Here is a 72,089-nt window from a genome sequence, read left to right as displayed (position 1 = left end):
ATCCGCCTAAATCTATGCCATACTATACATGTCACATAATGCGGAATGACGGCGGTTTGCTATGGAATGACAGCTGTTTTATCCACCGCCCCTAAGCAAGATTAGCATGAAAGCAGTGCATAGTTCCCATATAAAACCCCATAAAAACTGCTTCGCTACTGTACATGAAGTTTATCAGATGTGGTGCTACAAATGTTACACTGTACTTCATTATTTTCACTGACCATACCACAAGCTATTGATAAAGCTGATTATCTTTACAGAAATGAAAGCTATACCTTAAGCACACCTTAAACCTTTAGCCGCTGTGGCCGCTATACTTAATTAACACTACGCACCTTTTACGCTATTAGCGTAAAAGGGTTCCGTAGTGTACGGACTTTGCATACACACGCCGCGCTGACGGTACAAAGTACTCGCACCGCATACACACCCAGAGATACACTTAAAACCTTCTACAGCAATGCAATGCAATAATAATAATAATAATAATACACTTTAAACCTTAGCAGGGCAATGAGCACACAACACCAATTGTGATTAACCGCTGGGTTCCGACACCACAGTGGATTATTTCTGAAAGGGGGTTTACAATACAAATTATACACTACAATACAAGACAATATATATAACAGAATAATGGCTACAGTCAATGTACATACGTGAGAATATTCGCGTGCGCTTCCTGGTCCAGTCCTCCGTAATCTGTCAAAGTCAGAAAAATATCACGCTGCACATTGCCATATATGCACCTCATGCGTGTGCCCGCTGCACGTGCACAGGCCCTCCCGTGTGTGCGCATATGCGCAGTCGCGTGCACGCTCAGGCGCACGGTATGTGCATTTACGGTAGAGTTTGTGCGCGTCTAGCTTGCGACTCGATCGCTACATATTTAATCAAAATAATGTATTTTATAAGTTAATATTCCCCTGAGTTCAACAGGTATCAATGGGTCTAATATGGCTCTTAGACCTTAGAGATTCCCCTTTGCATGTTGGGAGGGCTTCACATGTTCTTATGCATAGTTAAGCACAGAAATAGTAATTGAAGATTAATTGTATTCCGAATAAATTACACCTAAGACCAGTCAGTTTCTTTCCCGCAGACGGAGTACAATAGCCTTTAATTACTCTACGCTTTGAGATTCAATGAAGAGGACTGGCACCTTTGTTTACGAATGGGTTTAGGGTTGTCTCCAGAAGAATGATTGCTGAGATGTCATTGTCTCAACTGAAAGTGGACAGTGAGAAGACAAAACAAAACCCAGAGACAGGGGTTGTTTTGTATTCGCCAAACAATAGCTTCCCACAAGACAGGAATTTGAAATAATAACAAGTGTTAGTCATCACCCAACGTTTTGCATAACCAAGATCACATGGCCAGCTCAGCTCACTGATACAGCTAGCCCACATGCTGTGAAAGACACACACTTCCTGTGGATCACACACCCCCACAGCTGGAACGCAGGTATGATATATCCACTGGAAATCACAGGGCTCACTCACTCAGAACCAACCTAGCATCCAGAAGCATGGCTTGCTCATCACCAGGACTGATCTCCTTACTAAGGCTAAGTATTGTATACACATGGCTTAATGGCATAGAATAGTTAAATATGTGTTTGTGGTAAAGTAGTTGTGAAATGATTGGCATAGAATAGTTAGTTTGGAGATACAAATGGCTTAAGGTTAATGGTGCTTGTGCAGTTATGTGATTGTTGTATGTTTGTGATGATACTCTATGAAATCTGTAATGAATTGGAACAGTAGACAATCTGTAGCATAGCATCTCTGGTATACATTTATGGATGGTGATTTATAACAGATTATAGTAGTTTTACATGATGCATCTTGCTGAAGGTTAGAAGTCAAAACATATTTCCTTTTGTTACTGTAGTCATGTGCTTGTAGCAATAGCAGGCTGATACTTGTGGGTACCTGGTGATCTGGTCTTGTGATGGCTCATATGGACAGCATGAGATATGTGGTGCTGATTCTGGAAAGATAGCATAGTCAGCATACCATATGCTCTGGTTATTGAGATACTGTGTTGGCTTGAAATTGTGAAAGGTGATTAGATGGTTTGGAATTGTAAAATCAGCACATATGCATTATATTGAAGCTTAGACATTTTGGAAGATAGTGGAGTCTTATGTCTTCTGCTATGTGATTATGGTGTAGCAAAGAATGCCATGTGTTTGGACTTGCAAATCTAAAATGGCTGCTGGCATTCCCTTTTGAACCATATGTTACAGACTTTGGAATCATGGGAGTTTTTCCCAAAATGGAGTCTAGCTTCTGTCCCATGCGGTATTGTAGGGACCATTGTGTTGTTGCTGTGTGTTGTGTATATAGGGACAGCCAGCCTAGGTGAGCTCACTTTTCTCTCCACAAAGGTTCTCAGCATTGACTAACTGCGCAGCGATCATTCCCACATGTGTAAGTTCTCTGCAGACATTTTACCTCCTAATTTGTTGTAAGCCACTCTCTCTCTCCTTCCCCTTAAATGTAATTGTGCCACTATTGTATATTAACGTATAGTAATTCTGTTAGGTATTTATGTTAGCATGGTAGTGTATAAACTGTACTGTATATTCTTTTGCAATTGAACGTTCATTCTCTCCCTTAAAAGGTGTTAGAACCTTAAACCGGTATTTGAGTGTTTATTATATTGCTAAGTGTTCTCAGAGCGTCACAGACGCTCATACAGCTTTTAAACTAACAAGGTTACACTGCATTGCATCTACACATTATCACTGCACAAAGGTTTACAGTATAAGTACATTCCTTAAGGTATAGTTATTAAAGTTTAATTCTGTAAGTGTCTGCGACGCCTGTGTTCATACCCTGTGCACAGCGTCTGCTACGCTAAGGGCGTACCCTTGCGGTACTTTGTGCGCCAATTGCGTACTGTGTCTCTTAACCTTTTAGAGTGTTTAATATAGGATATATATTAGGCTTTGTCAATTGGGGGCTCCTCCGCTCTTCACATATCTGCACTAGGTAACTTTAGCAGACATTATCGGTCAGCAAAGGGCGGGAAGGTGGTATCCCTCGCAGTGCTGACCAGATAAGCGTCTGCTTCGCTTAGTAAGGAGTGCTGAGGGAATCCGGAACCGGAAGGTAAGAACAGTACGTTATTGTCTTTTAAAACTGTTTAGTTTCTGTTTTGCGTACGTACGCATAAGCACACACACCTGTATTTCTTGTTTAGTAGTATTTGTCCGTATATCATTCTCCTGATTGCCACATACCAGTGATAACGTGCTGAGAGATTTGTTGTTATTAATAGTTAAAAGATAAAAAGTAATATTTAAGGGAATAATTGTAAAAGGCACGCACACAGTCTCGCCTAGAAATACAAGGGAGATTTGGGTGGTGTCCAGTAAATGATTACACTTAAAGATCATTTACATTGATAAACGTGTAGTTGTGTTACTGTGGACGTACTTGGTCTGTGTACACGTGTCCTTACAAGGGCGGGGCGTACACGACGCAAGGGTTGATGCACAGAGCGTATATTACGCAACGGAGCGTACGGATACGCCCACATAATACAAACCGCACGATAGTATTGTTTTAGTAGGCGATAAGGAAGTAACGCGATAATAACGCAAATCTATCTCAAATCCAAAAGTTTAAAGTTAAAAGAAAAAAACTCTGTTGCAATTCTTCTGGGTTAGGCTAATACCGAATGAAAGGAATTCTGTACAGAAATAAGAGTGTTCGAATGTAAGAGTGTGTATATGTAAGATTTCTCTTTTTTTACGAACATGGGAACCATAGGCTAGTAGAAAGAGGTACACCAGCGAGAGTGATAGCGCGGGGTGGCTTGGGAGGCGTCCTTTGTTAGTCTCGACATATTAATGAGCAGTAGAGTCTGCTGTACATAACAGACCAGGAGGTCAAGGACCAGGAGGTTCAGGTACAGCAGACTAGAAGTAGAGAGCACAACCGAAGAGGGTTGGTGCGAGACCCATATAGGCCAATAAAGCTCATTGCTGAAGGAATTCGCAGCCGAAATTTTCGATTCCACTGATCGTTCCGCACATAAGATTAGTTGCTTGTGTGCAGATACGATTGTACCGCATGTGATTGTGTGCATTAGCGTGTCTTGAATATTCATAAGAACGCTACTTGCACATTGTTAACGTGATTTGTGTAATTTTTTTTATTTTAAGGGAAGTAGCCTGATCACTCAGGGACATTCCAACGACTGATACTTGCTGGGGAGGATAGCATACTTCCACACGCCCGAGCAAGTATACGTTCATAGGTGCCCTAGGTTGGGTACGGAACCTCTGGGAACTTTGGTCGCCGTATTGGCCAGCGTGGGCGGGAGTTAAGTGGGCGGACCTCGAGGCAAAACCCCCAGCGCAGCCTTACCCCGGACATCTTGGTTTTTGTAAGGGTTGCCGAAGACCCTGATTTGAAGTCAGAGGTAGTGAAAGCAGCACCTGCAAAGATGGGGGCCAGTTGTTCAGGTAAGGGACGATCAACCGAGGTTCAGGTTGATTTGGTAAACCGACCAATCGGGTCGGCAAGGTATATCATGTGTGAGAAATATGGTCATCACACAGAAATGTTGTGCAATGAATGGGAAAGGATGACTGTGCATGACGGGGAGAAGTTTCCCCGGGTAGGTAGTTTTAACCCAGAAGTATTACAGAATTTAAGGAGAAGAGTTTGCCTGATTAAATCTTCAAAAAGGCGTATTAGACATTATGACTATTTACAATTGTGGCAACAGGAAAGTGAAATGCAAAGAAATTTAACTTACATATCTGACTCTCATCTTGGGAAGAGAGACATGGCAATGGAGAGGATTATGGCTGCAGAGAATGGCGCGATGGTGTACGATAAAAATGCACTTAGTAACTGTATTAAGAATGAAAGTAACAAATGTAATAATGTTTATAAAAATGAAAGTGTCAAAATTACAAATGTTAACCTGTGCAAGTCGCACCCCATGTTAAGCTCCCCTCAGGATTACCAGCGAGAAGGTGAAACCAACACGATGTCAACACTCTACCCAGCAGTCATCATACGAGACACCCAGAGGGACACGGCCAAGTTGGTAAAGGCAATAGCAGAACCCCCTAACGGAGGGTCAGGTGAGGTCGTGTCAACAGGTAAGTACGGTATTGTATGTTACTCACAGACAAATGCATCTTACACCGAAGAGTTAACACAAAATAGCATAATGGAACAAAATCCTGTCAGGGTGAACACAATATATTAAAACAAATGTACACTACAGGAAAGTAGCAGTTTATGTGTTAATAAATGGTTTAAAGGAAGTATTAAGAACGAGTATACAAGCCTCTCTACCTAACTGGAGAGATATCTCAGTGGCCGATTTGAAAGAGTCCGCTATTAATCATGACCGGAACATCAAAAGCAAGCCACAAACCCCTGTGAATAGGTCAAAAGTAAGAAGGTGTTACAACTGCTTAAGGGAAGGTCATGTTGCACGAGATTGTAGGTCTAAAAACACACACAAGGTATATAAACCCCCTAGACAAAGATATGAGCAAAGTTATGACACACCAAATTGTAATCAGAGATCACATAGGAAGGAGTTTGGGCCGCACCTGTAACATGCAATCAGGAAAGGTGATCATTTGGACTGATAGTAAGCCTGAGGTTACAGTTAATGAAATGGGAGGTCAGTTCCTTGCAGGCACAAGGACAGCCGGGTAGACGTTGAAATTTATCTGTAAATGTTCTTTTCCCCATCTCTGACGTTCATCGGCAGGACCCAAATATCACATAGCTATTTGGTCCTTGCAGAAGTCTACCTAACCCCAGTATGACCTACCAGCATCGATGTATCCTGGCCAGATACAAAGGGTGGAGTATGGAAATACTGGTGGGAGAGACTATGCAAGGATACCATTGGACATGTAGATGTGACAGCCTGATGGTGAACGGAAGATCTGACAATGTTTTTTTTCTCTCCTGAAAAAAATGTTTGAAAAATGTTTTTTCTTTCTTTTTTTTTCTGTTGTTGTTTATTGTTGATTTATGTGATGCATATATATATGCATCTTGTTGTTTTTTTCTCTCTCTCTCTTCTTTCTCATGTTCTCATAACGTTACAGATGGTATGTCACACATTAGTTGGACAAATGGTAATGCAAGATTTATTCTCCTTACAGAAAGAGCGCTGAGCTAGAAGAAATATTGTATCACCAGAATGTTTAGAAGACTGAGAGACAGCACCTTTGAGATGACAGCAGAACAAGAAGAACAACAAGACTAGAGGACTAATTATCGTAACAAGTTTCTCTCCCCCTCAAACTGTTTTTCTGTACCCCCATTACAAATTTCTCCTTTCTCCTCCTGTAAGATGGACTCACCTCAAGAGACTGTGATCCGTGTTTTCATGTTGACCCTGATGTTGACCAGAGCAGTCTGTTTCGGTGAGAGTACCAGTGAGGTCGAGAAAGGATCCAGAATGGGTTTCTGATGACTGAGACGGAGGTGTAAATTTCCAAGAACAACATAATCACCAAGCAAAGGCGAGTATCAGAAAACGATCTGGTAGCATTGACCATAGAAGGAATTGTGAAGGATTGTTAGCTGAAGAAAATTGCATCTGTAGGCATTGTGATAACTTAGTTGAGGATGGGTGCATCAAGAAATGTCAGTCCAGTTTTAACATTAACATGGACCGGCATCCATTGGGTGACTATCACTCATTAGTGGGTAAGGTGTTAAACCAAACAGACTGTTGGGTATGCTCTCAAGTACCTCAAGGTCACAGCAAGTCAGGACTAGTACCATTTCCTTTAACGATAGGGGAGGTACTTGAGTTAAGTGGTGGGAGACCGGTGGACAAGAGGTTTAATATCTCTAGTCCTCCTAGTTTGAAGCTCCACCAATATCATGTGGATAGGTCCTTAGTGTGTTTTAACATTTCCAATCCCCGAAAGCCGGGAAATTGGGAAGTGTCATGGAATAACAAAACCATGACCTTTTCATATAGAGCCGATAGAATGCCTACAGATACAGAGCTCATACGCCACATAGCAGATAGTGGAAAATATTTCCGATATAGGTATACCCTAGGAAGTAGGACCATGAGAGTTGGAGAAGTATCACCAGGATACTGTACACATATCATACAACCGGATACGTGTACTAGACAGATGGGAGAATTAGGGTTAGGAGAGTCCACATGGAAAATGTGTAACATGGTAATGACATATTCAGTCCCATATGTTCTCCCCGATGATGCATATTTCATATGCGGGAGAAAGGCGTATGAGCGGCTTGCCCCAAACTCAGAGGGATTATGTTATATTGGAAAAGTACCGCCTGAAGTAATGACTGTATCGCATAACAACGACTGATTTGATTTACGACCCAACCATTGAGACAATGTTGTGATGAAAATGTGATTCCACGGTCCGTTTCTTTCACCTGTTTCTCCTTTGTTTTCCTCCAAGGTACAAAGACATCCGCTTGGAAGAAGAATTTGACAACCTTTTACACAGACCATTGATGGACAATGCCATAGACCCCCAATATCCCTAGCGATTTTAAAATTTTACGATAGCCCAACACTTTTGTAAGTCTATGGACATTGAGAAAGCTTTTTGCTCGCATTTTGGCAAAAGCCCAAAGAGACTACAGTCAACATGTACATCAAGACAAGACACCAGACAAGACTTCAATCAACAAATGTATATTAAACTCACATAGTTTATGACTGCATTTACCATAATTGCTTCTTATCTTCATCTCTACAACCTTCAGGTAATGACACACATAGTCGATAGGGAATACAGGCACAGATATCAGCACTCACATATCCCCCCATTCATGTATCATCAACTAAAATGTGCTCCCCCATTTTGTTGCAACCAAAAGCCGAAAAGAGCTCGGTAAAGTTTGACAGCCCATCCACAGGCCTGTAATACGGGATAAGAAGGAATTCAAATGTATACTTCGCAATACCTCGAAGCTTGATTTAAAACACGTACGGCACGATGATACATGACCCCCCAAACATGGATTCATACACGCATGCTTCTGCTATCTCACCAGGTCATACCCTTTTCCTACCTTCTTCTCTCCTCCCTTACCCAATCATAGAAATGTATTTACATATGACATATATTTTTCTCTTTTTGAACTGTTTTAGAAAGTGGCAGTTATTGGTGACTGCCAAAGGCTGGACTGTCAAAGTCAGAAAAATATCACGCTGCACATTGCCATATATGCACCTCATGCATGTGCCCGCTGCACGTGCACAGGCCCTCCCGTGTGTGCGCATATGCGCAGTCGCGTGCACGCTCAGGCGCACGGTATGTGCATTTACGGTAGAGTTTGTGCGCGTCTAGCTTGCGACTCGATCGCTACATATTTAATCAAAATAATGTATTTTATTAGTTAATATTCCCCTGAGTTCAGCAGGTATCAATGGGTCTAATATGGCTCTTAGACCTTAGAGATTCCCCTTTGCATGTTGGGAGGGCTTCACATGTTCTTATGCATAGTTAAGCACAGAAATAGTAATTGAAGATTAATTGTATTCCGAATAAATTACACCTAAGACCAGTCAGTTTCTTTCCCGCAGACGGAGTACAATAGCCTTTAATTACTCTACGCTTTGAGATTCAATGAAGAGGACTGGCACCTTTGTTTACGAATGGGTTTAGGGTTGTCTCCAGAAGAATGATTGCTGAGATGTCATTGTCTCAACTGAAAGTGGACAGTGAGAAGACAAAACAAAACCCAGAGACAGGGGTTGTTTTGTATTCGCCAAACAATAGCTTCCCACAAGACAGGAATTTGAAATAATAACAAGTGTTAGTCATCACCCAACATTTTGCATAACCAAGATCACATGGCCAGCTCAGCTCACTGATACAGCTAGCCCACATGCTGTGAAAGACACACACTTCCTGTGAATCACACACCCCCACAGCTGGAACGCAGGTATGATATATCCACTGGAAATCACAGGGCTCACTCACTCAGAACCAACCTAGCATCCAGAAGCATGGCTTGCTCATCACCAGGACTGATCTCCTTACTAAGGCTAAGTATTGTATACACATGGCTTAATGGCATAGAATAGTTAAATATGTGTTTGTGGTAAAGTAGTTGTGAAATGATTGGCATAGAATAGTTAGTTTGGAGATACAAATGGCTTAAGGTTAATGGTGCTTGTGCAGTTATGTGATTGTTGTATGTTTGTGATGATACTCTATGAAATCTGTAATGAATTGGAACAGTAGACAATCTGTAGCATAGCATCTCTGGTATACATTTATGGATGGTGATTTATAACAGATTATAGTAGTTTTACATGATGCATCTTGCTGAAGGTTAGAAGTCAAAACATACTTCCTTTTGTTACTGTAGTCATGTGCTTGTAGCAATAGCAGGCTGATACTTGTGGGTACCTGGTGATCTGGTCTTGTGATGGCTCATATGGACAGCATGAGATATGTGGTGCTGATTCTGGAAAGATAGCATAGTCAGCATACCATATGCTCTGGTTATTGAGATACTGTGTTGGCTTGAAATTGTGAAAGGTGATTAGATGGTTTGGAATTGTAAAATCAGCACATATGCATTATATTGAAGCTTAGACATTTTGGAAGATAGTGGAGTCTTATGTCTTCTGCTATGTGATTATGGTGTAGCAAAGAATGCCATGTGTTTGGACTTGCAAATCTAAAATGGCTGCTGGCATTCCCTTTTGAACCATATGTTACAGACTTTGGAATCATGGGAGTTTTTCCCAAAATGGAGTCTAGCTTCTGTCCCATGCGGTATTGTAGGGACCATTGTGTTGTTGCTGTGTGTTGTGTATATAGGGCCAGCCAGCCTAGGTGAGCTCACTTTTCTCTCCACAAAGGTTCTCAGCATTGACTAACTGCGCAGCGATCATTCCCACATGTGTAAGTTCTCTGCAGACATTTTACCTCCTAATTTGTTGTAAGCCACTCTCTCTCTCCTTCCCATTAAATGTAATTGTGCCACTATTGTATATTATCGTGTAGTAATTCTGTTAGGTATTTATGTTAGCATGGTAGTGTATAAACTGTACTGTATATTCTTTTGCAATTGAACGTTCATTCTCTCCCTTAAAAGGTGTTAGAACCTTAAACCGGTATTTGAGTGTTTATTATATTGCTAAGTGTTCTCAGAGCGTCACAGACGCTCATACAGCTTTTAAACTAACAAGGTTACACTGCATTGCATCTACACATTATCACTGCACAAAGGTTTACAGTATAAGTACATTCCTTAAGGTATAGTTATTAAAGTTTAATTCTGTAAGTGTCTGCAACGCCTGTGTTCATACCCTGTGCACAGCGTCTGCTACGCTAAGGGCGTACCCTTGCGGTACTTTGTGCGCCAATTGCGTACTGTGTCTCTTAGCCTTTTAGAGTGTTTAATATAGGATATATATTAGGCTTTGTCAAATCAAATAGATAACGTTGTGAGTCTTGTGTCTGGCCGGCCTGCAGCAGGCTTTATTTATACAAGTCTTCCAAAAGCAATACAATGGATACTGTTCCCTTTGTCCATTGGACACAGGGATGCACTTTTACAGTACAGGAAAGGTCATAGGTTGATTTGAATAGGTAGGCGATGTCTTTCTCAACTGCTCTTGTGGGTGGTCTCCTCTGGATTCCCGCCGCATACATAATATACAGTAAATACAGTTTATATCTATATTCTGCTTCTGCACATAACTATCCGCAGGAACATGCGATCTTCCGCAGACCAACACCGGAATGGTTTCCTTAAAATACCCTACAGCTGGATACCAAATACCACCTTATAACCTTAGTCTGTCCCCTCTTATCCTGTAAAGGTGAATCCCTTTGTTCTGCAACCATTTAAACAGCTATAACTTTCTGATGTGGTGCAAGGAGACTATGTGTACATTGTGCACTATTTGGATTAAATATGTAATGTGTTTTGATGGCTCTCCATGCGTACACAGGCCCGGCGAAAGGGGGGGTCAAAGGGGACAGCCGTCCCAGGCCCCGACGTTGTGAGGGGTCCCAAGGTCCAGCGGCGGCAGCATGTAACAGATCTAAATAATTATATATATTGCGGCATCGAGCCAGCTGCGGGCCGCCCGCTGTGCAGTTAAAAGTAATCAATAACTGACCTTTTTTTTCAGCTCCCCCACCCCCATGATCTGTGGTCACCACTTAGCATCCCCAAGCCCAGCCCCAGGTCAGCTGTCACACAACGCTACCTCCGGACCTCCCCTCCTCTCCCAGTCATCCCCGCCCGCCCTGTCTCTGCTGTGAGGAGCGTGAGCAGGCAGGAGCAGGATTGCGGGACTGCTGGCAGCTTGTTGCGGCGGGGTGCATCAAGCTGGTCACTCGGAGGCTGAGCCTCGTTGATTCACGGCGCCGGCGGCTGTGTCTGGTAAGTCAAGTGTCTGCACTGCAGGTGCACTCGGCTCTCCAGCAGGAGTTTGGGGCTTTGGATTTGGGATGGGCTGCGTGCAGGCACATATCATGGATGCATGTGCATGCATTACATCTGCCCTGTAAACCTGGTATTACTGTAGGTAAGAGCGAAGATTGCAGGGTGAGAAAAGGTAGGGATGGCCATTATGGTGGGGCATGCTGGATCGTTACAGGTGAGTATAACTCTCTCTCCCCCTCCCATAATGCATACCTCCCAACTGTCCCGCTTTCAGCGGGACAGTCCCGCTATTCGGACCCTGTCCCACCCGCGGGCAGCAGTGTCCCGCGGGTGGGGGGGCAGTTAGGGGAGGCTTTGATCACCCGCTGCTCTGCTCTGCAAAGCAGCCTGTGATCACTGAATACATGCTGTGCGCACGCGCACGGCATGTATTCAGAGCTAGGAGGGGAGCGGGGGTTGCCCAGCTGCTGGGAGAGCGCTAGGCACGCCTCCAAAAGGGAAAAACGGGCCGTTTGGATCAGCGCGGCGCAAGAGTCCCGCTATCGACAAGCCAAAAGTTGGGAGATATGCATAATGTGTAAAAATAGGGACTGCCAGCCATAATGTGTCAAAATGGGGGACTCTGCCTGCCTAATGTGTAAAAAAGGGGACTCTGCTGCCATAATGTGTAAAAAATGGGACTTTGCTGCTGTAATGTGTAAAAAGGGAGACTCTGCCTGACGTAATGTGTAAAAGGAGCTCTGTGGTCACGCCCCTATATTTGTATATCGGGGGGGGGGCCCACAGGGATATCAGTGTACCGGGCCTCAAGATTTCTGTTGCCGGCCCTGTGCGTACACAAACTCTGCCGTAAATACCCATACCACGCACCGATGCGCAGGTCCGCGGGAGCGACCATACGCAAATTGCGGATATGTGCACGCACGTCAGAACAAGTGCACGCGCAGTGGGCATGTGTGTACAGTTTATACGTGCTGTGTGTTCTTCAATATTTTTCGACTTTGACAGTCCACCCTTTGGCAGTCACCAATAACTGCCACTATCTAATCACTAAACAGAAAAATATCAATACAATATCTACAGACGATTGGATGGTCGGAGGAGACTTGTAGGTGGGAAATGTATGACCTAGTGGGATAGTAAAAAGCATGTATGTATGAATCCATGTCTGAGGGGCATGTATCATCGTGCCGTATATGTTTTAGATAAGCTTCGAGGTATTGCGAAGTATACATTAAATCCTTCTTATCCTGTATTAAGGGCCTGTAAGTGGGCTGACAAACACTACCAAGCTCTTTTCGGCTTCTTGTTCCAACAAATGGGGTGCACATTTAGTTGATGATACATGGAGGGGGAACATATGTGAGTGCTAGTATATGTGGATATCACCTGTCGACTATGTGTGTCATTAACTGAAGGTTGTAGAGATGAAGATAAGACACATATCTAAAATACATTCACATAACATTTTCATAAACATTTTGGGTAGGGCTGATGTCTTTTCCGGATGGGTGTATCTGGGCAGAGGGGGAGACAAAAGAAAAATGGGTGAAAGAAACAGGCCATGGAATTCATTTGCAATCCTTATCATAACACTGTCTCTATGGATGGGTCGTAAATTAAATCTGCTGCTATAACAATGCCCTCGCTCCTTAGACTCATCGAATTTGTGCCGTGCTTGCGCCGCGTCAGAATTCGAACACACCTAAATATCAAGCCAATAATTATGACGACTCCCAGGATACAAAGGAGAAACTTTCCTACACTCATAATAACATTTTGAGCCCACTCTCCTAACCCTGAGAACCAATTTCGTGGGTTCAACCATGAGACCCAGCCGGTCAGCTCATTACCCACAGCGGTTAGGGTAAGGTTGTGTCTCCTCCGGAACTCCCACTTCAACTGCAAGATATGTCCATCTTTTGATTGATGATCTCCGTGGGGTCGTCAGTGCTGTTTGTAATATATACGTACAGCACTTCACACCATACTGAGTTGCCAAAGTGACACAGTACCCACCTGTCACGGCTGTGATATAATTAAGGACCATCCTGTGCTGGATCAATTCCGTCTTGTAAGCTTGTAACTCCCTTCCCGTATACCTGAAGGTGTCGTCATACATCTCAGTGATATTATCTATCAAGTTCGCTAGTGCATGGATATACCTATAATTTATAATTCCTCTGGCAGTACGGGTGATGTCTAATGCGAGAAGGAATTGAATCCCGGTGGATTCGTGGATCAAATCAGAGGCTACGTGCTCTGTCCTATCTATGAGGTGTCTCTTGACGATGTGTTCATAGTGAGTATGAGTATAAGGAGCCTGAGCACTGCGGTGAACATCTTTCATCTTATCATGGGTTATGGTCATGACCTCTGGCAACACTCTTCCAACAAAACACAATCCCTCTGAGTTCGGGGCAAGCCACTTATACGCCTTCCTCCCGCATATGAAATAGGCATCATCGGGGAGAACATAGGGGACAGAATATGACATTACCATATTACAAACTTTCCAAGTGAAAAACCCAATCCCTAGTTCTCCCATCTGCTCAGTACAGGTATCAGGCTGGATGATATGAGCACAGTACCCTGGTGATACTTCTCCAACCCACATGGTCTTGCTTCCTCGAGTATACCTATACCGAAAATACCTTCCACTGTTGGCTATTTGGCGTACAAGTTCAGAGTCTATGGGTATCCTATCAGCTCTATGCGAAAAGGCCATTGTCTGGTTATTCCACGTCACTTCCCAATTTCCCGGTTTTCGGTAATTGGAAATGTTGAAACATAATAAGGATCTATCTACATGATACTGGTGGAGCTTCAAACTAGGGGGCCTAGAAATATTGAATTTCTTGTCCACCGGTCTCCTACCCCATAATTCGAGTACCTCATCTATTGCTAAAGGGTACGGTACTAATCCTGACTTGCTCTGACCTTGAGGTACTTGTGAGCACACCCAGCATTCTGTCTGGTTTAAGACCTTACCCACTAGTGAGTGGTAATCACTCAATGGATGACGGTCCATGTTGATATTAAGGCTGGACTGACATCTCTGGATGCACCCATCCTCGACTATGTTCTCACAATTCCTACAAATGCAATTTTCCTCAGCCAATAACCCTTCACAGTGCCTCCGAGCTCCCTGACTACCAGATCGCTTTCTGATACTCGCCTTTGCTCGAGTGATGTGTTGCTCTTGAGATTCTACAAATCCATCCTCGCCATCAGAACCCATTCCAGATCCTTTCTCGACCTCTCTGGGACCCTCACCGAAACAGACTGTCCTGGTCAACAACAGGATTAACAGGAAAACCCGGAACGCAGTCTCTTGGGGTAAGTCCATCTTGTTAAGGGAAGAGAAGGGAAACAAGAAGGGGGGAGAAAGAGAGGAAGAGAATTTCCCTGCATGGTAAACCCACAAGTAGCGAGCTAACCCATAGATTCCGCATTTAGGACCTAATTCAGTAAGGATTGCAAATTCTGCTAATTAGCCCTGCCCATCGCAGGGCAAGACCGCCCAGCACGCTGACCACTGCCTTCCCCCCCTTCAACAAGCAGAAATTGAGGATGCCTCCTGCCAGTGCAGTTTAGCTGTGCCTGCTGGAGGCCCGCCGCCATGTTTTCGATCGCGGCGGCTGCGTGTGACGTCACAATCAACCTCAATTAGCCCCTTAGTGCTGGAATTCCTCGTTTCCCACGTGTTAAATGCTAGGACAGTGTTTCCCAGACTCGAACATCAAGACATCCGAACAGTCCAGGTTTTACAGATAGCCATACTCAAGCACAGGTGGATTAATTAGTACCTCAGTCATTTATTCAGCCATCTGTGCTCAAGCATGGATAGCCTTAAAACCTGGACTGTTAGGGTGCCGTGAGGACCGCGTATGGGAAAACCCTGTCCTAGAGAGTGCATTTCATGTAGATTTTCCATGCAGCTCCGCATGGATGCAGCGCTAATTGAATAGGTCGAGGCAGACAATCTGCCCCATAAATTATATAGAGTATATAGGGGTATATTCAATTGGTGTTGAAAGCTGCCGTCTGTTGAAAAGACGTCAGTTTTCGACTTGTTAAGGTAGAATTATGAGTTGACCTATTCAATCCCCGCTGTTTTTATTCGACAAGTCGGGGAATTCGACTTGTCTAATAGTAGGTGAATCGGCGGTATAGCTGCCGATTGACGTACTTTTGAGGGAAACGGGGCCAAATTCGTCAGGATTTGGCCCCGTTTCCGACCATCTCAGTCCGACATAAAAAAATGTCGGACTGAGATTAGGGACCTTAGTGGAGGAGAGGGGGGGGAGTCGCAGATAGATGGGGGAGCCGCGGGCAGCCAGACCGCCCCCCAGTGGGAAGTGCTGGAGACGGGCAGCGCCGGAGACGGGGAGCCGCGGGCAGCCAGACCCCCGGCGGGCAGTGCTGGAGACGAGCAGCGCCGGAGATGGGGAGCCGCGGGCAGCCAGACCCCCGGCGGGCAGTGCTGGAGACGGGCAGCGCCGGAGACAGGGAGCCGCGGGCAGCCAGACCCCCGGCGGGCAGTGCTGGAGACGGGCAGTGCCGGAGACTGGGAGCCGCGCTGGAGGATGTCACAGCGAGACGTCGCTTGCTGAATCCGGGTGGACGCTGCCGTGAGCGGCGGCTGTGATGTGGGGACGACTGTGAGGCAGAGAGACAGGGGAGGGGGGGGGGGGGGGGAGCCGTGGGCAGACGGGGGGAGAGCAGCGCTACAGCAGCGGCTATATATCCGCTGCTGTATCGCTGCTCTGCCCAGTCTGCCCGTGGATCTCCCCCGTCTCAGCTCCTGCATCTCAATTCGACTTTTTTAAAAGTCGAATTGAGATGACATTGAATATCCCAAGTCGGATCCATTCTGACAAATGAATGTTGGACTGAATCCGACTTCAATTGAATATACCCCATAGACTGTTTTACACGCTACTGATAACATTTCCCGCAGAGTGTGCGTTAATGTAATGTAGGACTTCACTCGCTCATAACCTGCGTCCATCGGTGTTCATCCCTAAGGCACACGTGGCGAACCGTGATTGTGGGAGAGTGTCATGTTTGTGGCTGCGTCCATTGTGTTCATGTACAGATACTAGGTGGAATTCCGTGTACGCCGCAGTCTCTGCCCAGCGCCTGTTATCAGCACACGGCCTTGTAGTCCAGAGTGCAGGCTGCAGCAGTGTCATCTACAGTACATCCCTATCCACACAGCAATGCTTTTGGACTACGTCTTGTTATTAAAACTGCTGACCGTGTAACCTGCTCAGAATCCATCGGCGTTTGTGATCAGCAAAAATAAGATTCTCCCCTGGCAAGTGTCGTCCAGATGGTTGGAGGGACTATCACTGTTGCTTATATAGAAGCACTAATATGGTAATGCAGGAGGGGGCGTCACGTCTCCTGCTGTATTACTGATCCAGACTGTGTCCAATAACGCAGTATCGGAGCTTTCCTGGCACCGTCGGGCGACATGCAACTCCCATAGAGAGGCAGAGATCCCTGGCCTCTTCCCTCCCCCTAAATAGCCGTCTCCGTCCCCTCCCTGCTTTCAAACGGCATCTGATTGTCACATACGCAGAACGGGCACTACGCTTGCGCAAAGAACCGAACTTTGCTCAGGGTGACCTCCAACCACACCTGAACCAGGCCCGCGGTGCAGAGCTGGACATATGCAAACACGCACTTGTTTGTAAGCGTACTCTAGTATAGGGCGGTTGTAAATCCGTACTGGAGGTGACTAATGGCCAACCAGGTGCACGTGCAGACACGGTCACATCCCGCGGTGCATGTGGGGGAATTTGCGCACGATTTCCATCCACTCTTCTCTTGAGCAATTTCCACCCACTTTACTCCCATCTCTGCGTCAGGTCCAAAATCTCTGCGTTTCGCTGGCAACGATTAACTTCTGCTATTCGCAGGTTGTTGTGTAGGGTTGTGTGTGGCAGGAAGTCACTGTAGGAAATGTGTGTTTACACACCGCAGCTGTCTCCTAGATCATCCTGTCATTGTGTAATGGCTCCTGTGCTGCATACTTCCTCCGTGCTGCGCAGTGATTCCCTCCTGCTCCTGTCCTCCCTGCATACTGGTCGGGCGCTGAGACACTGATCATATATAAATAAAATGATTATTATTAGAGGTGACTGTGAATGTACACAACGCTGTTCTATTGCTGTATGATCCACATGCATTACTAGGAGGTATAAGGTATAAATGCATTTAAATACCCACAGCCATTCGCACATGGGGGGTAATTCTGAGTTGATCGCAGCAGGATTTTTTTTAGCAGTTGGGCAAAACCATGTGTACTGCAGGGGGGGGGGGGCAGATGTAACATGTGAAGAGAGAGTTAGATTTAGGTGGGGTGTGTTCAATCTGCAATCTAAATTGCAGTGTAAAAATAAAGCAGCAGTATTTACCCTGCACAGAAACAAAATAACCCACCCAAATCTAACTCTCTCTGCACATGTTATAACTGCCTCCCCTGCAGTGCACATGGTTTTGCCCAACTGCTAAAAAATTTCCTGCTGCGATCAACTTGGAGTTACCCCCATGGAGAGATCCGTATTCCTATAACTTTTTCCCCCTATCATGTAAACAGGGAAGTAATCTGCTCCGCACGCTCTGCACATTTTGTTTCTGTATGCCCTGAGTGCTTTTGGATGTGTTACTTGGCAGCCGGAGGAAGTCGTCTGCCTCATGTGCAGTACACAAACCTTCCTAATAGCCAGAAGCATGCCAGATGAGAAATAAGTGACTTTCCTGGCTGGCCATCCCAGATTGGGTTATAATATTGTTGTTCTCTTCTATTGATAAAGCACGTAGCGTTGTACATTAACCATTTAACTGACACATATATGTTTTCCAAAAATTGCCAGGTTTTAAACTTTTTTTATGATTGAATTAGGTTAAGAACATTTAAATAAAGATTGTCCAAAGTGATTTGTGATTTTCTTCATTAAAAAAACAAACACGAAAAAAATATATCGGTGCAAACATCGATGATCGGAACATTGCGACTTCCGTTTCTCGTCTTCAGATCCTCTCAGCAGCAGCCTCCGGAGCCCCTTGGGAAGGTGACGGGCTGTTTTTTTTACATTTCCCCAGCAGCTGCTAGTGTGCGGGGGAAGAGGGGGCTGTGCTGCTGGGCTGACCACACATACAAGAGAGTGTTTAATAGCCTGATGCAAGTAATTTTCCATTTTCTTTTGTGTGTCACCCCTTATAGATTGTTAGTTCTAACGAGCAGGGCCCTCTCCCCTCATGTTCTCTTCCTCGGCTTACTGATGTCGTTATCTCCTCCCCCATGCTTACGGTGGTCCTCAATCTGTCTGCTGCATCCTCCAATTGAGCTAGGTACACACTTGTACTATTACATTTACGATTGGGAGTCCTAATCAAGTGTCCATTCCTTCGTACACATCTTTACAACTTAATTTACAATCCTCGACCCTCTTCTGTATAAAATATCTGCAAAGATTATGACTCACTGCTGAGGTCTTCCTGTGCTGCTGTAGATGTATTGTTGGTATGCTCATATATGGCTGACACATACCACTATGGGGGAAATTCAGTAACCCGTGAAAATGCGGTAATTTACTGCAATTTAAGTTTTTGCAGCTATCACACGACAAAGTTCAGTAAAAAGTGGAATTTCTCAGACATTTACGATTTGACCTAATCAATTGCAAATGCGCAAAAACAGGATTTGTGTGATAATTCTTACCGGCAAAACCAGAGAAAAGTGTAGGTGAAAATGGAGAAATCTGACTGTACCCCCCAAAAAAGCCAAACATATAGGAAAACAGTATAGAAGTCTATTAGTGGTCAATATAAAGAGATTTGGGGTACTTCAGTTGTGTCCAAAGAAAGTGTAAAAATGACACAAAGCAAGTGTTTTTCAGCAAAAGAAGAGCTCTAATAAAATTGGGGGTACAAATTCCTCGATCACCTTGCTTCCTGGCTCACTCACTTCCTCTTTTCAGACATTCCCTTCATTATCTTATCTCATTATCTTAGGTGATTTCAACATCCCAATCGATCTCCCAACAGAATCTTCTGCCAGTGGACCCCCCATGTGATTCACTTCCTTGGTCTTCACTCACCGCTGTGATATTTCTGACTTCTCCAACTCCCCATTCCCCTTCTCTGACCATCACCTGCTCTCTTTTAACTTATCCCTCTCTGTTTCTCCACCTCCTAAGGCTACCACCACTAAGCGTAACATTGAGGCCATCAACACAGTTTCCTTATCCGCCCTGATTGACTCACTTCTCTTTCCTATTCTCTCTTTCCTGTCCTGGACAAGCCACTTCCCTATACAATACCACTCTTACTTCTGTCCTTGACTCTGTTGCTCCAGCAACCACTATTCAACACGCCAACCCTGGCACACCAAATTCAACAGATATCTTCAAAAATGTTCATCTAACGCCAAGCGAAAGTGGAGGAAATCACACTCTAAAGTGGACTTCCTCTATTTCAAATTGATGTTCTCATCCTACTGCCCTTTCAGTCTCTAAACAGTAATACTCCAAGAACCTCATATCCTCCCAATCTTTGAACCCGCCGGCATTACCTTGCCACTGTCAACTCCCTCCTCTGCCCACCCCCACCTCAACCCCCTTCTTCACTCTCTGCCCTTGACTTTGCCACCTACTTCACATCCAAATTTGACTTCATACAGGTGTGTTTTAACAGAGGAGGTAGCCGTGTGCCGACTCCAGGTGGGCCCCTTCCTCTCTACAGCATAGTAGACTTTGGCATTGTGCCAGATTCTACTTCGCATGCGCAGGTCTCCGGAAACATGGCGCCCGCCATGTACCGGTGACACATCACCAGTGGCCAGTGCCCATTTTGCCGCCCATTTTGCCGGTGATTCTTGCCGCAGCTACAGCGCTGATGATGCGGGACTCTGGAAAGGTAAGTAGTTAAATATGGGTTCAGTGTGGGCCCCCTGGACCCAGGGGCCCATGTGCACCACACTGCACCCATTATAGATACACCAATGACTCCATACTTCAGGACACCACATCCCAACAGACCCTCAAGAACCTGCCCCCTCCTTTCCGTGACCACCCCTCCCCATCCATCTCACCAACTCTGACTTCATTTTCCCCTGTAACTGGAGATGAAGTAATGGCCCTCATCCGGTCCTCCCCCCAACTATCTCCCCACTTCATCCTATTCCCTCCCGCCTTCTCCACTATTTCACTCCTGCCTGTTCCCAACTTGCCCATCTCCTTAATCTCTCCCTCTCATAAGGCACTGTCCCCACTGCCTTGAAGCATGTCCTTGTCTCCTCTATTTTTAAAAAACCTACCCTTGAGCTTAACACTCTCTCCAACTACCGACCCATCTCTCTCCTCCCTATTGCCTCTAAACTCCTTGAGCGTATTGTCTACATCCGCCTTACTGCCTTTCTTTCCTCCCACTCCCTGCTTGACCCATTTCAGTCTGACTTCCGTCCTCTCCACTCCACTGGTACTGCCCTCACGAAAGTCTGCAGTGACCTCCTTGCTGCTTAATCCAAGGACCATTACTCTACTTATTTTCCTTGACCTCTCTGCTGCTTTTGACACTGTGGAACCTATCCTCCTGCAAATCCTTCACCTTATTGGTCGGTGTGATGCTGGCTTTTCCTGGCTGTCCTACCTCTGACTGCTCCTTCTGTGTTTCCTCTCATGACTCCACCTCTCCTGCACTTCCCCTAACAGTAGGTGTCCCCCCAAGGTTCTGTTCTTGGACCTCTCCTTTTCTCTCTACTCTCTATACATCCTCTTTAGGTGAGCTCATTATCTCTTTAAACTTCTGGTATCATCTCTATGCTGATATCACTCAAATCTACCTTTCCTCTTCTGACCTCACTCATACATGTATCTCCAGCTGTCTCTCTGCTATCTCTTCATGGATGTCCCAGCGCTTTCTTAAACTTAACGTATCTAAGATTGAGCTGATCATCTTCCCACCCTCCCACCCAACCTCACCTCCCACAATTTCATGTATTGACGGCACAACTATCTCCTCTAGCCCTCAAGTACTCTGTCTTGGAGTTATCCTTGATTCCTCCATCTCCTTCAAATCACACATTCAGTACCTCTTGCAGTCCTGCCATTTCCATCTTAAGACCCTTTCTCACCCTGGATGCTACTAAGACCCCCATGGCCTCTCTGACAAATGCCTCTCTCCACTCCAAACTATCCCCAAAAAGCGGACCTGGGCTTCCTCTTCAAGCATACTAAATCCATTTCCATTTCCCTTCTCTTACAAGCCATACCCTGGCTCCCCTTCCCCTTCTGAATCCAATTCAAACTTCTCACACTAACTTACCTTGCCCTCACTCATTCCTCTCCCATTTACATCTCTGACCTTACCTCCCTTTACACTCCCATCTGCCCTCTTCCCTCACCAAATTCATGCCGCCTCTCCTGCCAACTTCCCACCTTTAAGTTTTTGGCCGTGGTGCTCCCTACCTCTGGAATTCTCTGCCTCTATCAGATTCTCCACCTCTCTACAAAACTTTAAAAGGGCTCTCAAGACCCACTTCTTCATCAAACCCAGCCATCTCTCATCCTAACCCTCTGTCACACGCTCACTGTCTACCCCATCTGTGTCTTACTTGTCTGTTTACACCTCCCCTTCAGAATGTAAGCTCTCACGTGCAGGGCCCTCTCCCCTCATGTGCTTTTCCCTCTCTGAGACTATTTTCTACTCCATACTCCCTACAGTTGCAGCTAACCCTTGGTTTCTGTTACCCTGATCATTATTTCAGTGTCCTGTCCCCTGATGCAGCAATGTTGATAAACCGTTGGCGGCCCCATGTATTTCTTCTACATTGTCTTATACTGTAAGTAACAAACACAAATATAAAGGCGCTGATCAAGCTGGCAATAATAGTGATTATTACAACAATTGAGCATGTAGCTTCCAATTAGAGGTAACTGTGAACCTCAATAATACAAACAACCCATCTACCAGGAAAAAGGAAGTGCCCGCTCAATTCAACATATTATTTTATTGCACATGGTCTATTTAAAACTAGGTGATTCATCGCACCCTATGGGCGCTCTTCACACCGTCGCAAGGGGCTTAACCCTTGCACGCCCTTGGGGTGTGCAACATTTGTATTATATGGAGTATTACCTCCAATCATAATTGAGTGGTTAAATATTGCACGGACAAAGGGCGTGCAATGGTTAAGGGGCCGTAGCCCCTTGCGACAGCGTGAATAGCGCACGCAGGGCACGATGAATCACCTAGTAGGTGCTGTGGTTGGGGGAGTGGTGGGTGCGGGGGAGACACGGATGGAGAAGGGGGTGCCGCGGGAGGGGGAGGGGCGGGTGAGGGGGTGCCGCAGGTGGGGGAGGGAGTCCTGGGCCACCATGGGTGGGGGAAGGGCGGGTGTAGGAGTGCCACGGCTGGAGTAGGGGCGATTGCAGGGGGCACCACGAGTGAGGTGGGAGCGGGTACAGTGGTGCAGCAGGAGAGGGGCGGGTGCGGGGGTGCCACGGGTGGGGGAGTCCTGAGCCACCGTGGGTGGGGGAGGGGCGGGGTGCCGCAGGTGGGGGAGGGGCGGTTGTGGGGGTGCTGTGGATGTGTGAGGGGTGGGTGCAGGGTTGCCGCGGGTGAGGAGAAGCGTTTGCGGGGGTGCCGCGGGTGGGGTCCAGAGCCACCGTGGGTGGGGGAGGGGCAGGTGCGGTGGTGCCACGGGTGGAGGAGGGGTGGTTGCAGGAGGTGCCACGGGTGGGGGAGGGGGTCCGGAGCCACCGTGGGTAGGGGTGGGGCAGGTGCCGCGAATGGGGGGGGGGGGGCGGAGGTGCTGCGAGTGGGGGAGGGGTGGGTAATGCTTCTCCTGCTTCTCCTCCTGGAAGCAGCTAAGCTGCTTACCTTTGTTGGTGCTCCCTGCAGCAGGCTGTGAAGGCTCCTGTGCCCAGGCCAGGCACCGCAGCTACCCCCCGACGGCAAGTCCCTGTGCAGCCGAGTGGAGTCCAGGGAACACACAGCAGCCAAAGGGCAGAGCCTCCCATTGGATGTAACCTGTGTTGGAGGGCATTTCTCGCCCAATCAGCTGAGTGCTGGGTGTGATAGACCTGCCGCTAACCCAATGAGAGCTCCTAGACACACCCAGCGTTAGGAAATGAGTCACAGATCTGGGCTAATATATAGGAGATTAGTAACTACTTAGAAAACATCTAAAATTTTCAAAATAAAAAGTTACACAGAAATGCTATATATATAATTCATATGCTATGTCCATATATTCAATAATTAAGTGGCCTAATTTGTCTGTTTGGACCTTTATATTACAGTCTCAATATTTATTAGAATCAAGTGTATTCCAAAACTCCAGAATCCTCTGGTAAAATATATAAATATCACAATATGTACTTGTACTGTGGCAGCTGTAGAAACCTTCTCTTTTTATACTCACAGGCCAGGATTTAAGGATATTGCAGTCCTTTGCTATTTAAATCACTGTATTGCAGCTTGGACCACTTGATAATCCTATACGCCCATCTAGAGCAACAATAGAGGTAGCTAGCAAGGTTATCTCAGAGCTCATCAAGAATGCCTAGAAATCTAGGGTCCAAAAGACATGTTTTCTGCATCTGAGTAAGCCACTTACACTTGCTAAGAGGTGGAGAAACGCGTTATTTGGCACCATTATCCGGAGAGAGGCATTCTTTGTGAGCTGTAACAACCTTGCTATCTACCTCTATCGCCGCTTCTGGCCGGGTGGACAGAACCAGCCGGAGACACTGCAACCAGCAACGGCGAAGGTGAACTGCGCCAGAGGATACCAGGTAAGACAGGGAGAGTTAGCAAAGGGACCCACCTCCTCATTCATAGAGCCGCGGCTTTGTGTGTATCATAATGTTACTCACTTTAAGTTTGCACATTATCTATATGTGCACTACAGTATGTAAGTCGCTGTGGCACCCTTGTGGCACCCCATATATAAAGTTGTGATAATAATATTTTCTTTTTGGATTAATTTGCTGTTTCCAGCCTCCACCAGGCTCTAACACATGAAAATACACATTTGCAGTTTCTGTTTTTGTACTGTTTTGCAATAATATTACAGTGTGTTATTTTTGTTACCTTTTAATTACATTAAGTAAAGTATTGTGACTTCCTTTCATCATTAAACTGAGTTTCATAATGTTATATCTTTGTGTTCTTAAAGAATTCACATGATAGTTAAGCTGGGCTATTATAAACTCTTCATAACTAAATCCAGGGAGTTGTTGGGTTTACAATAACTGACATATTTTAACTACGATCGTAATGTAAGATAAGTGAGGGAGTAACCTTCCTCAAAGTTTCCCCTTTGGCACCAAATATTGGTGGTGGTAGAATTTCAGATAATAGTAAAAGTGAGATACTGTATTTGATTTGGGGGGAGGGGGGGGGGGGTTGGGGGGGTTTAAATACTGATGAAGAGGTGGTTTTGTTATCGTCAACACTTTCACCCCCACTTAACACATGGGCTCAGGTGAGTTGCCATGACTAGCTCTAGTTTCAGTTCACAGACAGAGGCCCTGCTATTGCCTCTGTGTGTTAAGCTGGGTACACACTTGTCCAATTCTACTCCAATGCGACCCTTGCCTATCAGTTGGTCAGACATTGGTGTGTACACTCACATAACCAGTGCCATTTTTAGAGCCAGGCCAGCCGTGCAACCGCACAGGGCGCAGGCCCGTGGCTACGGTGTTCAGTATTCTATGTGGTGTTGCCGGCCACACAGAAAACTGTTAAAATGTCCTTCCCAAAATGGCCACCGTCTGAGAGAGAACAGTTTTGATGGATACTAGAGTTGGCGGTGGCCATTTTGGGAGGTACATTTAGACGGAGCCTGGAGAGAGGAGACAGCAGGTAATGGCACGGAAGTGCTGGGAATGTGGCGGCAGTGGGGAGCAACAGCAGAGGGAGCACCCAGAGCAGGAGCCGCAGCGGAGGGAGCACACGGAGTTGGGATGGCAGCGGAGGGAGCACCTGGAGCAGGCCTGGCTAGCAGCAGCATGAAACAACCCCTGGCAACGAGCAGGAGCAGGTACAGTGCACATTTTAAGGGCCAATGTTATTATTGCTAAATGAGGCATGGTGCAGGGGGCATTACAGTGTGGGGCATACATTGGTGCAAGGGTCATTAGTGTGTAGGGCATAATGTGGGGCAATACTGGGTGGAGCATACTTTGATGCAAGGGGCATTACTGTGTAGGGCATAATATGGTGTCATTTTTTTTTCCTGTGGTGGCCAGGGTCTGTTGGTGTGGGGTCAAAAACTGGCGTGTAAAAAAAGTATTTTCATGTAAGGCCACTCCCATATTTTGTGAGAAGACGCCCACTTTACAGGGGGGGGGGGGGCGGGGGGGAGAGTATTTTCCTGGTCGTCTGGACTTGTCGAAAGGTTTTTGAGCGATCAGGAGACCCAATCTCCAATCACCAGACCAATACAGTAGTTAATTAGGTAGCGCACCTAAAATGGCTGCTTCACCTGGATCCTTCATGGGTAGGGTGAATAATCCTGCAACTGATAACCCAAAATGGCTGCCACACCCTTTGTATTATCTCTACGGTCTGTGCATTTCTTGCAAAGCTACCCCTCTTTATTGTGTTCACAGTTTCTGTGCTGTGTTATATTCATACTATCTGTTAAGAGCCTTGAGTCCTATTGGAGAAAGAGCGCTGTAAAAATAAAATTATTATTATTATTTTCCCAGTTATTTCCCTGTAAATGCCAAAGATTGGAAGAGTGAGTAGAGTGACACCGCACCTTCAGCAGATGGTTTCAGCAGAGCAGATCGGAGATCTGCAGCACAATTGGACAGGTGTGTAGCATAGATTGAGTGTCGTATCTGCGACCTAGGTCTCCCGTAGGATTGTGACAACAGTCTGGTCTGGAGTTGGATACCCAGAGGATTGGACAAGTGCGTACCGAGCTTTATGCTAATCCATTCTGCATTGTAGGAAAATGAGACCTCTCAGCAACGCCAAAGTATTTGTGATTATTTTATTTTACAGGTGTACATTCTGTGTTTCATTTCATTTAAATGCCAGAGATTGGAGTTTCATTGTCAGAGTTGGAGTACTCCATGCTTTAGTACGTTGTTTGGTTATGTCGCCCAACATATAATGAAGTCACTGGGGCCGATTCAATTGTTGGTCTCCCCGGCTGCCACTAGATGGCGCCCAAATGAGCAATTCAATTGTTGGTCCATTCAGGAGCGCATGCAGCCTGAGGGGTGAGCTGAAATTTGCGTAAACGCCTGTATGAGCGCCCCAAACCTGAACTTTAAAGGAGTTTAGCCGCTTTGCGCGGTTAAACCCGGTACTAATGGGAGTGCATACGGCAATGACGGAACTGTGGGAGGCAGTGGAGTCGGCTGCTGCTGGGCTCCTGACCTGAAGGGGGCACATCTCCTCCATTGTCCCCACACTGCCCGCTGATCCATCGCCGCTGCTGCATTATTTTTTCAGGCAGAGGAGCAGAGCTGTGTCTTGTGACACGACAGCTGCATCCTCGTATCTCCAGGGAGCCGTGCAGTGGCACTGGCTGCTGCTAGGGGGAGCTCCAGCACACAGCTCCTCCCAGGCCCTTCCAATTGAGCTGGCCGAGTGAAGCTCTCTGCCTCCATCCCGGCTGATAGCCACAGGTACAGGTAGGCACTGGCAGCACCTGTGCATGTGTGGTGCATGCATACCTCCCAACATGACGCTCTCCAGGAGGGAAAAATGCTCTGCTTCTGGACTTTTCTCTTAATTTGTGATTGCCATCATTTGTATTGAATAGGTTTCTAGATAATAAAGGTTTCACCACAGGTGCTGGCAATCATACATTAAGAGGGAAGTCCAGGAGCAGAGCATTCTGTCCCTCCTGGAGAGGGTCATGTTGGGAGGTATGGTACATGTGTGGTGCATGTAGGAAGTGGTGGGTGCTGGGGGTGACTTTAATAAATGTTGGCAGCACTGTGTTAATGTGTGTGCATGTTATTAAGTGAGGTGTGTGTGTCTGTTTTTTTAAGGAAAGTTGTGTGTTTAGGTGAAAGAGGCATGTGTGTGTAAGTGAAAGAGGAATGTGTGTGTGTGTTCAAGTGAAAGAGGCGTGTGTGTGTGTGTGTGTGTGTGTGTGTGTGTGTGTGTGTGTGTGTGTGTGTGTGTGTGTGTGAAAGAGGCGTGTGTTTCAGTGAAAGAGGCATGTGTGTGTTAAGAGGCGTTTGTGTTAAGAGGCGTGTGTGTGTGTGTGTGTGTGTGTGTGTGTGTGTGTGTGTGTGTGTGTGTGTAAGAAAAAGATTGTGTGTATAAGTGGAAGAGACATGTCTGTGTGTGTAAGTGAAATAGGCATGTGCATGTTTAAGCAAAAGAAGCATGTGTGTAAGTGAAAGACGTGTGTGTGTGTGTGTGTGTGTGTGTGTGTGTGTGTGTGTGTGTGTGTGTGTGTAAGCAAAAGAGGCATGTGTGTGAGCGAAAAAGGCACGTGTGTGTGCTTAAGTGAGAGGTATGTGTGTGTTTAAGCGAAATAGGCATGTGTGTAAGAGAAAGGCGTGTGTGTAAGCAAAAGAGGCATTTGTGTGTCTTAAGAGGCATGTATGTGTTTAAGTGAGAGACGTGTACGTATGTGTGTTTAAGTGAAAAGGGCATGTGTGTTTTTTTGTATATATCGTCATACCGCTGCGCAGAAGCATCAGGGGAGGGAGTACTGTACATGTGCTATAAAGTTGTGCTGGTGTCTATTTTATTGTGATGACATATATATGGGGGGGCACCAACATTTTTCATACCTCTGGGTGACTGGGGCGAACTTACACCACTAGCATACGGGGTATGCGCGCCCAACGGGGACAACTGAATAGCTCTTGTGGGCATCCAATACATTTGGGCGCCCACAAAACAATTGAATCGGCCCACTATGTCCAAAGCAGATATCACCAAAATCTCAGTGACAGGTAAAAGGTTGTTTTAGCACCCATATACTGTACATTGGGCCTAATTCAGTAAAAAGCAGAATCTGCTACTCTTTCAATCGCATGATGGGGGCCGTCCAGAATGCTACCCACTGCCCACCAACTGCGTTCAAGCTCTAATTGCGATCGCACCGCAATTGGAATGTGATTGCAGAAACTTTGTAACGGCGCAGCCTTGCTGCGAGGCAGAAGTCCCGCCACCATTTTTTTTCAATCGGAGCGGCTGTGTGTGACAACACGCAGCCCCCCTGGAAACACCACCGACATGCCACCATTTCCCCGGTGCTGCCCTAAAAATGCTCCATCACCAATGCCCCGCCAACACCTCTGCCTGCCCAACCGCATTAACTGATCACGCAGGACGGGAACTGTGCGTGTGCACAGCGGGCTGATCTAAAAAAATGCAGTGAATTAGGCCCATTATACAATAGCATTAGGATGCACTTTCCGGGCTCAATGATGCATGGCTGATAAATGATTGGTATTTCCTTTTGAAATACCTCCTGGAATAACCTCAAACAGATTTAGCACCATTTGGGGCAGATACAGTGAGCCTGGTTCTGAGTCATGTGTAATTCCAAAAGCGGATGCATGTGCAGTAGCAATATATAGTAAACTTCTGCCCTATGCAGACGCTCCTTGGCAAAGGCTCCGTGCCTGCCAGGATCTCAGTGCCCGTGATTAGCATACAGTAGTGACTCCCGCTTTTTCACTAACATCCGGAACCCTCCCAGTCTAGTGCACCTAATAGTGATAAATTGCTTGTGAACTCTCCAATAACATCCTGGTTTTACTGTCCAGCGCCTAACAACGCGTTAGCTGAGAACATCATCTCTGTGGGTTTAATATATCGCCTGTGGCTTAGACTTCTTTGGTTATGCAGTGACAAACTCCTACATGGACGTGTCTTGGCTTTTCTGTACTCTGCCAGTCAACGGTGGTGATCTCTGTATGACTGGCAGATCCATCTCTTGCACCTGAGATTTTAGAAGCTTCATCACTTCTGGATTTGGTTGCACAATTAGATTGGCATGCGATGACAATGACTGTCTCTTCGTTTCAAGGCCAGCTGGGTCCATTACTCCGTTTTATGTCAAGGGTTGACCTCAGATGTGGGTGCGGAACTTCAGGTCAGTTCCCGCCATTTTTCGGTTATATTCTGCATCAAATCTTTTATTCTGGGGCTCTGTGAAATGATTCATCCAATCACCAACCTCTCCTGAATAAAAAACACAATAAATACATTTAATGATAGATCTGAGGTTCTTTCAAGGAAATGACTTAAAGTGGTAAGTAGTCTGGAGAGTTTCTGCAGTGGAGACATCTCATTACCTTTCCTCATGAAGGGAGAGCGTGAGGGGTCCATCACGTTAGGTGGCATACTGCTATAGTTGGCCATTGGGTTCTCTTTCATGCTCTTGAAGGATGTGTGCTGGTAGATCCTCTCAATAGCATCTTCCGATAGTTCCTTCCCCAAGAACTTTATCAACTTTCTGATCTCAACCTTTGGGTTCTGTCCAGAAATGAATGATGTCCAGTCAGAGGCTTAACGTGAAATGGTCCCCATCTCGCTCCCTCTTACGTTATAGACTCACCTCCTTCATATCCTCGTAGAACAAGTACAGGACTTCATGCTTGTCTTTGGCTTGCCACCAGCCCAGGACATGATCAAACCAGCTTCCCCAGCCCACTGAGAGAATAGAGACTGCATGTAATTGGCTATGCGTGCAAGACTACTATCTAGAAGGGGTTTATAGAAACCGCTATTAAGATCAGGTGGTCCTTGATGTGGCCAATGTGATAGACCGCCCCATGTGAGGAAGGGTTTAACCTCCTGGGACCACATTTGTCACTCCCTTCTGGTTAAGTTGTGGCCTACTGTATTTAAGGCCTTGTATTTGAATAGTTTTTGTTCTGTGATGCAGGAAGGACCCACATACAGTATACCTGTACCTGTGATCCTCCATGTGGTATGCTGTGATCCAGCTATGCTACTACTATGTTGTAATACCTTTATACTGCTAAACTGAGATACAGTTATACTGTGATGCTACATTGCTGCAATACTGCGATACAACTATACTCTGATACTACTATGCTGCAATACTGCTAAGCTGTGATACTACTATACTCTGATACTACTATGCTGCAATACTGCTGCTAAGCTGTGATACTACTAGGCTACTACAATGCTACAATACTGCTATGCTGTGATACTACTAGGTTGCTACAATAACGCTATGTTGTGATACCACTAAGCTACTAAAATGCTACAATACCGCTAAGCTGTGATACTACTAGGCTACTACAATGCTACAATACCGCTAAGCTGTGATACTACTAGGCTACTACAATGCTACAATACTGCTATGCTGTGATACTACTGGGCTACTACAATGCTACAATACTGCTAAGCTGTGATACTACTAGGCTACTACAATGCTACAATACTGCTAAGTTGTGATACTACTAGGCTACTACAATGCTACAATACTGCTATGCTGTGATACTACAATGCTACAATACTGCTAAGTTGTGATACTACTAGGCTACTACAATGCTACAATACTGCTAAGTTGTGATACTACTAGGCTACTACAATGCTACAATACTGCTAAGCTGTGATACTACTAGGCTACTACAATGCTACAATACTGCTAAGTTGTGATACTACTAGGCTATTACAATGCTACAATACTGCTAAGCTGTGATACTACTAGGCTACTACAATGCTACAATACTGCTAAGTTGTGATACTACTAGGCTATTACAATGCTACAATACTGCTAAGCTGTGATACTACTAGGCTATTACAATGCTACAATACTGCTAAGCTGTGATACTACTAGGCTACTACAATGCTACAATACTGCTATGCTGTAATACCACTAAGCTACTACAATACTGCTATATTGTTATACCACTAAGCTACTACAATGCTACAATACTGCTATGTTGTGTGATACTACTAGGCTACTGCAATGCTACAATACTGCTATGCTGTGATACTACTAGGCTACTACAATGCTACAATACTGCTATGCTGTGATACTACTAGGCTACTACAATGCTACAATACTGCTATGCTGTGATAATACTAGGCTACTACAATGTTACAATACTGCTATGCTGTGATACTACTAGGCTACTACAATGCTACAATACTGCTATGCTGTGATAATACTAGGCTACTACAATGTTACAATACTGCTATGCTGTGATACTACTAGGCTACTACAATGTTACAATACTGCTATGCTGTGATAATACTAGGTTACTACAATGCTACAATACTGCTAAGATGTGATACTAGGCTACTACAATGTTACAATACTGCTATGCTGTGATACTACTAGGCTACTACAATGCTACAATACTGCTAAGATGTGATACTACTAGGCTACTACAATGTTACAATACTGCTATGCTGTGATACTACTAGGCTACTACAATGCTACAATACTGCTAAGATGTGATACTACTAGGCTACTACAATGTTACAATACTGCTATGCTGTGATACTACTAGGCTACTACAATGTTACAATACTGCTATGCTGTGATACTACTAGGCTACTACAATGCTACAATACTGCAAAGCTGTGATAATACTAGGTTAGTACAATGCTACAATACTGCTAAGATGTGATACCACTATGATAATACAATGCTGTAATACCGGGCCTCATTCAGCATGGATCGCTTATGCAATCCCCTGCGCAGTTTCCCGATTATCATGAAGCTGCGCAGGACCTGTTCTGCGCAGGTGCAGAGTGGGTCCTGCGTGTGGCTCGCATTTTTGCAACAGCCTCTCCCTGATTGACAGGCAGAGGTGTTCAGGAGGCAGGGCGGGGGTGGAGACAGCCGACATGTCCAGAAACGGAGGCGCGTCGCCCCCGATTTCCAGGAGTGGCGAGGTCACGGTCTACATCTCAGATGCAGATTTCTTGGCCTTGCAAGGCCCCCTGCGATGGCCAGCCTGAGTAAGCTGAGGCTGGCAATCTGCGGGGAACATCGCAACCAGTAGTTCCCGGTCGCCGCACTGGGATCGCAAATGCAGCAAGGAAGTGTGCAACGCCTCCTAATGCATTTACATTAGTATGGATCGCACTTGCAAAGCTGCCTGCTATTGCTTTATGGAATCATATTTATGAATATTAATATTTAATATATCATATATGGTATTTAATATATGGATATATTTCAATTAATATGCATTTATCATATATATCTGCAAATATATTATGTCAGGCTTACAAACTAATTGGCTGATACATATATGCAGTCCTTATACATATGACTTATGAAGTTATTAAGTTAAGATTCCTTAAAGAGAGTTCAAGCTTGAATATTACCGCTCTTTTTATATGATTCTTTATTTACAGGCAGATCAAATCGTACAGAATAAGATATACACAGTAGTGATATATATACTAATTATAATTATATATGCTTCCTTCGTTACATAACATAAAACAACATGACATAAGTTTCACAAACAGTTTCAATTGCTAACATAAAATGTATACTTGCAAGTTAAAGATTGCCATCCCAAGAATCATTCCTTCTGCATGTTCTCCATGACTTCTCCTCCTGACTGACTTCCTTCCTTCTCCTTCTTCTTCTCCCTCTCCCTCTTCCTTCTAACTCCTAACTACAAGTCTGGTCCTTTTATCTCATATTTTACCAATTCAAACTATCATATTCTCATAGTTTCCAATGGAATAGGTAATTATAGGTTTGTCAGATTCCAAGGTGTAATAAAACAAACATTGAACTGGGCTGTCGTGTCCTGTTCACGGAGGCATGGTGTCATAAAAGTGTGGTGTCCACACTGCCTTAAGCAAGTATAGTATTGTAAAATCTGGAATGTCTTTTCATCCAAAGTTCTGTTGTATTGACAAGTTTTCCTGGGGTCGGTTACACAATGTTTTATCAATGGATGTGATCTCTTTTCATAGTAGTTAATTTATACTCCCTAGCTTTTAACCTTCACTGGACAATAGACAAACCAGTAGATTCTGATCTACTGTAAGCACACCTGTGAATTCCAATGACCAACAGAGCTCTGTCACATACCTATTATCATTTATGGCCTAATACCTTTTCTCTACAATGACTCTTGATCTTACTGTAACCTCTCTGGCCTTATTTATGACTAGAGCAGAATAAACCTGTTCCCTACACTATTTTTTACCATCTTGCTGTAAAACACAAATATACAGTATATCTATATAAACACATACACAAACCTAATCTCTTAAATCAGCTAAACATTACCTCATACATTCAAACTTATTTCATATCTATTCCTTACTATATATATCCAGTATACTGTCCACTATGGTAACATCGCCTATTTATAATGAATTATATTTTGATTCAGACAATATCCATTGCCCTAATATTATACTAAGTGCAGACAATTACCTATAAGGCAACAGTCGCCCCCTTGTGGCCATGAGAAATTCTTTTGATTGGCCACACATTAAACTAGCGTAATTGCTTCCAAATACATTTCAAAATATTCCTTCAAACATAACTTTCGTTGTAACCATAATATATACCATAAGTGTAATAATAATAACCATTATGATTTTAAAAATCTCTAAAAATTCTTAGCTTACCTAACCTTATTCTACTTTTAACTAAAGCAGACAAAACTGAGGTTTTTATTCAGTATTCATGAGGAAAACTAATTTCTACAGACATTTGGAATACCATAGCCCAATTGTAGACCTTTTTTCTGTATCTGGATCAGTACGTTTGGACATTTTTGCTGTTCTTGTATGTAGCAATTTACTGGGATAAGACTGTCATCTGCGTGGTTTGCTTGCAATTGGAGATGCCTTGCGTTTGCATTATGGCCTTGCGTTTGCAACATTTGCACCATTACTAGAAGTAGAATTCTTCGTAGCAGCTGCTCCTTTGCTTGCCATTTCGCTGTTTGAGGCAGAGGGCTGTGTACGTCGAGTGCTGTGTCTTGAACATTCAGTACTTGTGACGACCCTCAGTAATAGTAATAGTCTTTATACAGTCTTTAGCAGTTCTGTTTCCTTTGCGTTTATCCAATGCCGCAGTTGTGACCAGTGTCCATATTGCTTTTGCACAAACAGGTTGTGATTTTGAATAGAACAGGCATATATGAAACAGTCTTTTTTTTTTTTCTTTCTTTCTTTCTTTCCTTGCTTGTTAATAGTAGGTCTTAATTGTCTTCGGGCAATAGTACCACAAATGGCTGTGAGTAGTACACCTACTCTGTTTACTGTATTTCCTCACTGAATAAATTACCATGCAGTCTTAAATCTCCTTATTCTACCTTGTACCTATTTATACATCTCAATCTTACATAACCTTATACCAGTTTAACCCATATAAAGGCGTTTTCTATCCTACCTATATTTTGACTAATAATTATTTAAAATGCTTTTGATGTGTATATAGTAACATCCTATCAATACAATAAATGAATATAATTTTGCTTCAAACAGATATTAAATATCATTTAGGAATGGCTTTAACTAAATCTAATTCCATCCAGTATTAGATATTTAATTACTTTTGAAGCTTTTACGAAGGAAGCATAGATAGTATCTACTGTGTAATATTAAAAAAACATAAAATATTTACAAGGTATATAATACAATTACATAATATATATATATATATATATATATATATCAGACAAATGTTTACATATATTTGATTGAGGTATATGAAGGGATGAGACAGTTCTGTATAATCACAGTGATGAGATGTGCTGTACACTGTTGTGGGGGTGTACATGTAGTTTAAAAGACAAGTAATGATTACTTGTGATGAAAGGGTTAATGAAAACCTTCCCCTTTCTTGTGAAACTGGAAAACTCCTTGAGGATTTGTCCATATATCAGTCTTTAGGGATGCTATGTAGATTTTGCTGGATAGCAGCGATGAAAGGGTTAATGAAGACCTTTTCCCTTGTAAATTGGAGTCTTTTTGGAGTCTTGCACCATTCTGTATACAGGTTGCCAGGATTACTATGAATCAAAACAAAAATACATACAATGAATATCACAGATATTTATACAGTGATTTAACATAGCTTGCTATGCATTCTGTCCTATCTGCTGCATGTTATCAGGTACAGAATTTACAAATGTGTCTTTTAACGATTGAATAACAAACAAACAATTGTTTCTGGCCTGTGCCAATCTTTCCTGTCACATTGTGTGTCAATGACAGCATAATTGTCGCTGCAGATATGATGCAGGTTTAATTTGGAAACTGTGGCTGTTTGAACATCAAAGCAAACAATGGCTTCATTGGATCTAACAAGTAAAGGAATGATACTACCGTATTCACTTGTGACCATACTCCCTTGTGATGCAGCCTGGTCCCAGACTGTCTTTAACCATAGCGTTTGCTGCTTGGTGTGGCTCCTTAGTTTGGAAGAATCTTGGAGCTTCTGAAAAAACCTACTTTTGTGGGGAGAGAAACTTGTTAAACTTTGCCAAATATGTATTGCAGGTCCCAGGGCTTTCTGTCTTTCCACACCTGTAATAAAATGGTTATGGCACCAGGGCATAAAAACATTTTCATCCTGGTGATCCTTTTTGTCATTGTTAATTGGTGTGTGGTTTGCAGAATGACACTCTGCATGTGGTCTCTCTGAGAGCATGCAAACATTTGCACCATCACTAGAAGTCTCTGAGTGCTCTGTGGGGGTTACATAAGTTTGGGAACTTTGTTTGTAAACATGCATTCCTGAATTAATTTCATGGATTTTCCCTTTAAACATGTTTCCAGGTGAATACATTTCAAGGTTTGCAACTCTGGTTGCCATGGGAGTTTTCACCATGGGGAACTTCCCCACCCCTGTGTGCACTGTACTGCTGCTATCAGTGTTTAAATCTGCTGACAATTCACCTTTGCCTAAGGGCATAACAAATTCTTCATTTACATTGGGAACTCTGAGAGTGTATTCAGCAGAATACTCATAATCTGAGTTACAATGATCTTCCCCCTTACTAGACACAGTATAGGGGACATCTCCTATTGCTGCTACCTCCTTTACATTAATGTGCTGTCTGATGATAGACACATCCGGCACATTGCTACTTTCTTCCTTTACCACAGAGGCTGTTCTGCTGGTGGTCTGTGTGACCATAGCAGACTCCATGCGCTGCACATTGATGCAGTCCTGCAACATGTAACTTTCCTTAATTTTAGGATCTTGACTGATTAAGTCATTTCTGACTCCTGTAGACTCTGTGTACAGAGTTTCACATACCTCAACACTATTCCTGTTTGGTGTTTCTATCTCAGCTTGCTTGCTGGATGTTATCTCTTCATCAGAGATCTTGACAATTTGATTACAAACTGTCAGGCTTTTCGCTTCTGCCCCAAACTTTTTCTGTTTATTTTTCTGTTTAAGGGACTTAAATAACGAATGCATTTTTGCATTAATGGTCAGGCACGCCTTACGAAGACGTGAACCTGATTCTTCTTTACATTTCTGTTTGGCTTCTAGAGCCGCAGTTCTGCGCATTTTTCTAAATGCTACAGAAAACTTTTGCATTTTTAACATTTCAATGCTAAATTTATATATTCTTTGTTTTTAGTACTGAAGGTATCCTCTCCTTAAGATTGACCGGTGTCTTAAGGTTAAACTCTAATACCTGGTACATTTATACATTTATTTGGAAATACTCTTTTCCACTGTGCACATTTTCTATTCTAGGCCTTTAAATTCTTTATTCTCATTTGTAACCTATTCCACTGTGATCTTGTATTTTGCCAGCAGGCTTATAGCCTTTGGTGCTGCTTCCTAATAGATATTATGTTAGTTAAAATAACGTATATTGCACTAACACATTTATCCTAGGTTATACAGAATACAAAATTGACATTACACAATGGTAATAAATTTTCATAGATACATCCCCACCGTGATTCTGCAGATTTGGTAGCCAGCTTATAGCATTTGCTACTCCTCATAAATATTATAAATCAGATAATCAGATTCAGTAATAACAAGTCCAATTCGTGGTCGCCAATATTGCTTTATGGAATCATATTTATGAATATTAATATTTAATATATCATATATGGTATTTAATATATGGATATATTTCAATTAATATGCATTTATCATATATATCTGCAAATATATTATGTCAGGCTTACAAACTAATTGGCTGATACATATATGCAGTCCTTATACATATGACTTATGAAGTTATTAAGTTAAGATTCCTTAAAGAGAGTTCAAGCTTGAATATTACCGCTCTTTTTATATGATTCTTTATTTACAGGCAGATCAAATCGTACAGAATAAGATATACACAGTAGTGATATATATACTAATTATAATTATATATGCTTCCTTCGTTACATAACATAAAACAACATGACATAAGTTTCACAAACAGTTTCAATTGCTAACATAAAATGTATACTTGCAAGTTAAAGATTGCCATCCCAAGAATCATTCCTTCTGCATGTTCTCCATGACTTCTCCTCCTGACTGACTTCCTTCCTTCTCCTTCTTCTTCTCCCTCTCCCTCTTCCTTCTAACTCCTAACTACAAGTCTGGTCCTTTTATCTCATATTTTACCAATTCAAACTATCATATTCTCATAGTTTCCAATGGAATAGGTAATTATAGGTTTGTCAGATTCCAAGGTGTAATAAAACAAACATTGAACTGGGCTGTCGTGTCCTGTTCACGGAGGCATGGTGTCATAAAAGTGTGGTGTCCACACTGCCTTAAGCAAGTATAGTATTGTAAAATCTGGAATGTCTTTTCATCCAAAGTTCTGTTGTATTGACAAGTTTTCCTGGGGTCGGTTACACAATGTTTTATCAATGGATGTGATCTCTTTTCATAGTAGTTAATTTATACTCCCTAGCTTTTAACCTTCACTGGACAATAGACAAACCAGTAGATTCTGATCTACTGTAAGCACACCTGTGAATTCCAATGACCAACAGAGCTCTGTCACATACCTATTATCATTTATGGCCTAATACCTTTTCTCTACAATGACTCTTGATCTTACTGTAACCTCTCTGGCCTTATTTATGACTAGAGCAGAATAAACCTGTTCCCTACACTATTTTTTACCATCTTGCTGTAAAACACAAATATACAGTATATCTATATAAACACATACACAAACCTAATCTCTTAAATCAGCTAAACATTACCTCATACATTCAAACTTATTTCATATCTATTCCTTACTATATATATCCAGTATACTGTCCACTATGGTAACATCGCCTATTTATAATGAATTATATTTTGATTCAGACAATATCCATTGCCCTAATATTATACTAAGTGCAGACAATTACCTATAAGGCAACACTGCGAGCAACTTCACAAATGCAATTCATGCTGAATGAGGAGCATTGTGTCAAAGTCAGAAAAATGTCTCAATGCACGTTGCCATATTTGCACCGCACACTGGTCCGCGCTGCGCGTGCGTGCGCTCTCCCGTGGATGCGCATACCCGCAATAACGTGCACTCGCAGGCGCGGTATGCGTATTTACGGTAGAGTTTATGTAGTCGTAGCGTGCGACTCATTCGTTACAAATGTTCACAATTAATGTAGTTTATAGATCATGGTCCCTTTGATAGATTCTGAAAGTTTGGTTAAAATACAATGTCCCAGAGCTGAGGAATCCCTCTTTATATCGTGCGAAGGGTCTAACAGGAATCATACAGCAGTGTTTGGTACCCATCGGAAGAGTATTTAATTAGCAATATTCCGGTGTTGGTTTGGAGCGTATTAATCGCTCGTGCGAATAGTTATGGACATAAGAAGTTTATGTCCATTTCTATTAATTACACATACTCAGGTATGCGGCGGGAAACCCAGTTTCCCACCCACCTGAGCTGTTGGAAATCGTCACAGCCCACCTGTATGAATCACCCTATGACCTTTTGTTATGATGCAGGGCCGAATTCCTTCGGCCAATGGACAATGGGATTGTAGGACCAGGAGATTGCATTGTGTGTGGGGCATAAATAGGCAGGCCGACCACATCCAGCTCTCACTCTCTCATCAACGGTTATCTGCTGATAGCCGGGAGCTGGATATCGAGGCGCAGGCGATCATACCCTTTGTGCGTAAGTTTCTCTCCGTTATCATTGTCTTTCTGTGAGCCAATTTCTCTCATCTCATCTCTCTCTCTCTCTCTCTCTCTCTCTCTCTGTTCTGTTCTCTCATATCTCCCCTAGACTAGGCTAGTATTGTATTGTATTAGATAGTATTGTATTGTATTGCATTTAGGTCAGTGTAGTATTGTCTTTTTGTATTTATTGTTTAGTTCTGTGGTTAGGAAGTCTCTGTTATATTGTAGTGTATCATTTGTACTGTTATCCCCTTTTACAAGTATATTAGATATAATACAGTTAATAGGCTTTGGAACCTAAACCAGCATCTGTGTATTTCCTATAGTGTTAAGTGTTCACTTGAGCGTCGGTGACGCTCAAGCAGCTTTGTAGTTAGTCAGGTTACACAAGGTTGCACTTACACCCTGTACTCACATTAAGGTATTCAGTGTATTTCATTGGTATAAGGTTTCATCATAAAGGTATAGCGTTGTGAGCGTCTGCGCCGCTGGTGATCTCCTCGTGGTCTCGAGCGAACCGCTACGCCATAGCGAATCATTCTGTCCTGTGATCCCTGGGCCGTGAGCGAACGTGACGCTTGAGCGTCTCGCCTACGGCTGAGCGATCGTTACGCAACTAGCGTACCATTACGGTACTTCTTAAGTAAACAGCGTACAGTGTTCTTAGCTTCATAAAGGGTTGTTTATACGACAAAGGAATTTAGCATTGTCAATTGGGGACTCGTCCTATCCTTCTCATATCTGCACTAGGTAGATCAGCAGACATTATCCATCAGCAAAGGGCGGGATCATATTCCTTGCAGTGCTGATTGGATAAGCGTCTGCTTCGCTTAGATAAAGAGTGCTGAAGGAATCCGGGAACCGGAAGTAAGAACAAAACGCTTGTGTCTTTTAAAACTGTTTTATTTCTCTTCTGTCTTGCGTATACACGCACGCATACATATATCTGCATTTTCTGTTTCATTTTCGTATATCACTATTCCTGTTTGCCAAATTTTATAGTTGATAGAAAGTGCTAAAAAGAGATTTGCTGTTATTTCATAGTAGAGGTGATAGTTAAAGTATAGAACAAACACACGGTTTGTCTGAGATACAAGGCAGTCAGTGTGGATTGCGGTAGATGATCAGGGATCATTTACATTGATAAAAGTATATATTGTGTTACGGTGGATCCTTTGCATTGCGTACACGTGTCGCTAACAAAGACTAGCGTACGCAATCCAAAAGGCAGACGCACGCAGTGTTCATTACGCAACGTAGCGTCCGGTTACGCCCACGTAGCTCAAGTTGTGATAAAGTGAAGTAACGCAAAGGCGATAATTAACGCACAGCGGTAGATAACGCGACACGGTAAATAACGCAAATCTATTTTTGGAAAATCTGAAATTTAGTTTAACAGATCCTGCTCCTAATTGGTAACACTTTTGGCCTAAAGACAATTTCTGCGCAGAAATAGATATAGAAACAAAAGTGTACATGTGTTGAGTGAGTGTGTTTTGTATACAAAAGTTTATATAACTTTAAGGTGGAACCAAAAGGAAAGCCGGGTACTCGTCAAGGGACATACGTGTAAGTGACATATACGGTGGCTAGGGAGGCATCCCTGGTTAAATAATATTTGAGCATTAGAGTATAGCGGACCATAAGGTAACAAGACCAGGAGGTCATAAGGTAACAAGACCAGGAGGTCATAAGGTAACAAGACCAGGAGGTCATAAGGTAACAGGTAAAATAGACAAAGAGGTCCGCTATAAAAGTCCAGTGGCACAACGCCTGGGGTGTTGGTGCAGAACCCATATAGGCCATAAGCTCTGGCTGAAGGAATCGCAGCCGGAAACATAGATTCCATTGATCTTTCAGTACATGACAAGTAGTGCTCGTATACTGAACGATTGGACCGCACGTTATTGTGTGCAGTAGTTAGTAATCTGACCTAATACCATTAGAGTAAAGTGGTCACAAACGCTATCTGTACATTCTGACGTGATTTGTGTAATTTTTTATTTTTGGAAGGGAAGTTCGCTGGTCACTCAGGAACTATCTAACAACCCCAACTTTACTGGAAAGAGTAAGTGTCCTGCGGGTAACCCTCATATGTTCCAGTAAATAAAGGTTCACAGGGGCCCTAGGTTGGGTACAGCAGCTCTGGTTACAGTGATTGCAGTACTGGCCAACGTGGGCGAGAAGTAAGTGGGGTACTTGATAAACCACCACCGCCGGCCTGCCCAAGGACATCTTGGTTTGTTTGTAAGGGTTCGCTGAAAGCCTTGATATTCAAGGAGGAATAAGCAACGCCTGCAGATTATGGGGGCCATTTGTTCAGGTAGGGGGCGATCAACCCTGGTTCAGGTTGATTCTGTGAACCGACCAGTTGGGTCGGCACGATATGTAATGTGTGAAAAATATGGAATTCACACCGAATCTTTATGTGATGAATGGGAGAGAATGACTGTACAAGACAGGGACAAATTCCCAAGAATAGGTAGCTTCAGTCCAGAAGTGTTACAAAATTTAAGGAGGAGGATATGCCTCGTAAAATCAACAAAGAGACGAATTCAACATCATGATTGTTTACAGTTATGGCACCAGGAAGGTGAGATACAGAGAGGTTTGGCTCTGGCGGCGGGATCTGGGGCAGTCAGGAAGTTGATTGCCACAGCTCCTCCTCCACCATACATTGCAGGAGAGAGGTTGATTGCGGAGAGAAACGCACTGGGTTGTAAAACACAAACTCTTAGTAACACTGTAAATGTTAATGATGTTAACCAAATAACTCATGCAAGTATTAACCCGTGCAAGATGTACCCTGTTTTGAACCTTCCTCAGGAGTGTGATCAAGAAGACGATTCAGCAACAATTTCAGCTCTCTCTCTTGCAGCCACCATAGCAGAAACCACAGTAGGCACAGCGACACCCACGAGATTAGTGAAAGCCCCTAGCGGAGGGATAGGTGAGGTCGTGTCAACGGGTAAGTACGGCACCATGCACTACACTGAAACAATTGTACCACAACAAGCTGTAGAATCTACACAGGAAGAGGCTGTTAGAATTGCTCCTGTAAGGGTAATAGCAGTTCCCAATGGAAAAACAGATGTGTCTGGAGCCACTCCCATAAGGAACATTGCCATGTACACTCCATTTTCCAGAATGGAATTAAGAACAATAGTGTCCGAATTTCCTGACCCCAGAAAGGATTTAGTTGCTAGCCAAAAATACATCAGGGATCTAGGTAACACTGTAGAACCCAACAACAAGGATTGGCAGATACTGCTAAGAGCTTGTTTACCTTCCAATGTTGACGCAACTCAATTTTTAGCTGACTGTGCATTGGATAAAGATGTACCGCTTACAGACGTGTACAACAAGGATAATGTAAAAAGGATAAATTTACAGCTAAAAGAGTATTTCCCAGCCGTTGTTAAATGGAATAAAATATTTTCCATTAAGCAAAAGGAGTCCGAAACGGCAACAGAATATTTTCACCGGGCACTATTAGAAATGGCAAAGTACACTGGTATAGAAGACATTAAGACCAACCCAAACCATCGGGAAGTAGCAGTATCTGTACTGATGGATGGTTTGAAAGAAACATTAAAAGCTAGGGTACAGACCACGCAGCCATGTTGGCGAGGTCTGTCAGTGTCCACATTGAGAGAGGCTGCTATTGATCACGACAGAAACATCACTAGGCACAGGGAATCGCAAAGTGATAAGTTGATGTCCGTAAGTATACAGGCGCTGACCACAAGGCAGCCTGCGTATGTACCACCGAATCCTGTGGGTAAGGCAAGTGTAATAACATGTTTTTCTTGTAACAGACCGGGACACTTTGCACGAGAATGTAGAACAAAGAATGTACAAAGATCTTTTCAACCCCCTAGACAACAACACAACACACGACATTGGGAGCAGGGTCCACAGAGGCGGAGTTTTGAGCCACATACAGGGGAAACAAAAAGATATCCCCCGAACAGAGATTGGCATGCCTCTGGTAGTTCCCAGCTAACTCCCTCACAAGTAGTTGCTGCCAGCGGGATTCAGGGAGGTCAGCATACCCAATAGGGGTGTGGCCATACCTGTAATCTGCAGCCAGTTAAGTTGATTGCTAGTCTTGGAAACGAACCAGAAATTGCAATCAATGTAGCTGGTAAAACTTTAAACTTTCTTGTAGACACAGGGGCGGCCAAGTCAGTGATAAATTCGACAGTGGGCATGAGAACCACTGGTAGGACAATTCCAGCCATGGGAGTAACAGGAGTAGTCCAGCACTACCCTGTTAGCAAACCAGCCGAGATTACAATAGGGCCTTTGCATACCAAGCATTCCTTTTTGCTGGCTGCATCGGCACCAACCAATCTCCTGGGAAGAGACTTACTATGTAAAATGGGTTGCGTCATTTATTGTACTCCTGAAGGTGTATTCTTGGACATTCCTGAAAATCACGCTCAGGAAGTACGAGACATGTTAGACTCCCCATCAAAATTAATGTCACATTCCATTATGACAAATAGGAATCCATCCCAAGTAGAAGAGATGATATCTCAGATACCAGAGTCACTTTGGACAAAAGATGGACAGGACACTGGATTAATGGCAAACGTAGCTCCAGTAGTTGTGCAAGTAAAAGATGGTAGGATAGCTCCAAAAATCCCACAGTATCCTCTGAAGCCAGAGGTGGAGTTAGGAGTTTTTCCCGTAATAGAGCGCTTGCTACAACAGGGCATTCTAGTAAGAACGTCCAGCACAGCAAATAGTCCCATCTTCCCTGTTAAAAAGAGTGGGGGGAGGGGTTACAGGCTAGTGCAGGATCTAAGGGGGATTAACAAAATAGTTGAGAGTCAGTTCCCCGTAGTGCCTAATCCAGCTGTCATCCTAATGCAAATTCCTCCCACTGCCAAATTTTTCACTGTTATTGACCTCTGCTCCGCTTTCTTTTCGGTACCTCTGCACCCTGACAGCCAATATTTGTTTGCATTCACATACAGAGGAGTCCAATACACGTGGACTCGGTTACCCCAAGGTTTCATAGATAGTCCAAGTATATTTTCTCAGGCTTTGCATGATTGTTTACAGTCTTTCCAACCAGACAGTGGATCAGTATTGATACAGTATGTGGACGATTTATTACTGTGTTCAGATTCACTGGAAGCATCTCTGAAGGATACGAAACAGCTCCTGTTTCATCTTTCAGACACAGGTCACAAGGTTTCCAAAGACAAGTTGCAATTATGCCAAGCTAAGGTAAAATATTTGGGACACTGTCTAACACAAGGACTGAGACACCTGACCGCTGATAGAATCCAAGCCATTAGAGACATGACACTGCCACAAACCCAGCAACAGATCAGGACGTTTTTAGGAATGTGTGGGTATTGCCGTAATTGGATCCCAGGGTTTTCCATATTGGCGCTACCTTTGCAGGAAATGGTCTCTTCAAACAAACCTTATCGGATTTCGCATACAGACGAATCTGAAACAGCATTTGAGAGACTCAAACAGTGCCTAACGCAGGCACCAGCACTAGGTATGCCAGACTATGGGAAACCCTTTGAACTATACGGAACAGAAAGTGCTGGGTGCGCAGCAGGTGTACTAACACAAAAACACGGTGATGCCAGCAGGCCAATTGCATACTACAGCGCTCAGCTAGACACGGTAGCGCGATCCCTCCCCACATGCTTGCGTAGCGTTGCGGCGATAGCATTGCTAGTGACGAAAAGCGAAGATGTCGTGCTAGGCCACAACCTCACAATCCATACACCGCATGCGGTATCTGCCTTATTGAATTCTGCCCAAACCAGACACGTCTCATCTGCAAGGTTTACAAGATGGGAATTGGCATTAATGGCCCCCGTAAACATCACCATAAGGAGATGCAGCGCATTAAATCCTGCAACATTTCTCCCAGGTGTGCCTGGTCAGACACAAAGGGTGGAAGGTGAGAGTGATGGGGAAGGAGGATTTAATGCAAAGGAAGATACACATGATTGTATGGAATATTTGACCCAAAATTTTACCGCAAGGCCTGACATCAGTGACAATCCACTGGAAGATGCAGAACTCACGTTCTACACGGATGGTAGTTGTCACAGACAGTCAGACTCGGGAGACTTGTGTACTGGATACGCAGTCGTAGATGACCAAGACACCATAGAAGCGGAACCGCTAGGCCCACCTCACTCAGCCCAGGTTGCTGAACTGGTCGCCCTAACCAGAGCATGTGAATTGGCTAAGGGTAAGTCAGCCAATATCTACACCGATTCCAGATACGCGTTCGGGGTAGTCCATGATTTCGGAGCACTATGGCGGCTCAGAAATTTCATGACGGCAGCTGGTACACCGATAGCGCATGCAGCTCACATAAAAAGGCTTCTAACAGCGATACAGGAACCCGACAGAGTGGCTGTTATCAAATGTAAAGCACATACATATAGCCAAGACCCAGTATCCCTTGGTAACAGCCGAGCAGACGAAGCCGCAAAGCTTGCAGCTGCTACCCCCACACGGACAAACACCACACAGTTGATGGTATTTAATACCATCAACACACAGAAGTTGTGTGAGATGCAGAATTTGTGTTCCACACAGGAAAGAGCAGTCTGGAAGGCAAAGGGATATGGCCAGGAGTCCTCAGGGCTCTGGACGGATGGACATGGTAAACCAGTGGCCCCCAGGGCATACCTTCCATGTCTGGCTGAAGCAGCTCACGGGCTGACTCATCTAGGCAAGGAGGGGATGTGCAAATTGGTAAGAGCATACTGGTGCGCCCCAGGATTCTCCTCTCATGCGAGTAAAAGAGCAATGTCATGCCTTACCTGTCTGAGAAAGAATATTGGAAAAGCAATACCTACAGAACCATCCCATATCCCACCTGCCGGCGGCCCTTTCCAGGTAATACAAATTGACTTCATTCAATTACCCCCATGTCGAAATTTGAAATATGTACTTGTCTGTATAGATGTTTTCTCGAATTGGGTCGAAGCTTTTCCAGCAGCTACAAATACCGCTATGTTTACAGCTAAGAAAATTGTGCAGGAATTTGTATGTAGATATGGTATCCCTAGAATCATTGAAAGTGATAGGGGTACCCATTTTACAGGTGATGTCTTTCAAGGAATGTGTAAATTGATGGGAATTGATAGCAAGCTGCACACTCCGTACCGTCCACAGGCGAGTGCGAAGGTCGAAAGAGTGAACAGCACTATTAAAAATAAATTGAGTAAAGTAATGGCAGAGACAGGATTGACGTGGCCAGAAGCTTTACCCATTGTTTTATATAGCATCAGAACCACTCCCAGGTCCCCTCTTAATCTGTCTCCTTTTGAAATTCTGTTTGGTCGACAACCGCATGTCATGATTAACCCTCAGGATGATTTGAAATGTAACAATGAAGTAACTGTAAAGTACTTGATTAACATGAGTAAACAGTTGAGGAATCAAAATGATAATCTGAAGTTGGTGATTCCTGATTTACCAGGTAGTAATTGTCATGACATTGAACCTGGGGATTATGTAATGATACGAAATTTTCTACGCTCAGGTTGTCTTATTGATAGATGGGAAGGACCATACCAGGTCTTATTGACTAGCACCACAGCATTGAAGGTTGCTGAGAGAGAGACTTGGGTCCATTCATCCCACTGCAAAAAGGTTGCTGATCCAGAGAAGTCCCGTGATAAGGAACAGACGGTAGAGGTTGTATCACTGGAGTGTCTGTTCCAGGAGGACTGAGGCGGCACCTGAGCCTTGAAGACCGAAAGCAGTTGTCGACTCCCTTCTCCCTTTTATTGTTTTTCTCCACTTCCCATCCCCTCTTCCTTGAAATTTCTTTTTTTCCCCCTTCTCATTCTTCTCTATTTCCTCCTCAAAGATGGACTTGCCCCAAGAGACTGTGATCCGGATTTTGATGTTAACCATGATGTTGACCAGAGCAGTCTGTTCCGGCGAGAGTACCATAGAGGTCGAAAGAGGTTCTGGAATGGGTTCCGATTATGATGATGGAGGCGTAGTTTTCCAAGATCAACCAAACCAACAAGCAAAGGCGAGTATCAGAAAACGATCCGATAGAAGAAATTGTGATGGATTGTTAGCTGAAGAAAATTGTATCTGTAGGCTCTGTGATAATCTGGTTGAAGATGGATGCATAAAGAAATGCCAATCTAGTTTTAATATCCATATAGACCGGCATCCATTGAGTGACTATCACTCCTTAGTGGGTAACGTGTTAAACCAAACAGATTGTTGGGTATGCTCTCAAGTACCTCAGGGTCACAGCAAATCAGGGCTAGTACCATTTCCTTTAACGTTAGGGGAGGTACTTGAGCTAAGTGGTGGGAGACCGGTGGACCGGAGGTTTAATATCTCCAGCCCTCCTAGTTTGAAGCTCCACCAATACCATGTGGATAGGTCCCTCATATGTTTTAACATCTCCAATCACAGAAAACCGGGAAATTGGGAAGTGTCATGGAGCAACCTTACCATGACCTTTTCACACAGAGCAGATAGAATGCCTACAGATACAGAGCTCGTACGCCATATAGCCAGTAGAGGAAAATCTTTCCGGTATCGATATACCTTAGGAAATAGGATTACTAGAGTTGGAGAGGTATCACCAGGATACTGTGCACATATCGTACAAACCGATACGTGCATTAAGCAGATGGAAGAATTAGGGTCAGGAGATTTCACCTGGAAGGTTTGTAACATGGTCATGTCCTTCTCCGTCCCATATGTTCTCCCCGATGATGCATATTTCATATGCGGGAGAAAGGCGTACAAGTGGCTTGCCCCAAACTCTGAAGGATTGTGTTATATTGGAAAAGTATTGCCTGAAGTGATGACTGTTACACATGACAAAATGAAGGACATACACCGTGGTGCCCAAGCTCCTTATACTCACACTCATTACGAGCACCGAGTTAAAAGACAACTGTCAGAAAGGTTAGAGCATCCGGCCTCTGATCTTATCCATGAATCCACCGGGATTCAGGTTCTGGTAGCGTTAGATTTCACTCGTACCGCTCGGGGAGTGATGAATTATAGATACATTTCCGCACTCGCCAATTTGTTAGATAATATCACTGAAATGTATGATGACACGTTTAGATACACTGGAAGAGAACTTCAAGCTTACAAAACAGAACTGGTACAGCATAGAATGGTTCTTAATTATCTTACAGCAGTAACAGGTGGATATTGTGTTACATTGGCAACACAGTACGGCATAAAGTGTTGCACGTATGTCACCAATAGCACCGAGGATCCGGTAGAGGTCATAGACCAAAAGATGGACGATATTCTCCAATTAAAGTGGGAATTTCGTCGAAAACACAATCTCACCCTTGCTGCTGTAGGTAATGAGCTGACTGGTTGGGTGTCATGGTTGAACCCGCGAAATTGGTTCTCCGGTTTGGGAGACTGGGCTCAAGGAGTCATAATGGATGTCGGAAAGTTTCTACTATGTATCTTGGGTGTCGTTATATCGATTGGATTGATATTTAGATGCGGGCAGGCTTTAATGAGGTGCAAACAAAGTACAAAAGTGATGAGCTTGAGGAGTGAGGAAACTGTAATTAACCTGGATTTGATTTATGACCCAATGATAGAAACCAGGATGTGATGAAAATGCGATTATACGGTCCGTTTCTTTCACCTGTTTTTCTGCTTTTCTCCAAGATACAAAGACCCCCTTGGACGAGGAAGCTGACGAGACGAGATGTATACAGACAACGGATTGACCAAAGAAGAAGATTTGACAACTTTAAATATGGACACTTGATGAACTTTGCCATGGATCCCCAGTTTCCCTAGTATTTTTAAACTCACGCTAGCCCAACATTTTTGTAAATCTAATGGCACTGACAAAGCTTGTTGCTCATGCCTAAGGAGCAAAACAGCGCAAAGAAGACGACTCTCAACAGATACCGAACACAACTTCAACAACAGATGTACATTTCCCTGACATAGAATATCATTGCATTTTTCGTAAGTGTTCTTTATCTTCATCTCTACAACCCTCAGGTAATGAAACACATAGACGATAGGGAATACAGGCACAGATATCAGCAACCACATACCTCCCCCACTCATGTATCATCAACTAAAATGTGCTCCCCATTTTGTTCAAAATCCGAAAAGAGCTCGGTAAAGTTTGACAGCCCATCCACAGACCTGTACCACAGGATAAGAAGGAATTCAAATGTATACTTCGCAATACCTCGAAGCTTGATTTACAACACGTACGGCACGATGATACATGACCCCCCAAACATGGATTCATACACACATGCTTCTGCTATCTCACTAGGTCATACCCTCTTCACACCTTCTCCTCTCTCCTCCCCTACCCAACCATGGAAATCAATTAACCCCTGACTTACATTTTTCTCCTTAAATGTTTTGTGGCAGTTATTATTGACTGCCAAAGGGTGGACTGTCAAAGTCAGAAAAATGTCTCAATGCACGTTGCCATATTTGCACCGCACACTGGTCCGCGCTGCGCGTGCGTGCGCTCTCCCGTGGATGCGCATACCCGCAATAACGTGCACTCGCAGGCGCGGTATGCGTATTTACGGTAGAGTTTATGTAGTCGTAGCGTGCGACTCATTCGTTACAAATGTTCACAATTAATGTAGTTTATAGATCATGGTCCCTTTGATAGATTCTGAAAGTTTGGTTAAAATACAATGTCCCAGAGCTGAGGAATCCCTCTTTATATCGTGCGAAGGGTCTAACAGGAATCATACAGCAGTGTTTGGTACCCATCGGAAGAGTATTTAATTAGCAATATTCCGGTGTTGGTTTGGAGCGTATTAATCGCTCGTGCGAATAGTTATGGACATAAGAAGTTTATGTCCATTTCTATTAATTACACATACTCAGGTATGCGGCGGGAAACCCAGTTTCCCACCCACCTGAGCTGTTGGAAATCGTCACAGCCCACCTGTATGAATCACCCTATGACCTTTTGTTATGATGCAGGGCCGAATTCCTTCGGCCAATGGACAATGGGATTGTAGGACCAGGAGATTGCATTGTGTGTGGGGCATAAATAGGCAGGCCGACCACATCCAGCTCTCACTCTCTCATCAACGGTTATCTGCTGATAGCCGGGAGCTGGATATCGAGGCGCAGGCGATCATACCCTTTGTGCGTAAGTTTCTCTCCGTTATCATTGTCTTTCTGTGAGCCAATTTCTCTCATCTCATCTCTCTCTCTCTCTCTCTCTCTCTCTCTCTGTTCTGTTCTCTCATATCTCCCCTAGACTAGGCTAGTATTGTATTGTATTAGATAGTATTGTATTGTATTGCATTTAGGTCAGTGTAGTATTGTCTTTTTGTATTTATTGTTTAGTTCTGTGGTTAGGAAGTCTCTGTTATATTGTAGTGTATCATTTGTACTGTTATCCCCTTTTACAAGTATATTAGATATAATACAGTTAATAGGCTTTGGAACCTAAACCAGCATCTGTGTATTTCCTATAGTGTTAAGTGTTCACTTGAGCGTCGGTGACGCTCAAGCAGCTTTGTAGTTAGTCAGGTTACACAAGGTTGCACTTACACCCTGTACTCACATTAAGGTATTCAGTGTATTTCATTGGTATAAGGTTTCATCATAAAGGTATAGCGTTGTGAGCGTCTGCGCCGCTGGTGATCTCCTCGTGGTCTCGAGCGAACCGCTACGCCATAGCGAATCATTCTGTCCTGTGATCCCTGGGCCGTGAGCGAACGTGACGCTTGAGCGTCTCGCCTACGGCTGAGCGATCGTTACGCAACTAGCGTACCATTACGGTACTTCTTAAGTAAACAGCGTACAGTGTTCTTAGCTTCATAAAGGGTTGTTTATACGACAAAGGAATTTAGCATTGTCAATTGTTAGGCTGTGATACTACTATGCTGCAATACTATTAAACTGTGATATTACTATGCTGCAGTACTATTAAACTGTGATATTTCTATGCTGCAATACTATTAAATTGTGATGTTACTATGCTGCAGTACTATTAAATTGTGATATGTCTATGCTGCAATACTATTAAACTGTGATATTACTATGCTGCAATACTATTAAACTGTGATACTACTATGCTGCAATACTACTGCTATGCTGCAATACTACTACTATGCTACAATACTATTAAACTGTGATACTACTATGCTGCAATACTACTGCTATGCTGCAATACTACTACTATGCTACAATACTATTAAACTGTGATACTACTATGCTGCAATACTACTGCTATGCTGCAATACTACTACTATGCTACAATACTATTAAACTGTGATACTACTATGCTGCAATACTACTGCTATGCTGCAATACTACTACTATGCTACAATACTATTAAACTGTGATACTACTATGCTGCAATACTACTGCTATGCTGCAATACTATTAAACTGATACTACTACGCTGCAATACTGCTACTATGCTTCAATAATACTACTATGCTGCAATATTGCTACTATGCTGCAATACTATTAAACTGTGATATTACTATGCTGCAGTACTATTAAACTGTGATACTACTATGCTGCAATACTACTGCTATGCTGCAATACTGCTACTATGCTGCAATACTGCTAGTATGCTACAATACTATTAAACTGTGATACTACTATGCTGCAATACTACTGCTATGCTGCAATACTATTAAACTGTGATACTACTATGCTGCAATACTGCTACTATGCTGCAATAATACTACTATGCTGCAATACTGCTACTATGCTGCAATACTATTAAACTGTGATATTACTATGCTGCAGTACTATTAAACTGTGATACTACTATGCTACAATACTATTAGACGGTGATACTACTATGCTGCAATACTACTGCTATGCTGCAATACTACTACTATGCTGCAATACTGCTACTATGCTGCAATACTATTAAACTGTGATATTTCTATGCTGCAATACTATTAAACTGTGATATTACTATGCTGCAGTACTATTAAACTGTGATATGTCTATGCTGCAACACTATTAAACTGTGATATTACTATGCTGCAATACTATTAAACTGTGATACTACTATGCTGCAATACTACTGCTATGCTGCAATACTACTACTATGCTACAATACTATTAAACTGTGATACTACTATGCTGCAATACTACTGCTATGATGCAATACTATTAAACTGATACTACTATGCTGCAATACTGCTACTATGCTGCAATAATACTACTATGCTGCAATATTGCTACTATGCTGCAATACTATTAAACTGTGATATTACTATGCTGCAGTACTATTAAACTGTGATACTACTATGCTGCAATACTACTGCTATGCTGCAATACTGCTACTATGCTGCAATACTGCTAGTATGCTACAATACTATTAAACTGTGATACTACTATGCTGCAATACTACTGCTATGCTGCTACTATGCTGCAATACTATTAAACTGTGATACTACTATGCTGCAATACTGTTACTATGCTGCAATAATACTACTATGCTGCAATACTGCTACTATGCTGCAATACTATTAAACTGTGATATTACTATGCTGCAGTACTATTAAACTGTGATACTACTATGCTACAATAGTATTAAACGGTGATACTACTATGCTGCAATACTACTGCTATGCTGCAATACTACTACTATGCTGCAATACTGCTACTATGCTGCAATACTATTAAACTGTGATATTACTATGCTGCAGTACTATTAAACTGTGATACTACTACTATGCTGCAATACTGCTACTATGCTGCAATACTACTACTATGCTGCAATACTGCTAGTGTGCTACAATACTATTAAACTGTGATACTGCTATGCTGCAATACTGCTACAATGCTTCAATACTGCTACTATGCTGCAATACTACTACTATGCTGCAATACTGCTAGTGTGCTACAATACTATTAAACCGTGATACTACTGTGCTGCAATACTGCTATGCTATGATACTACTAAAATACTACAATACTGCATTACTGTTAAGCTATGATGCTACTAAGACCCCACAATGCTGCAATACTGCTATGCTGTGATACCTCAGTTTGGGTGACTGGGGGTCGGGATCCCAGCAGTCAGCATACCGATGCCAGGATCCCGGCTGCCAGTAAGAGCACAACGAAGCCCCTTGCAGGCTCGCCACAGGTTCTATTCCCACACTATGGTTGTCGTGGACACCCATGAGTGGGAATAGTCCCTGCTAGCCAGCATTCTGACAGTCGGCATTTGTATTGGTTGGGATTCCGGCGTCGGTATCCTGACTGCCGGGATCTCGACCGTCGGTCACATGACCGCATTCCGATACTAATATGCTGCAATACTGCGAAGCTGATGCTGTAACACTGCCATGTAACTGCTGTAACACTACTGTGCTGCTTTAACTACTTAATATAGCGCCTCATTCAGGTTGAATCCGACCACAAAAAATACGAAAAAGATGTGGGTGCATGCGCAGAGCCCGTCCTGCGCATTCGCCTGCATTTTCTGCGGGGGGGGGGGGGGCATAGAGAATGCGATCAACTCTGTCTGTCAATCAGGCAGAGGAGGGCGGGAAGCAGCAACGCTCCGTTTCCAGGGCGGAGATGGAGCATTGCGGGGGCGTGGCTAGGAAATGGGGGTGGGGGGGCGTGCCGGCACAAACGGGGGCGTGATTGCGGCGGCTGCGTGACATCGCACACAGCTGCCGTGATTGTAAACACGGCGGCGGGCCTCCTGCGGGTGCCGGGGGCAACCTTCATTTCTGCTAACAAGCAGAAATTGGTCCTTTCCGTGGGCGTATTATGGGGGTGTGATGGGCGTGTCAGTGAGAGTGGCTGCGTTCCGTGGTAGGTGACGTTGATCAGATAAAGACACTGCACCTGCCATAGAGGTGGTGCTGGTACAAAAGAAATCCTGAAAGCATGCGCTGTTAGCGGTGTGTGAGGACCAAACTTGGGAAACACTGTTCTAGCTAAAACAAGTTCCCATCGTTAAGCAGACGCGTACCGTTTCCCTTCAGGAAATTGTCCACATACTCATTCCATGTTCCGGGGTCAGGCTGAGTCTTATTCATTAAATCAAAGTGGTAATATGACACTGCATTGTCCTTCGCATTCCGGGCAACGTAAATTACCTGCGGAAAGAAAGAAATGACAGTAACTTTCCCTGGCATTGCTAGGAAGCAAGGCAGCCATCAGGGGGGGAACTGTGGGGACTGGTGTCCAGGGCACTTACAGAGAGAAGGGCCCACCGCTGGCTCCTACTGCTACTATCTGGAGAGCTGCACCAGGCTGTGAAGCAACAGCGGGCTGATGCCCGGAGAGGACTTCTTAAAACAAGCCTTCTCTGTACATTAGCTCTTTGTGAACCGTTCCTGTAGGTCTGCAACGCTCCACCTGTGTGTAAAGTCACAATGTATGACATCACATAGAGGTGGAGCAGTGCGGCAGAATCTTTTTTTGGTTGGGGAGGCGCCCTATCTACCTTGTCAGTCCCAGGACCCACAATTTCTGATGGCAGCCCTGCTAGGAAGTAAGGATTCACTGATAAAACTACAGTACTCCAGAAGCCTCACCTGAATAAATACAACTAAGATCTGGTAAGACCATTGACTACGTTGGTAATTGACTGCAGAAGCCATCACCAGACCTCAAAACGTTCATATGGACCTTTACTGGTAATACAAATGATGGTTATGTTTAGCCAGTGTTGATACAGCCCCCTTACCTTACACTTCTGTGTCCAGAAAGATTTGGGCACCAGATCATACTGCAAATGGGTTTTTACCAGGCGGGGTGACGGAGTAATTTCCAAAATATCTACACCTGTTGGCAGGTGAGATGCCATCAACGCCAATGCAATGTTATCCATTCTGACAAGTTTTTATAGGAAAGGAAATACAGGCTCACCTGAGGGGATGGGAGGAGGGGAGCAGATCTCCAGAAAAGGAAAACGAACATGCGTGGGAGCACGTCTGGTCTTTTCCACGTCTCCATCATTCAAGATGCAGTCCACGATCTCTTGTACCCATGTGGTGCCTGCAATGACCTCAGTGAGAGATTTGTGTGGAGAACAGAAAAGCAGTGTCAGCTGTTATCAAGTGTTTGCATCAAGTCAGAAGAAGACAGCAACAAGAAATGGTTAGATGGATGGATTACTTCTACCACTAATCACATATGACGCTCTATCCTACCTGCCTTGGGATAGGTGGCTATGAGGAGGTCATCTGGCCTGGCCTGGAAGTTCTCCACTGGTTCCCATTGATCTGCGATAGGTTGCATGAGCGGCACTCCATGGACCAACCGTAGGGGGTAGCGATAAAATATCCCATCCGGTGCATTTTTAAGAATTAAATTATAATCCTCCAGTGTTACCTATGAAGAGAACATACATTCAAGCTACCCATTAAACTCCTGTTATTACCCTTTATATACGTATACAGCACCAATATTTTCTGCAGAACATTTCTGTTCAATCAAGTCAGTCCTGTCAAAGTCGGAAAAATATCATGCTACACGTTGCCATATATTCACCTCATGCGCTTGCCCGCTGCACATGCACTTTCTCTGGCGTGCGTGCACATATTAGAAATTGCGTGACGGCGCCTCTACGGGCGTGCGCTCGAGCGAATGGTATGTGCATTTACGGTAGAGTTCGTGTGCGCCTAGCGGGCGACTCAATCGTTACTTAATAAATCCATATAGCAAGTTTTATAGGTAATGTTCCCCTTAATGATAACTGTAAGTTTGTTTAATGTGACTTGTTCACGGACTTGGGAATCCCTCTTTACGTGGTACAAAGGGTCTGATTAAGGTTGAACAGTGGTGTCTGGTACCTAACCGAAGAGTATTTTAAAAGCAATAATCCGGTGTTGGTTAGGTAAAGATTAATCGCTCCTGCGTATAGTTATGGCCATTAGTAGTTTCTGGACATTTCTTATATTTGCAGTTCATTATCCATGCGGCGGGAATCCGGCGATTCCCTCCCACCTGAGCAGTTTGTAATAGCCACAGCCCACCTGTTCAAATCCACCTATGACCTTTTGTTACAGTGCAGAGAGACATTCCTGTGTCCAATGAACAATGAGATTATAGGTCCCTTTGTACTGTACTGTATGCAGTGTATATAAGATCAGCCAGCCTGGGCAGCTCTCTCTCACTCTCCACAAACGGTTTTCATCTTGACTAACTTGGAGCTGGTACCAGAAGCTGCGCAGCGATCGTTCCCAGTGTGTGTAAGTAATTCTCTGTAACCAACTTGTTCCCTGTTTGTATTGGCCATTCTCTCTCTCTCTCCGTTATAGTATAAGATTGTGACGCTATTGTATATTTCTGTCTAGATATTCTGTTAGGATGATATGTTAGCTTGTAGTGTATGACTTGTAAACTGTTTCCCCTTTTCGATATAACTAAAAGCTTGTTAGTAAAGGTGTTGAAACCTTAGCAAGGTATCGTGTGTTTATTACATTGCAGAGGGTAATAGGAGCGTCTCAATCGCTCAAGCAGCTTTAGCATTAACAAGGTTAAGCAGCGTTATATCGCTACAGTATTTCAGTACAAGGTTTACAGTATAAGAGTATCCTTTCTGTGTGTTGCATTCAAGGTTTACTGAGTGTCATCCCGTGAGCGTCTGCGCCGCTCGTGTTCTCCTCGTGGACTCGAGCGTCCGCTACGCTGGTAGCGTAGCATTACGGTAGTCAGCCGCCTATAACGTGCTCGACACCACGCACTAAGCTGTGAGCGAGCGTGTCGCATGTGCGTCTCGATCACGGCTGAGCGTAGGCTACGCTAAGTGCGTACCCTTACGGTACCCCATACGTCAATTGCGTACTGAGTCTCTTACCTGTATATAGTGAAGGTTATAAGGGTAATCCAATCGGCATTATCAGTCCCTACAACAGTAGGGCTTACACTCCCCAAGGCCAATTAACCTTCCACAATTTATTTGGACATGGGGAAGGTAACTTAAGCACACAGAGAAAGGTCACATGACTCGGGGAGAATGTACAGTAACTTGAACAACCAGAGAAAGGCCACATGACTCAGGGAGAACATACAGTTACTTAAGCACCCAGAAAAAGGCCACATGACTCGGGGAGAAGATACAGTAACTTGAGCACCCAGAGTGAGGCTACATGATTCTGGGAGAACATACAGTAACTTGAGCACCGAGAGGGAGGCTACAAAACTCTGGGAGAACATACAGTAACTTAAGCACCCAGAGAGAGGCTTCAAAACTTGGGTAGAACTTACAGTAACTTGAGCATCCAGAGAGAGGCTACGAAACGTGGGGAGAACTTACGGTAACTTGAGCACCCAGAGAGAAGCCACATGACTCTGGGAGAACATACAGTAACTTGCGCACCCAGAGAGAGGCCACATGACTCAGGAAGAACATACAGAGTAACTTGAGCACCCAGAGAGAGGCCACATGACTCAGGGAGAACATACAGTAACTTGAGCACCCAGAAAAAGGCCACATGACTCGGGTATAGAACATACAGTAACTTGCGCACCCAGAGAGAGGCCAAATGACTCTGGGAGAACATACAGTAACTTGCGCACCCAGAGAGAGGCCACATGACTTAGGGAGAACATACAGTAACTTGAGCACCCAGAAAGAGGCCACATGACTCGGGGAGAACATACAGTAACTTGTGCACCCAGAGAGAGGCCACATGACTCAGGGAGGACTTACAGTAACCTGAGCAGCCAAAGAGAGGCCACATGACTCTGGGAGAACATACAGAGTAACTTTAGCACCCAGATAGAGGCCACATGACTCGGGGAGAACATACAGTAACTTGAGAACTCAGAGTTAGGCTACAAAACTCGGGGAGAACTTACAGTAACTTGAGCAGCCAGAGAGAGACCACATGACTCAGGGAGAACATACAGTAACTTGAGCACCCAGAGAGAGGCCTCATGACTCTGGAACAACATACAGAGTAACTTGAGCACCCAGAGAGAGGCCACATGACTCTGGGAGAACATATAGTAACTTGCGCACCCAGAGAGAGGCCACATGACTCATGGAGAACTTACGGTAACTTGAGCACCCAGAGAGAGGCCACATGACTCAGGGAGAACATACAGTAATTTGAGCACCCAGAGAGAGGCCACATGACTCAGGGAGAACTTACGGTAACTTGAGCACCCAGAGAGAGGCCACATAACTCTGGAGAGAACATACAGAGTAACTTGAGCACCCAGAAAGAGGCCACATGACTCGGGGAGAAGATACAGTAACTTGAGCACACAGAGTGAGGCCACATGACTCTGCGAGAACATACAGTAACAAGCACCCACAGTGAGGCTACAAAACTCTGGGAGAATTTACAGTAACTTAAGCACCCAGAGAGAGGCTTCAAAACTCGGGTAGAATTTACAGTAACTTGAGCATCCAGAGAGAGGCTACAAAACGTGGAGAGAACTTACGGTAACTTGAGCACCCAGAGAGAGGCCATATGACTCAGGGAGTACATACAGTAACTTAAGCACTCGGAGATAGGCTAAAAAATTCGGTGGGGGGGGGACGGGGACATAGAGTAACTTGAGTACCCGGAGAGAGGCCACATGATTTAGGGAGAGCATACAGTAACTTGAGCACCCAAAAAGAGGCCACATGACTCGGGGAGAACATACAGTAACTTGCGCACCCAGAGAGAGGCCACATGACTCAGGAAGAACATACAGAGTAACTTGAGCACCCAGAGAGAGGCCACATGACTCAAGAAGAACATACAGTAACTTGAGCACCCAGAAAAAGGCCACATGATTGTTATGCACACCAGTGCCTGCAGGAATGTACTGGTGTCTGAACTGTTATGCACACCAGTGCCTGCAGGAATGTACTGGTGTCTGAACGGATAGGGATGCAAAACAAATGAACTCACAGACAGACTGGGGAATATGACATTACGTACACAGAAGGTGATAGGGTAACAAAATAAACACAAAGTGAACAGAGAAGCCCAGAGGCTAAGAAACTGGGTGTCTCCCTAGTATTAGGAATGCTCAGATGGAAAAAGCAAGATGTTGTGTTTTAATACGTAGAGAACCCGAAATGCTGTTGCTAAGGGCAACAGCAAAACCCTAAAGGGTTACCAACGGATGTGGCAGTAAACTCCTTGGTCAGAGATGGAATGATAGACACAAGGAGAGTCTCCACAATCCTAATCCTCACTTGCAGTGCACAGGTTCAGCTTACTGCCACTAAACTGACACCTGAACACCTTGCACAGTGAGAAAGGATTTAGGCAGGCAAGTCTGAGAATACAGCCGCAAACTTGCTAAGTTCACAGAGTAGCAAAAGAACCCCAGCAAGTTAAACGACTGACTCCAGTCTTACTGCGAGGTCTGGATTGGCAGAGTGTAGTACCAAACCCCAAGGCCTATTTGCAGTAAGCAACAACAAATATAAAGCTACACAGTACTGGCTAACTTTCAGGAACTGACTAACCAACAAAGATTCAGCAGCATCTGCTTAACCTGAGAAGAGGCTTTATATAGCAGGTGCTGTCCACGCCCCACTCAGACCTCACAGACTGTGAGCACAAAAACCAGCACCGGATCCCCTGCCGTGCACAGAGCCTGCAACCGCTGCACAGCAAAAGACCCGAACTGGAGTATCAGCTGCGCTCAGGTTACTCCGCTAGCACTTGTCTCCCGATTGCCATGATGACGTGGCAGCACAGGGCAGGAGACCCTAACAATGATTCGGGTATAGAACATACAGTAACTTGCGCACCCAGAGAGAGGCCACATGACTCTGGGAGAACATACAGTAACTTGCGCACCCAGAGAGAGGCCACATGACTCAGGGAGGACATACAGTAACTTGAGTACCCGGAGAGAGGCTACATGACTTAGGGAGAACATACAGTAACTTGAGCACCCAGAAAGAGGCCACATGACTCGGGGAGAACATACAGTAACTTGTGCACCCAGAGAGAGGCCACATGACTCAGGGAGGACTTACAGTAACTTGACCAGCCAAAGAGAGGCCACATGACTCTGGGAGAACATACAGAGTAACTTTAGCACCCAGATAGAGGCCACATGACTCGGGGAGAAGATACAGTAACTTGAGCACCCAGAGTGAGGCCACATGACTCGGGGAGAACATACAGTAACTTGAGAACTCAGAGTTAGGCTACAAAACTCGGGGAGAACTTACAGTAACTTGAGCAGCCAGAGAGAGACCACATGACTCAGTGAGAACATACAGTAACTTGAGCACCCAGAGAGAGGCCACATGACTCTGGGAGAACATATAGTAACTTGCGCACCCAGAGAGAGGCCACATGACTCTGGAACAACATACAGAGTAACTTGAGCACCCAGAGAGAGGCCACATGACTCTGGGAGAACATATAGTAACTTGCGCACCCAGAGAGAGGCCACATGACTCATGGAGAACTTACGGTAACTTGAGCACCCAGAGAGAGGCCACGTGACTCAGGGAGAACATACAGTAACTTGAGCACCCAGAGAGAGGCCACATGACTCTGGGACAACATACAGAGTAACTTAAGCACCCAGAGAGAGGCCACATGACTCTGGGAGAACACATAGTAACTTGCGCACCCAGAGAGAGGCCACATGACTCAGGGAGAACTTACAGTAACTTGAGCAGCCAGAGAGAGGTCACATGACTCAGGGAGAACATACAGTAACTTGAACACCCAGAGAGAGGCCACATGACTCTGGGACAACATACAGAGTAACTTGAGCACCCAGAGAGAGGCCACATGACTCTGGAAGAACATATAATAACTTGCGCACCCAGAGAGAGGCCACATGACTCAGGGAGAACTTACGGTAACTTGAGCACCCAGAGAGAGGCCACATGACTCTGGAGAGAACATACAGAGTAACTTGAGCACCCAGAAAGAGGCCACATGACTCGGGGAGAAGATACAGTAACTTGAGCACACAGAGTGAGGCCACATGACTCTGGGAGAACATACAGTAACGAGCACCCAGAGTGAGGCTACAAAACTCTGGGAGAATTTACAGTAACTTAAGCACCCAGAGAGAGGCTTCAAAACTCGGGTAGAATTTACAGTAACTTGAGCATCCAGGGAGAGGCTACAAAACGTGGGGAGAACTTACGGTAACTTGAGCACCCAGAGAGAGGCCATATGACTTAGGGAGTACATACAGTAACTTAAGCACTCGGAGATAGGCTAAAAAAATTCGGTGGGGGGGGGGAGGGGGGGGGTGGACGACATACAGTAACTTGAGTACCCGGAAAGAGGCCACATGATTTAGGGAGAGCATACAGTAACTTGAGCACCCAAAAAGAGGCCACATGACTCGGGGAGAACATACAGTAACTTGCGCGCTGAGAGAGAGGCCACATGACTCTGGGAGAACATACAGTAACTTGCGCACCCAGGGAGAGGCCACATGACTCAGGGAGAACATACAGAGTAACTTGAGCACCCAGAGAGAGGCCACATGACTCAGGGAGAACATATAGTAATTTGAGTACCCGGAGAGAGGCTACATGACTCGGGGAGAACATACGGTATCTTGAGCACCCAGAAAGAAGCCACATGACTCGGGAAGAAGATACAGTAACTTGAGCACCCAGAGTGAGGCCAAATGACTCCGGGAGAACATACAGTAACTTGAGCACTCAGAGATAGACTACTAAACTCGGGGAGTACTTGCAGTAACTTGAGCAGCCAGAGGCCACATGACTCTGGGAGAACATACAGAGTAACTTGAGCACCCAGAGAGAGGCCACATGACTCTGGGAGAACATATAGTAACTTGCGCACCCAGAGAGAGGCCACATGACTCTGGGAGAACATACAGAGTAACTTGAGCACCCAGAGAGAGGCCACATGACTCTGGGAGAACATATAGTAACTTGCGCACCCAGAGAGAGGCCACATGACTCTGGGAGAACATAAAGAGTAACTTGAGCACCCAGAGAGAGGCCACATGACTCTGGGAGAACATATAGTAACTTGCGCACCCAGAGAGAGGCCACATGACTCTGGGAGAACATACAGAGTAACTTGAGCACCCAGAGAGAGGCCACATGACTCTGGGAGAACATATAGTAACTTGCGCACCCAGAGAGAGGCCACATGACTCTGGGAGAACATAAAGAGTAACTTGAGCACCCAGAGAGAGGCCACATGACTCTGGGAGAACATATAGTAACTTGCGCACCCAGAGAGAGGCCACATGACCCGAGGAGAAGATACAGTAACTAAAGCACTCAGAGAGAGGCTTCAAAACTCGGGTAGAACTTACAGTAACTTGAGCATCCAGAGAGAGGCTACAAAATGTGGGGAGAACTTACAGTAACTTGAACACCCAGAGAGAGGCCACATGACTCGGGGAGAACATACAGTAACTTGAGCACACAGAGAGAGGCCACATGACTCAGGGAGAACATACAGTAACTTGAGCACCCAGAGAGAGGCCACATGACACTGGGAGAACATACAGTAACTTGAGCACCCAGAGGGAGGCTACAAAACTCTGGGAGAACTTAAAGTAACTAAAACACCCAGAGAGAGGCTTCCAAACTCGGGTAGAACTTACAGTAACTTGAGCATCCAGAGAGGCAACAAAACGTGGTGAGAACTTACAGTAACTTGAACACCCAGAGAGAGGCCACATGACTCAGGGAGAACATACAGAGTAACTTGAGCACCCAGAGAGAGGCCACATGACTCGGGGAGAAGATACAGTAACTTGAGCACCCAGAGTGAGGCCACATGACTCCGGGAGAACATACAGTAACTTGAGCACCCAGAGGGAGGCTACAAAACTCTGGGAGAACTTACAGTAACTAAAGCACTCAGAGAGAGGCTTCAAAACTCGGGTAGAACTTTCAGTAACTTGAGCACCCAGAGAGAGGCCACATGACTCGGGGAGTACTTTCAGTAACTTGAGCATCCAGAGAGAGGCCACATGACTCGGGGAGAAGATACAGTAACTTGAGCACCCAGAGAGAGGCCACATGACACTGGGAGAACATACAGTAACTTGAGCACCCAGAGGGAGGCTACAAAACTCTGGGAGAACTTACAGTAACTAAAGCACTCAGAGAGAGGCTTCAAAACTCGGGTAGAACTTTCAGTAACTTGAGCATCCAGAGAGAGGCTACAAAACGTGGGGAGAACTTACAGTAACTTGAACACCCAGAGAGAGGCCACATGACTCGGGGAGAACATACAGTAACTTGAGCACACAGAGAGAGGCCACATGACTTTGGGAGAACATACAGAGTAACTTGAGCACCCAGAGAGAGGCCACATGACTCAGTGAGAACATACAGTGACTTGAGCATCTAGAGAGAGGCTACAAAACTTGGAAAGAACTTACAGTAACTTGAGCAGCCAGGCCACATGACTCGGGGAGAACATACAGTAACTTGAGCACCCAGAGAGAGGCCACATGACTCGGGGAGAACATACAGTATCTTGAGCACCCAGAAAGAGGCCACATGACTCGGGAAGAAGATACAGTAACTTGAGCACCCAGAGTGAGGCCACATGACTCCGGGAGAACATACAGTAACTTGAGCACTCAGAGATAGACTACAAAACTCGGGGAGTACTTGCAGTAACTTGAGCAGCCAGAGGCCACATGACTCTGGGAGAACATATAGTAACTTGCGCACCCAGAGAGAGGCCACATGACTCTGAGAGAACTTTCGGTAACTTGAGCACCCAGAGAGAGGCCACGTGACTCAGGGAGAACTTACGGTAACTTGAGCACCCAGAGAGAGGCCACATGACACTGGGAGAACATACAGAGTAACTTGCGCACCCAGAGAGAGACCACATGACTCAGGGAGAACTTACAGTAACTTGCGCACCCAGAGAGAGGCCACATGACTCGGGGAGAAGATACAGTAACTAAAGCACTCAGAGAGAGGCTTCAAAACTCGGGTAGAACTTACAGTAACTTGAGCATCCAGAGAGAGGCTACAAAATGTGGGGAGAACTTACAGTAACTTGAACACCCAGAGAGAGGCCACATGACTCGGGGAGAACATACAGTAACTTGAGCACACAGAGAGAGGCCACATGATTCTGGGAGAACATACAGAGTAACTTGAGCACCTAGAGTGAGGCCACATGACTCGGGGAGAACATACAGTAACTTGAGCACCCAGAGAGAGGCCACATGACACTGGGAGAGCATACAGTAACTTGAGCACCCAGAGGGAGGCTACAAAACTCTGGGAGAACTTAAAGTAACTAAAACACCCAGAGAGAGGCTTCCAAACTCGGGTAGAACTTACAGTAACTTGAGCATCCAGAGAGGCAACAAAACGTGGGGAGAACTTACAGTAACTTGAACACCCAGAGAGAGGCCACATGACTCAGGGAGAACATACAGAGTAACTTGAGCACCCAGAGAGAGGCCACATGACTCGGGGAGAAGATACAGTAACTTGAGCACCCAGAGTGAGGCCACATGACTCCGGGAGAACATACAGTAACTTGACCACCCAGAGAGAGGCCACATGACACTGGAAGAACATACAGTAACTTGAGCACCCAGAGGGAGGCTACAAAACTCTGGGAGAACTTACAGTAACTAAAGCACTCAGAGAGAGGCTTCAAAACTCGGGTAGAACTTTCAGTAACTTGAGCATCCAGAGAGAGGCTACAAAACGTGGGGAGAACTTACAGTAACTTGAACACCCAGAGAGAGGCCACATGACTCGGGGAGAACATACAGTAACTTGAGCACACAGAGAGAGGCCACATGACTTTGGGAGAACATACAGAGTAACTTGAGCACCCAGAGAGAGGCCACATGACTCAGGGAGAACATACAGTGACTTGAGCATCTAGAGAGAGGCTACAAAACTTGGAAAGAACTTACAGTAACTTGAGCAGCCAGGCCACATGACTCGGGGAGAACATACAGTAACTTGAGCACCCAGAGAGAGGCCACATGACTCGGGGACAACATACAGTATCTTGAGCACCCAGAAAGAGGCCACATGACTCGGGAAGAAGATACAGTAACTTGAACACCCAGAGTGAGGCCACATGACTCCGGGAGAACATACAGTAACTTGAGCACTCAGAGATAGACTACAAAACTCGGGGAGTACTTGCAGTAACTTGAGCAGCCAGAGGCCACATGACTCTGGGAGAACATACAGAGTAACTTGAGCACCCAGAGAGAGGCCACATGACTCTGGGAGAACATATAGTAACTTGCGCACCCAGAGAGAGGCCACATGACTCTGGGAGAACATACACAGTAACTTGAGCACCCAGGGAGAGGCCACATGACTCTGGGAGAACATACAGAGTAACTTGAGCACCCAGAGAGAGGCCACATGACTCTGGGAGAACATATAGTAACTTGCGCACCCAGAGAGAGGCCACATGACTCAGAGAGAACTTACGGTAACTTGAGCACCCAGAGAGAGGCCACGTGACTCAGGGAGAACTTACGGTAACTTGAGCACCCAGAGAGAGGCCACATGACACTGGGAGAACATACAGAGTAACTTGAGCACCCAGAGAGAGACCACATGACTCAGGGAGAACTTACAGTAACTTGCGCACCCAGAGAGAGGCCACATGACTCGGGGAGAAGATACAGTAACTAAAGCACTCAGAGAGAGGCTTCAAAACTCGGGTAGAACTTACAGTAACTTGAGCATCCAGAGAGAGGCTACAAAATGTGGGGAGAACTTACAGTAACTTGAACACCCAGAGAGAGGCCACATGACTCGGGGAGAACATACAGTAACTTGAGCACACAGAGAGAGGCCACATGATTCTGGGAGAACATACAGAGTAACTTGAGCACCCAGAGTAAGGCCACGTGATTCGGGGAGAACATTCAGTAACTTGAGCACCCAGAGAGAGGCCACATGACACTGGGAGAACATACAGTAACTTGAGCACCCAGAGGGAGGCTACAAAACTCTGGGAGAACTTAAAGTAACTAAAACACCCAGAGAGAGGCTTCCAAACTCGGGTAGAACTTACAGTAACTTGAGCATCCAGAGAGGCAACAAAACGTGGGGAGAACTTACAGTAACTTGAACACCCAGAGAGAGGCCACATGACTCAGGGAGAACATACAGAGTAACTTGAGCACCCAGAGAGAGGCCACATGACTCGGGGAGAAGATACAGTAACTTGAGCACCCAGAGTGAGGCCACATGACTCCGGGAGAACATACAGTAACTTGACCACCCAGAGAGAGGCCACATGACACTGGGAGAACATACAGTAACTTGAGCACCCAGAGGGAGGCTACAAAACTCTGGGAGAACTTACAGTAACTAAAGCACTCAGAGAGAGGCTTCAAAACTCGGGTAGAACTTTCAGTAACTTGAGCATCCAGAGAGAGGCTACAAAACGTGGGGAGAACTTACAGTAACTTGAACACCCAGAGAGAGGCCACATGACTCGGGGAGAACATACAGTAACTTGAGCACACAGAGAGAGGCCACATGACTTTGGGAGAACATACAGAGTAACTTGAGCACCCAGAGAGAGGCCACATGACTCAGGGAGAACATACAGTGACTTGAGCATCTAGAGAGAGGCTACAAAACTTGGAAAGAACTTACAGTAACTTGAGCAGCCAGGCCACATGACTCGGGGAGAACATACAGTAACTTGAGCACCCAGAGAGAGGCCACATGACTCGGGGAGAACATACAGTATCTTGAGCACCCAGAAAGAGGCCACATGACTCGGGGAGAACATACAGTATCTTGAGCACCCAGAAAGAGGCCACATGACTCGGGGAGAAGATACAGTAACTTGAGCACCCAGAGAGAGGCCACATGATTCAGGGAGAACATGAAGTGACTGCATTTGCAAATGAATGCATTTCCGAGAGATTCTGAGGCCACCACACCTCTGCTACTTCCCACTTATGGCTGAATGGGAATTACCAGATGCCAATGGGGAGTTCACAGTTAGTAGATGCATTGACAGGGGTTGGAGCTGATATGCCGGCGGTCGGGATCCCGGAGGTCAGCATACCGACCCCGGGATTCCGGCCGCAGAATGTCGGTGGGGAAGGGGGGGAGCTCTGCAACAGAGCCCACACCCGCAAATGAAAATAGTTCCTGTTAGTCGAGAAGGTCGACTGTAGGGCATTTGATCGCTCGGGATCCCGGCGTCGGCATGGTGACTGCTGGGACCCTGAGCACCGGGCCCATGACCGGATCCCATTGACAAAGTTGTGGGGTTATTTAGAAGTGGGCATATGCAGAGATCTGTGCGAGGTTCAGTTGAGTCTCTTGGGGCTGGTGCAAGTGCAGCTAATAGCCACAAGCAGAAGGCGGGGTGTGGTGCGATCACATAGATGCTGCATTCTCAGAATACAGTACAGACAGATGGATTGTGGCCTGAGTAGCGTCCGCATTGCAGGCGACTCAGGGTCGGGCATATACCATATACCACATATAGCATACTATACAGACTGGAAGGTGGCAATGCTCTGCAGAATGCTGCAGATTAGGAAACTATAACTGAATATTAGTAGAAATAAAATGGCCACTTTGCAATGGAGAAACCACAATAAGACGTTAATGATCATGTAAGGTCCCATCCCTGTGGTCAGTGCCAGGAAGCTATTCCTGCTATGTGTACAAAGGGCAGTGGAAGCCTCAGGTTACTGCAGTACCTGCACTCAGCACTAGGTGGAGACCTTTCTTATCACTGATCATGTTACCTGGGCGATGGTGGATCTCTATGAGAGCACAATTGGTGTTATCAGTAAGGGGGTGATGTCAGTGTATACAGCTTAATGTGACTTTTGCAGGGTTCTGTAATAAAAGAGGAAGGTACTGTAGTGCCTATAAGGATGATGGGTTTTTTTTCTTTGCAGAATCATCCTGGAGGATAATATCTTCTACGTAAATCCATAGCACACAGACTGACATGTTTCACTGCATGGTTTTTATAACAATTTGCCTGTATGGTGCTGTTTACACCACGTTTCCATTGCACAAGGGTGGGGCAAGAAGGTTGCCCACAGCAGTACAGGAGAAACCCCCACTGGGCCCCATTGCCTGTGGGCTTACCCAAGGCTTGCCGACTTTCCGTCTGCCCCATGCGGGAGGAGGCAGCCGGATTGGCATTAAAAGAGGCGTGGCCTCATCACTGGTGGGCAGGACCGGAGCGTGGACGTGCAATTGCGTCATTGTGGCCCAGCCCCCCACTATTCAATGCCCTGATCACCGACACTGAATAGTGGTTGGCTTTGTGGGTGGGCTGCGGGGGTGAGACTGGATCCGGGAGACTTGGCTACCTTTAGGGGGCGGGGGGGAAATGCCACACGATTTTCGGGAGCCTCCCGGGCGATCAGGGAGGGTAGGATCAGGTTCCAGACTGTGTACTTTAATTATACATTATACATATGGTATATTATACTGCACGGGACTATGGTGTATTTACTACAGGGCATTCCTGTTATTAATCTGCTACATTATCATGCATGAACTACATTCGGCCATCCCTCCTGCTGTGCCAGCGCTGCAGACATGATAGCAGACAGTGCTGTGCAGAGAGAGCTGTGTCATGTGTGTGTTCGGCTCCCCGTGCGTCTGTGCCAGCGCTGCAGACATGATAGCAGGCAGTGCAGGGACAGCGTATACCGGTTGTGGTCGCTCCCTCCTCCTCCTCCTCCTCCTCCTCCTCCTCCTCTGGCAGCACTGCAGAGCTGAGTATCACCCGTGTTGTGTGCTGTAGCAGTGTGTGATTTCTGGGCTGTGGAGCCAGCTGATTACTCAGAGGAGCGAGAAGTAACTGTTGGGACGGATTAGGACACACACAGACACACCGCCAAACACACACACTCTCTCTCTCTTCTCTCTCTCTTCCCTGATGTGTGGGCTCCAACAGATGTGCAGTAAGCAGGGAAGAGGGTGGGGGTGCATCAGAAAGAGGACGAGTTTGGTTTGCACTGAAAGTTGGCAAAGTTTATATTGTTCCAATACTGTAATGCTGAACATGTGCAGAGCTTGTACTCAGGACAGCGGACCTTCTCCCTAGGAACAAGCTTCAGTAACTATAGGCACATAGGTTGCATATAAATCTGCCACACGGATCAATTCTGTAAATGAACACCATGACAGCAGGAACAGAAATTATAGCAGCTCCGCCACACACACACACACACACACACACACACACACACACACACACACACACACACACACACACACACACACACACACACACACACACGCACACTTGTCCCTGAGGAGGAGGAATAAGGCAGAGGTATAATGTCACTAACGGACGCTACTGTGCGGTGTGATGTCACTAACAGACGCTACTGTGCGGTGTGATGTCACTAACAGACGCTACTGTGCAGCGTAATGTCACTTACAGACGCTACTGTGTGGTGTGATGTTACTAACAGACGCTATTGTGTGGCGTAATGTCACTAACGGACACTACTGTGCCGTGTAATGTCACTAACGGACACTACTGTGCAGTGTGATGTCACTAACGGACACTACTGTGCGGTGCAATGTCACTAACGGACACTACTGTGCAGTGTGATGTCACTAACGGACACTACTGTGCAGTGTGATGTCACTAATGGACACTACTGTGCGGTGTAATGTCACTAACGGACACTACTGTGCAGTGTGATGTCACTAACGGACACTACTGTGCGGTGCAATGTCACTAACGGACACTACTGTGCAGTGTGATGTCACTAACGGACACTACTGTGCGGTGTAATGTCATTAACGGACACTACTGTGCGGTGTAATGTCACCAACGGACACTACTGTGCGGTGTAATGTCACAAACGGACACTACTGTGCAGTGTGATGTCACTAACAGACACTACTGTGCGGTACGATGTCACTAACGGACACTACTGTGCGGTGTAATGTCATTAACGGACACTACCGTGCGGTGCAATATCACTAACGGACACTACTGTGCAGTGTGATGTCACTAACGGACACTACTGTGCGGTGTAATGTCACTAACGGACACTACTGTGCGGTGTAATGTCACTAACGGACACTACTGTGCGGTGTAATGTCACTAACTGACACTACTGTGCGGTGTAATGTCGCTAACGGACACCTAACGGACACTACTGTGCGGTGTGATGTCACTAACGGACACTACTGTGCGGTGTAATGTCACTAACGGACACTACTGTGCGGTGTAATGTCGCTAACGGACACTACTGTGCAGTGTGATGTCACTAACGGACACTACTGTGCGGTGTGATGTCACTAACGAACACTACTGTGCAGTGTGATGTCACTAACGGACACTACTGTGCGGTGTGATGTCACTAACGGACACTACTGTGCGGTGTAATGTCAATTGGTACTATTCTGTGGCCACACCCCTTCCCCATAAAACCACACCCCTATATTTTTGCCGCGTGCCTTTGGTACGCACTATCCCATTTTAAATATGAGGGGAGAGGGGGCACCAATTCTATTTCCGGCAAAGGGCACCAAAATGTCTCGTTACGGCTCTGATTCAGGCGCAGGCTAGTACACCAGGGGGGGGAGCAGAAACGAGCATTAGCATATTCTCGCCGCTGCGGAGTCTGGTGCACCACTGCACCAGGTCCCATAACTGCAGAACATGTCATGTGCTCTCTCTCACCAATGTCACACTGCACCTTCTGTACTACTCCTGCTTCTCCGCACACTGCCGTCCCTGCATACAGCCACTGACGGGCTATCCCAGTAGTAGCAGCAGCCTCCTGCCCAGAATTCCTGCCTTCTGCATCCCAGTCCTCCGTACTCACATTTGGTTTCTCCATGCTGTGCGCTTCCCAGCAGCCTCTCTCCACCCTCTGCCCCAGCACAGCTCAGATAGACCCAGTGTTCAAATTAAATATAAATACGATATAAACTGCTACGTCAGCGAGGGCGTGTTCCTCCGAGGGAGAGGGAAACTGAGGGCAGAGCCTGATAAAACTTTCAGTGCTGACATTGAGAGAACAGTGTGACGACAGTAACAGTGTGAAGTCTATTCCCTGGCCTAAAGTATTCTTCACGTCCCGCTGATAACATGAAGCCGGTGTCACACAGCCAGGAAAGTCAAAGGCATAAGTAAGGTTTTGGCACACAGGGCAAAGATAAAAACAGCCCCCCCCCCTCCAATAATCTGATGCAAATCTTATGTAGATGCATAAACTGGTTAATTGCTATAAAACTGCTTACAGACTGAGGGCCTAATTCAGGTCTGATCGCTGGGCAGTGATTTTTGCATTGCTGAGATCAGATAGTCGCCGCCCACAGGGGGAGTGTATTTTAGCTGTGCAAGTGTGCGCACGCATGTGTAGCAGAGCTGTACACACACAACTTGTGCAGCTTCTGCACAGCCCAGGACTTACTCAGCCGCTGCGATCACATCAGCCTGTCCGGGACCGGAATTGACGTCAGACACCCGCCCTGCAAACGCATAGACACGCCTACATTTTTCCAGACACTCCCTGAAAACGGTCAGTTGACACCCACAAACGCCTTCTTCATGTCAAACTCCTTGCGATCGCCCGTGCGAACGGATCCGTCGCACAAACCCGTCGCTGACGGCGATCCGCTTTGTACCCGTGTGACACGCCTGCACATTGCGGTGCATATGCATGCGCAGTTT

The 72,089-nt window shown here is 45.1% G+C and overlaps 1 protein-coding gene across 1 annotated transcript; it reads right to left on the bottom strand.

Annotated features, from left to right (window-relative positions):
• Positions 1–26,422: 26,422 nt before the first annotated feature.
• LOC134945813 (sulfotransferase 1B1-like) lies at positions 26,423–71,340 on the bottom strand. Its single transcript, XM_063935325.1, has 8 exons — positions 71,239–71,340; positions 55,665–55,845; positions 55,381–55,509; positions 55,199–55,296; positions 54,479–54,605; positions 29,983–30,077; positions 29,720–29,900; positions 26,423–29,606 (listed from the first exon to the last, which is right to left on the bottom strand). Exons 1-8 carry the CDS (start codon positions 71,251–71,253, stop codon positions 29,494–29,496), a joined length of 939 nt encoding a protein of 312 aa, XP_063791395.1. The 5' UTR covers positions 71,254–71,340; the 3' UTR covers positions 26,423–29,493.
• Between the last annotated feature and the right edge of the window lie 749 nt (positions 71,341–72,089).

This window comes from Pseudophryne corroboree, chromosome 7 (genome assembly GCF_028390025.1).
Source record: "Pseudophryne corroboree isolate aPseCor3 chromosome 7, aPseCor3.hap2, whole genome shotgun sequence".
NCBI classification, from domain to species: Eukaryota; Metazoa; Chordata; class Amphibia; order Anura; family Myobatrachidae; genus Pseudophryne; species Pseudophryne corroboree.
This window is presented reverse-complemented; position numbering and strand designations above follow the sequence as displayed.

Coding starts and splice junctions, on each gene's coding strand:
- LOC134945813 (XM_063935325.1), bottom strand. Junction 30,078..54,478: donor CAATTTCCTGAAGGGAAACG/GTACGCGTCTGC, acceptor CTATTCTCTCAG/TGGGCTGGGGAAGCTGGTTT. Junction 29,607..29,719: donor CTCTCCCTTCATGAGGAAAG/GTAATGAGATGT, acceptor TTTTTTATTCAG/GAGAGGTTGGTGATTGGATG.